The 64015-nt window shown below is 48.1% G+C and overlaps 5 protein-coding genes and 1 non-coding gene across 12 annotated transcripts in view; 2 read left to right on the top strand and 4 right to left on the bottom strand.

Moving 5' to 3' along the window:
* Window positions 1-12243, bottom strand: part of Ubr4 (ubiquitin protein ligase E3 component n-recognin 4) — a 121876-nt gene extending 109633 nt beyond the window's left edge. For all 7 annotated transcript variants that reach the window (XM_059255297.1, XM_059255302.1, XM_059255299.1 and 4 more), the window contains exons 1-5: window positions 12019-12243; window positions 4369-4466; window positions 1855-1958; window positions 915-1044; window positions 670-809 (exon numbers count right to left, since the gene is read on the bottom strand). In XM_059255297.1, coding sequence (XP_059111280.1) covers window positions 670-809; window positions 915-1044; window positions 1855-1958; window positions 4369-4466; window positions 12019-12194 — 648 coding nt within the window. In that variant the 5' untranslated portion in view covers window positions 12195-12243. The remainder of the gene's footprint in view (window positions 1-669; window positions 810-914; window positions 1045-1854; window positions 1959-4368; window positions 4467-12018) is intronic.
* An 8054-nt stretch (window positions 12244-20297) lies between these two features.
* On the bottom strand, window positions 20298-45403 carry Emc1 (ER membrane protein complex subunit 1). Its single transcript, XM_059255295.1, has 23 exons — window positions 45089-45403; window positions 43689-43813; window positions 42797-42862; window positions 42468-42561; window positions 40840-40968; window positions 39355-39481; window positions 38562-38711; window positions 38127-38294; window positions 37925-37993; window positions 37341-37403; window positions 35864-35986; window positions 34879-34975; window positions 34466-34588; window positions 32688-32887; window positions 32402-32551; window positions 31335-31496; window positions 30031-30150; window positions 25431-25568; window positions 24099-24272; window positions 23385-23595; window positions 21839-21923; window positions 20949-21078; window positions 20298-20814 (listed from the first exon to the last, which is right to left on the bottom strand). Exons 1-23 carry the CDS (start codon window positions 45211-45213, stop codon window positions 20635-20637), a joined length of 3009 nt encoding a protein of 1002 aa, XP_059111278.1. The 5' UTR covers window positions 45214-45403; the 3' UTR covers window positions 20298-20634.
* Mrto4 (MRT4 homolog, ribosome maturation factor) lies at window positions 45227-50977 on the top strand. The gene is made up of 8 exons (XM_059255296.1): window positions 45227-45551; window positions 47539-47597; window positions 48288-48391; window positions 48930-49011; window positions 49301-49368; window positions 49659-49810; window positions 50432-50508; window positions 50616-50977. Exons 1-8 carry the CDS (start codon window positions 45524-45526, stop codon window positions 50763-50765), a joined length of 720 nt encoding a protein of 239 aa, XP_059111279.1. The 5' UTR covers window positions 45227-45523; the 3' UTR covers window positions 50766-50977.
* A 3302-nt stretch (window positions 50978-54279) lies between these two features.
* On the top strand, window positions 54280-54443 carry LOC131905455 (U1 spliceosomal RNA). Its single transcript, XR_009377963.1, has one exon. It is a non-coding gene; the product is annotated as a U1 spliceosomal RNA (small nuclear RNA).
* A 180-nt stretch (window positions 54444-54623) lies between these two features.
* On the bottom strand, window positions 54624-55088 carry LOC131905261 (small ribosomal subunit protein eS24-like). The gene has a single exon (XM_059256229.1). The coding sequence runs from the start codon at window positions 55086-55088 to the stop codon at window positions 54690-54692; it is 399 nt and encodes a 132-aa protein (XP_059112212.1). The 3' UTR covers window positions 54624-54689.
* A 604-nt stretch (window positions 55089-55692) lies between these two features.
* Window positions 55693-63566, bottom strand: LOC131905260 (aflatoxin B1 aldehyde reductase member 3). Its single transcript, XM_059256228.1, has 7 exons — window positions 63285-63566; window positions 60507-60694; window positions 60214-60318; window positions 59903-59999; window positions 59569-59668; window positions 57042-57171; window positions 55693-56131 (listed from the first exon to the last, which is right to left on the bottom strand). Exons 1-7 carry the CDS (start codon window positions 63484-63486, stop codon window positions 55970-55972), a joined length of 984 nt encoding a protein of 327 aa, XP_059112211.1. The 5' UTR covers window positions 63487-63566; the 3' UTR covers window positions 55693-55969.
* Window positions 63567-64015: the final 449 nt, after the last annotated feature.

The following is a 64015-nucleotide window of genomic DNA, read 5'->3' as shown; positions in this document are numbered from 1 at the left end:
AGTAGGGAAATAAACAGCTCATAAACTGTCAATTTTACATCGAACATAGAGGGAAGCCTTGTGAGGGAAACTGCACATGTTTCTGTGGCATCCCACTGAGAAAAGCACAAGAGAATAACCCGCAAGTGGTACAAAGCACACAAAGGAAGATGGGAGGCAGATCTGCTTCATTTTGTATGACTTGTTTTGTATATTTTTTCCGCCAAAGCCATGTCACTTAACAGTGGAAATATAATCTAAGAAATGCCTCACTGAATGATTCTATCATTAGACAATTATCTGAGTAAACTTACACGAACCAAGATGTCTACAAGGTCTCTGGACAATAAAGTTTTGTACTTATGTATATTTACTCTATTCCTGACCAAAATGGTATACTTCATCTTTCTTTTCTTTTTTCTTTCTTTTTTTGGTTTTTCAAAACAGGGTTTCTCTGTGTAGCCCTGGCTGTCCTGGATCTCACTCTGTAGACCAGGCTGATCTTGAACTCACAGAGATCCCGCCTGGCTCTGACTTCCAAGTGCTGGGGTTAAAGGTATGTGCCACCACTGCCCAACTTTTTTTTTTTTTTTTTTGGCTGTATCTTTTAAGTAAAACATAAAATACAATCTTTTCTCAGTTCTATCATCTTAACACATTCCATGAAAATATTTGAGCGAAAGAACTAACCAGAGCCTGTGGACTAATGGGAGGAGATGGTACGGTTCTAGGATTAAAAACTGAGGTCAGCTGGTTCAAGAAGTTCATCTGCACCTCCTTCTGCCTTAGCTCGGGGCTTACTGGCGAGGCCAGCTCTTTCTGGTCTTCCACTATAAAATTCAGAAACAAAAAGGGGGGCAGAATGAGGAGAGTGCCAAGAGAAGGCAACAATGGCCACGGAGGTGGTCATGGAACCAGGTGTGTCGGGCACACACCATCTGAAAGCGTCTTCACTGTCTGTGGAAGCTTGGCAGATTTCATCATTGCTGTAAAGGTGATAATTTCCGTTCTGTCTAGTCGGCTACAGCCAGTGCACAGGCCTTTGATCAGCAGAATCAAGTGTTTCTGAAAACAAAACATATCCACATAATGTCTTTTAGAAGATTCTATACTTTGGGAGTCTAGCTAGTATGGGGTCAGATTTAGGTTCATACAAGTAACTGCCATGTGAAGGGCTGGGAATGTAGTACAGTGCTAGAGCACCGGGCCCAGGGTTCATCCCTGAAGCCTCCAGAAGGGGGAGGAGAGAAAAAAATATAACTTCAGTGAAAAATCCCCAAGCAGAGATCTCAAACTAATGGTCATCAAGAGCTAACCAGTTTGCAAATCTGTCTTATTCTCACAGAGTGTATAACTGTTTCCTGTTTTCAATATATGGCTGTGGTTAACTTTCATAAAAACAGAAGGCCTTCAGACAAACTCAGATTCCTTATGAGTCGCAATTATCCACAGCACAGTAGCTTGACGCCTCCATTCCTGCATGGCAACCATGAGCCATAGTCAGAGTTTGGTAAGCCTGGTCCCTTTTCTTTCAAGTCTGCCAACTTGTCAATCAGCACACCCTTCTCACTGCTACCTGCTTACACATACAGAAACTTGCCATCCTGGGAAGAGTCTAGCCTGTCTATAGCCTGGCAAACTATAGCCACTGCTGAAGTTCAATGGGCTGTAGCTCTGCATATTCATTTCTGCTCCTGTGTCTGCAGCATAAAGACTGTGCTAGCAGGCTGCACAGACATAGTATGGCCCACAAATAATGATCTGGCCAACCTCAGGAAAGGTTTATCCACCTTGGCCTGATACCATCCACCCATCAGTTCCCATACTTACAGCTGGTTTGAAAATAAGGATCAGAAATGGACACTCTGTTCTCACCTGGGACACGGCACAGGCCTCGTCTGGGTTCTCCAAACGAAGGAGAGAAAACTCAATGAGGACTTTACAGGCCGCTGCCACTGACTGAAGCTGGTTCCGGGGAACTGGGAAAGCAAAAAGATTCACTTAATTGCCAACAGCTCAGCCTCACACTCAACACAGCAGCAGAACAAGCACTGAGCTCATAGGTTCTTCATTCTCAGCAGCAATCTCCCCAGATGACAAAAGCCAACTGCCCATACATCAGTTTATCTAGTGTTTACTAGATATTAAAATACCTTTAACAGGAAACACACTGTACTTCCTGCACTTCAAACGCATCAGCTCATCTAATCCTTAGGCCACTTTGTAAGGGAAATATTATCATCCCTCCCACCATATTTTTAGGCTTATTTATTTTGTTTTTGAGTGTTTCGCTTGTACATATGTATATGCACCACATGCATGCCTAGTGCCCATGGAGGTCAGAAGAGGGTGTCAAACCCCCTGGAACTGAAGTTAGATATGATTGTGAGCCACAAAACGGATACTGGGAACCAAACCTGGATCATTGGCAAGAGCGGCGATGATTGCTTTTAACTACTGAGCCATCTCTCTAGCCCCTCTCCTTTTGTTTTTGAGACAGTCTCAATACATCATTCAGACTGGTCTCAAACTCACTATGTAGCCCAGACTGATTCTGAACTCCTGGTCCACCAGCCTTGCGTTCCCAAATGGTGAGAATGCAGAACACACCAGCACACCCTTCCTCCCTTTCACCTCTGTAACAGATGGGCAAACTGAAGCATACACAGGTTAAATGACTTGCCTAGAGTTATGCAACTATAATCAAGTCCAGGAGGGTTGCCTCACAAGTTCATGCTGTTGGCCACTAGAGTTCATGCTCCTTGTCACAGCCACTAAGTGACATTATGCAAAGGTTGCAGTTGCTTCCAGAAGCTGGCCAGAGCTTGTAGTAAACAACACTGGACTGGAAGAGTTATTCAGAAGCAAGTCTACAGGCTCTTTTCAGTTTACTTGCTGAGCAAATTATTCAAGTAAACAATTACAATTCATCAGAACTGAAAAATGCAGAAATTCTGAAGTAATGTAAAATAGGACTTGGTCACTTTGAAGGTGGAAAATTTCGGCAAACAGGGAATAAAGATCAAATCTCTTCACATACCAAAGAACATAAGAGACTCAAGTTCGCACCAAAACCAGGAAGCAGAAACCTCCTTAGAGGGTGCTAACACAGTCATGACCTACCAGCATCACCCTCAATAAATCAATCTGCCAGTAGGTACATGTATATGCAAGTTCAACAAAATTCTTTGACACCAGGCAAGTTCAAGGCCAGCTTGGGCCATAAATCTCAATGAATAAAGAAATGAATGGGGGAGAGGGCTCGCAAGGCCCCAGTCACAGCTGAAGAATCATTGATAATTGATGAGGGAGAGCTGTTTTTCTTTGGGCGTGGGGCCTCTGGCAGGTTGCCCATGCTCCATTGAATGGACCCACACCTGTGTGCATCCAGGTAGTACTGACAATTAAAAGAACATGAAGGGAGGGAGGGGTGTGTGTGTGTGTGTGTGTGTGTGTGTGTGTGTGTGTGTGTGTGTGTTGGGGATCCAGGGACAGCTGGTTTAAGCGGGGAGCAGAAGACAGATATAAATAAAACAATGTGTGTGTGAGTGTATGTATGTGTGTAAGGGTTTCAAAGAAATATTAAAAATATATATTATATATGAAAAGGCTGGAAATGGGCTAGAGAGATGGCTCAGAGGTTAAGAGCACTGGCTGTTCTACCAGAGGTCCTGAGTTCAATTCCTAGCAACTACATGATGGCTCACAACCATCTGTAGTGAGATCAGGTGCCCTCTTCTGGTGTGCAGGAGTACAAGCAGATAGAGCACTCATATACATGAAATAAATAAATAAATCTTTAAAAAAAAAAAAAGAAGAGGCTGGAAAGACAGCTTAGCATCGAAGTGTGTGCTACTCTTGCAGAAGTTCCAAGTTTGGTTCCCAGCACTTGGAACAAGCAGCTCACAACCACCTGTAACTCCAGCTTCAGAGGCTCCCACGCTTTCTTCTGATCTTCAAGAACGCCTGCACTAATGTGCACATACCCACAGACAGTTATACACATAATTAAAAATGAAAATAAACCTAAAGAAAACAAAAAGAGCAAGCAAGCATAGAATCACATAAATTAAAATGGGAACGGCAAGAAAATATATAAAAATAAAATAAAATGCTCTTGATTAAGAAGAAAAATAGGGCTGGCTTCACGGCTCTGAGGCAGGTGCAAAGCCAGCAGCTTTTCAAGCTCCTGTGGCTGACCCAGGCAAGGAGGTCTCTGTACTCCTTCCTAGGGTAGGGAAGTGGGGAAGATCAACAGCTGCCCCCACTCACAGCTGAACAGCCTGGGAGTTGCTGAAACAAAACTCCATTAACAACTATTCAAGGAGAGAATAACACCCTCCCTGCCCATCACAAGCCCTCACCAGGTAACAGGGCAGGTATACTCACTGAGGCTACAGACCGTGGTGATGTAATGTGTGGACAGTGCGACAAAGGATGAGTAGAACGGTTCATACTGCTTCTCGTGGTGCAGGATTTCCGACTCACTGCAAGGAAGAAAATGTCACCAACTATCATGTGCCTCACATCTCCCTACGAAATCGCCTTATTCCACCCTTGTGGCAACCTACTTGGTAGGAAGTAAAGGAAATTGCTATCCTTTCCTATATTCCTATATTCAACACGGGGCCTGGGGATGGTGCTGGGCCACAGGGCCACAAACAAGGCCCTGGGTTCAACCCCAGCACCACAAAAACAAACAAAAAGCTCAGAGACTAAAATTTAATTATCCTGTTTAAGAAATCAGACTTAGTAAGAAGCAAAGGCTAATGAAGAGAAAACATTTTTTTCTTTCTTTCTTTTTTTTTTTTTTTTTTTTTTTGAAACAGGGTTTCTCTGTATATCCCTGGTTGCCCTGGAACTCTCTCTATAAACCAGGCTGGCCTCACAGAGATCCACCAGCCTCTGTCTCCCAAGTGCTGGGATTAAAGGCATGAGCCACTACCACCTGGTGAGAAACCATTTTCAAACTCAGAAGTTGTTAAAAGGGGGTTGGAGCTGGGCATGATATCACCCATCTTTAATCCTAGTATCAGGAAACAGAGGCAAGCAGATCTCTGTGAGCTTGAGGCCAGCCTGGTCTACATAGCAAGTTCTAGACCAGTCAGGTCTACATAGTGAACCCCTATCTCAGAAATAAAGTTAAAAGGGAGCTGGAGATATGGCTCAGTAGAAGAGTGTGTGGGGTCTTGCGTTCCATCCCCAACACTCCCCACAAATACAAACAAAAGAGAAGTAAGGAAACACAAGTGCAAACAGAACAGAAAGCCGAGGCTATGGCTCAGTAGCAGAACCCTTACCCCAGCATTAGAACACACACACAGCCCAACATACATTTCCAATCTGTTCTACTACTGATGAGAAAACACCTTAATTGTCGATGACCAAAAGTGGACAGACTAGGGCACTCACAATACCTACTGGCAGCAGAAGCAAATGAAACTAATCCATTCTGAAGACCAACTACAGCACAGAGCACAGGGACTTGGGGAAAAAATCAACAAGGCACAGTAAGAAGTCCCCTAACGCCAACACCCACTGCCTGAGCAACAGCCTCTGCCAAGTCCAGGCCCCTTGGTGGAGGCTGACACTAGATAGCAACAGAGTATCTAGTCCCTTTTCAAACCTCATCCCTGTCTTTAGCTGAGGAATTGTCCTTTTCTGCAAAAATCTCGAGCCCAACTCACTCTAAAGACTGGATACATTTAAGTCACTTTATCAAATAAGAAGCCAAAGCACAAACCATGAACTAATGCAGGCAAAGAAAAAAACAAAATGTATCTTATTAGATGCAAAGAGCAGAGAGATGGTTAAATAGTTTCCTCAGTGAATTAATCCCTAGCAAGAAGTATCCACCCAGCAAGAGAAATGTAAACAGAGTTGATCCATTCACCAGCAGGCTTATCTTCTTGCCAAATAAATACAAGAGCCAAAATGCCATGTCTGTGTTTGGAAAGTGCCAATGTAAGTGATGAATCACTTCAAACCACACTCAGGAGTCTGGCACTGCAAGTGCTTTGCTGTCTGAGGATTAAATGAGTGTGTATCAAAACTTAGACCCTTATCAGAGAAGTAGTCCTGGAGCACCTTCCCATCAGGTTGCACTCCTCTATTTGTCATGATAGGTAAAGGCAAGGGAAACAGAAGCCTAGCTCCAAGCAGCAAGCTCTACCTAGTAACCTGAGTCTAAGGCTCCCCACGACACCTTCCCACTCACCAACACACCTGAGTTCCTTGTCTATCTGCTTGAGTGTTTTCCTTCTCCTCAATTCCACGTAGTCTGCTGAGTCACTGGCCTTCACTGCTGTATTTCAAAAGTTCAGATCTGCTTACCTCCACTCTTTTCAGCCGACAAGTTTACCAAGTCTTAGAGAAAAACTACTCACCCAAAGGATGAACTTACTCTGCACATTCATTCACATTCTGGTAATAACATAAAGTTACTAACAAATAAACACACATGCACACACACAGGAACAAGTAAATTTATCTAGTTGCCTAGCTCAGTCAGAGGTGTGATTTGAGAGTTGGGTTGCCGTTTCTCCCACCCCCTCTTTGGTGTTGTTTTGAGACAGAATCTAGTGCATGGTTCTCAACCTTCCTAATGTTGTGACCCTTTGATACAGTTCCTCATGCTGTGGTGACCCCCCGCAACCATAAAACTGTCTTCATTATTACCTCATTACTGTAATTCTGCTACTGTTATGAATCGTAATATAAATATCTATGTCTTCTGATGGTCTTAGGTGACCCCTATGAAAGTGTCCTTTGAAAACCCAAAGGGGTCACAACTTACAGGTTGAGAACCACTGGTCTAATATACCTCAGGCTGGCATGGAACTCAATATATGGCTGAGTGAATGACCCTGAATGTCTGATCCTTCTGCCTCCACCTCTCAGGTGCTGGAATTACAGGAATGTGCCAAGTATATCCTGCCATGCATAAAACATGTCTGGTTTGGATGCTGCTAGGGGTTGAACCCAGGGCTATGTGGATGTTAGGCAACTACTCTCTTAACTGAGCTATATTCCCAGCTCCGTGCTTGTGCTCGCCCTCTTTCTCTTTCTCTCCCTTCCGGCGCGCCGGCCCCACCCCCCCACCCCACCCCCCTGTGTGTGTGTGTGTGTGTGTGTGTGTGTGTGTGTGTGTGTGTCTGTCTGTCTGTCTTACCCCAGGGCCTCATAGATCCCACTATGACATGTTAGAAATCCAACCACCCTCCCTTGCAAATATACAGCAACCTTACTCCAATAAGGTAACAAGACTGGACCTTACAGGGAAGATGGGTGTTGGTAAAGGAGAAATGGTACTATATTCAGCTCCACTTATAATTTGTTTATGGTGGGCTAGCAAGACAGCTAAATGGTTAAGGGTACTTGCTACAAAAAGCCTGGAAACTTTAGTTTGATACCAGGAATCCACATAAAGGTTGTCCTCTGACTTCCATATGTGTGCCAGAGCACAAGTGCCACACACACACAAACACATACACAAATTTTTTAAATAAAAATAAAATAATATGCTTTGGGTAACTAGGGAGGTCAGGAATAAGAGCTTTTAAAAGGCTAGAATACGATTCTCCTATCTCTTGCTTTTGGAGAAATGTCACCAAATAACAATTTGCTGTCACCCATTCCCCCAGGAAACCTATAAACACAAACATCCCAGCGATGCTAAAACCAGAGAAGAGGAACAAAGGGCAGAAGGGTCAGTAGGAGGGAGAACGAAGAAACTGAACATAGATATCACAAGAAAAATGATATTTGAAGGCATGTCAGCTACTTTCTTGAAACACCATTGCTAACAAACTTTGCAATGTCCCCACAGCACCTAAAACTGTTAGACAAAGACCGTGAGAGGTGGGGCGACGGTGACACACACCTTTAATCCCAGCACTCGGGAGGCAGAGCCAGGCGGATCTCTGTGAGTTCGAGGCCAGCCTGGTCTACAGAGCGAGAGCCAGGACAGGCACCAAAACTACGTGGAGAAACCCTGTCTCAAAAAACCAAAAAATAAATAAATAAAAATAAAATAAGACCATGAGAGTTTTCTATCCTAGTCAGTGGAAAGAGAAGAACAGAAGGCAACCAAGTCAGAGAATCTAATGTGATGTCTAAGTTAAAGAGGGAGGGGGGGGAGGAGGGAGAGGGAGGGAGAGGGAGGGAGGGAGGGAGGGAGGGAGGGAGGGAGAGAGGGAGGGAGGGAGGGAGGGAGGGAGGGAGGGAGAGGGAGGGAGAGGGAGGGAGAGGGAGGGAGAGGGAGGGAGAGGGAGGGAGGGAGGGAGGGAGGGAGGGAGGGAACAAACAGATGGACAGGCTGGCATCTGGAAATATCTAGCTCATTTTAGAAAGAATGGGGGATCTGAGGAGGGGAGCATAATAAAAGGTAAGGGTTCACCTCACTTTTTCCCCTTAGATTTCATAGACTGTGGAAGCCCAACAACTCCCTACCCCTTTATCAACTTCAATTCCTAAATACAAAATCCATGTTATTTCTTTCATGTTACTTGCGGGCGCGCACGCACACGCACACGCACACGCACACACACACACACACACACACACACACACATTCACCCATGCACACACAGGCAGATAGATATACACCTATTCATTTAATCCAAGAACTGTGAGTTTTCTGTCCAATGTTTCTTCCACGCTCTTGACTGACCAGTGGTGACTGTGACACTAAGACCAGGACTGACCTCCAAGCACACTCTGTCTTTGGTAATGGGTTCTCCCTGCTGTGGCCCAACTGTCAACTATGTCACTCAAGCGTGTAAAGTCAAAAGACAACAGTCAGTGCAGCACTGTCTCTCTTCAAGACTTCTAGGAAGGATCTGCATTACCTGGTGGAGTATTCTAACAGCCTCCCTGTTCCAGACAGTAGCTCTGCCCTAAATTCCAAAAAATACCTGGGAGACAGAATTTTCTCAAAGATGCTTATCATGAAAAAAGCCAGAGACACTCAGGAAGGGGGGGATGGCTTTTCAAAACCTATGTAGACTCAATGTCAGCTATGCTCCCAACCATGTCTGGTAGAGCTCTGAAAGGAATTCTTTTGCCATGTAACACAGAGGGCTGTACTCAACACTTAAAAGGTGTTAGTACACACTGATGTGTACTAAAAGACCTGAGGGCTATGGACAACAGAAGCCACCTGAACTCAATTAAATAAACTCAGACATCATTTTCTTTCAAAAGTGTCGAATACTGCCCTTTGTTTCTCAACATGGTCTTAGCATCAAGCAATCTTATCACACAGTTAAGATCAGATCCTAAGAGTTTTCAATGGAGTCTGTCCTCAAAAGGTCAATTATAAAGCTTGACTTGAGACAGGGGGTAAAATGGAGAAATCGAGAAGACTCCCTTAGGGCCCGGGTCAGACCTAGCAGCTCCACGAGAGGCAGACAAGGACTAACTAAGGACTGCAGTGAAAAAGGATGCGGAGGACAGCACACTGCCACAGAAACACAGGGGTCCCGGAGGTGAAGGGAAAAGGAGGGCAGCAGTAACCATGAAGGAAACAAGGGAGCACAAGAGAGGACCGTTCCCACAAGCACCACAGCAGCACAGTAGCAGCCTGGGCCCCTGAACTTCACAGCAGCTAGAAACAATGCCCACCCCAGCAGAAACCCGGGCTAAGTCTGACACTAATGCCCTAGGCAACAAATGTTTCCACGTTTCTGGGTTCCCTACCACATTTTTCTGGAAAGAAAACATTTGAGAAACTGGTAACAGAGTATAATTAGTGTGCTCTAAGGCAGGGGTCAGCAAACTCAGCCCCATAGTCTAAACCCAGATAGTTGCCTATGGGCAAGGGGATTTATTATCTTTTAATGGCTGAATCTTCTGCAATGCATATTCAAAGCCTGTAAGAAGTTAAACAGACCATATGTGGTCAAAATTGGATAATATCACACAGGGCTGCCTTAGTCTAAGATGGCAGAAGTAAGCTGCCCACACAGTCCACAGACCTACAGTTACTACCTGCCCCTTTAGAGAAAGGCCCTACACTCAACACTGTTTTACAGGGTAAGGAACTTATGAACCAGAAGTTTACTCTTTTTGTGTGATCAAATTTTTCCCAAGAGAACAGAACAGGATTTCAAACTTCACTAAGCTATAAAAACCAGAACATGGAGTTCAAAACTCCTAACTTCCAATAAAACACAATATTACTAAAATACACATCACATTTCCTCAAACTCTAAAGAGATTTTCTCATATCTACAAACACAGACAGTCCCCTGGCTCTCTCAGGTAATGAAAAATGTGGAGGGGTGACTAGTGCTTAGCAAAATTCAAATCTAGTTCTGTGTTTGGATTTTAACGAAGGGGGGGTTTGCTCTAAGTTTAAAAAGAAAAAAATAGGATGTACAAGAATAGGATATACACGAGTGTCAACAAATGACATTATAACCTCAGTTCACATCCATAAATACAAAAGAAAATGTTCTAAAATGAAGTGAACATTGTTGGTTATAAGTAGTAAGTGTGATTCAGGAAAAATATCAGTAATTTAAACATTTAAGACAGTAAAATAGGAGCCTGCATGGTTGGGAGAGTGTCCAGCATCCAAATCTGAAAACTTGAGTTCAATCCCTGGAAACCAAGATAGAAGGAGAGAATCAAGTCCTAAAACTTGTCCTCCAAACTCCAGTAGAACGCACTCTCACACTCACACTGATTAAAATAATTAGATTCATTAACAAACAGCAGAGAGATGGCCCAGTGTTTAAGAACACTTCCTGCTCTTCCAGAACACAAGTTCAGATCCCAGCACGACTGTCAGGTGGCTCAGAACTGCGCATAACTCTATCTCCAGGGGATCTGAAGCCCTCTTCTTGCCTCCACACGCATTCACATATACATAATACACACATACACATAGATTTTTAAAAAAAAGAAAAAAGAAAAAGTTAAAATAAAAAGAGGCTACATAATTTGAGTGTAATACTTTTTGATACTTGTTTACAATTTCAGAACATAATTGAACATGATTAAGCAGGAAAATCTACCTGTTAAATCTTAAATTATCAGATCTAATCACTGTTTTACTATAAATTGTTAAAGATCTTTCATCCAAAACATCACAGTTAGTGGCAATTACTGTGATAAATAATGTGCCAAACCATGAGCCTCCCTTGAGTAACACACAGCGATTTCTAACTTTCCAAATAACATTTTGATATGCTCTGTTGACCAACAAGCTAAAATGACCCGCTTAGCAATTTCAGGGAGTTACTAAGCAAGGTGTGGTTAGGAAAACGAAAGTGAGAAAACAGACTTTAAAAGCCTGAGTCTACTATTAAACTCATCAAAGACTGCTGAGCACAGTAGTCAGGAAAAGGTAGACACTAAGATCGCCACCTTCCTATGAAGAAATACGACTCCTGCAATCTGACAATCGGTACAAAAAGGTATGAGCACATAACAGCAAGCTAACGAACAGTCCCATAAGTAAGAGGCTGAAAGTATTTTACTGAGAAAGAGAAGGACTCGGCTGTCGGACACACGCAGTTAAAGTGCAAAGTACGAGAGATGCAAAGTAAAACTAAAGTATTCAGTGGTAACTAGTGGCTTCGGTCACAGAAACAGCACGTGCCCCCAGTGATCACAACACTAAAGAAAGACCGTTATTAAACTATGTGGTAGATCTCCAAAGTAAATCTCGGGCTCCGCTGGCAGGGAGAAATGCAAACTCATCCACGCCCTGACCTTAACACAGAGGGGCAGCCCGGGAGACACCCGCCAAGGAGCACCTTGCATCTCAAAAACCAGTTCTCAAATGCTGGAGGCCACGCCCTCCAGCAAGGGCAGCCATAAAAGTTTTGCTCTGGAGGGGAAATCGAGTCAGGGATGGTTTACGCCAGCCAGGGGAGGAAACCTGGGAGCTCTAGTCCCCAGCGCCGGGGAGCCCCGAAACCGTGCGTGGGGCGGATTCCCCGCGGGAGGCTGCAGGGCAGCGGGGACTCACGACCCCACAGGTCCTCCCCTCCCCCCCCAGCGCCGCCCGGCGGCACAGCCGCCCGGTACCTCTCGATGACTGAGGCCACCAGCTGCGGCAACTCCTTCATCTCAAAGGCGGAGTAGGACGCGGACAGTAGGGGCCGCACCGCCACCTCCCAGCCCGGAGTCGTGTCCTGCCCGGTCGCCGGGGCTCCGGGCGCTGGAGCCGCTGCCGCCGCCTCGTCGCCGCCGCTCGTCGCCATCTTCCGTCGTACTACTGCGGCTCCCTCCGGGGGCTTGCCACCGGCCCAGCGCCGCCTCCCGGGAGGGAGCGGAAGTGACGCAATCGTGTGCGTCAGACAGCGCGCCACGGGTCGCTCAACAAAAACGCGAGGCGCTGTGCCGCCTCTGACTTCTCGGGGCAGGACCCGAGGCAGTGCGCCTGCGCAGCATTGAGCGCTTCAGGGGGAGAATCTGGAGAGATGTCCTCTGCGCGTGCGCTAGAGTGCGCACGCCACTGCGCATGCTCGCAGGGAGCACTAACTACTGCGCGTGCGCGGGCCAGCACTAAGCGGAAATACGGTTTTCAGCCTGAGTAAATGTGTTTTGTGACTCGGGTTCGGAAGAGGTGTGCAAGGCTACGAAATGGTGCCGTCCTGGGACAGTTAGGGACGAGAAGAGGAGGCCAAGGTCTGCTCACTGCTAGCCGCTTCCTCTGCCCAGTGTACCACACGAGCAGACATTCTAGCGCTTCCCAGTTCACAAAGCTTTCTCGGCACACCACCTCACAGCAACGATTTTCTGCACGAGTTCATGTTTTTGCTGTCACTTCTTTGAATGTTTGGGACCCTTCAGTAATAATCATGAGAGAAGGTTTTTAGGTTTTTGAAATGTGCTCTCAACCTTCCTCCCTCAGGCTCCAGAGTGCTGGCTTGTTGGAGTCAGGAGCCGTTGCGACGGTCTTTCAGGGGCCTCGGACTTGAGCAATCCTATCCCCATTGCGGTGGAATTACAGGTGTGGGTCTCCACATCGGTCTATAATTCCGAGGATGAGGGGTTATTTTGTTCCGCTGTAGCCCAGGCTGGCCAGGAACACTATGCAATCCTCTTGTTTCAGCTTCCCAAATGCTGAGAGATTATAGGTGTGCTACACCACATCCGCCCATCGGCAGTACTAGCAAATCAAGTACATTTCCGTAGTGGAGGTTTGTTCTTGTATTGTCTCAAAGACTTAAGATAACATTTATGTTCTAAATTGAGATTGAGGGGCTGGAGACATGGTTTAGCAGAGTTCCATTCTCAGCTGCTCACTAAGGCCTGTAATTCCAGTTCCAGGGGATCTGATGCCCTCTCCTGGGCTCTATAGGAACCTGCATTCCCACGTGCACATACCCCCCCACCCCACCCACACACACACAACACACACAAACGCACATAAATTAAAAGTAAATCTTTTTCAAATGCTTTGTAGTGCCAGCACTGGGGAGGCAGAGGAATACCATAAATTCAGCATGGTCTACATAGCAAATACAAGCCTGCCAGGAATATACAAGACTAAGCAGTTTAGATGAAGCACAAGTTTTATCAATAGTCTGACCTAAAAAATAAGATAGGAATTACAGAATAGTAATATTTTATGAACTAAAATAAAAATGAAGGACTTGAGAGGCTGGGGAGGGCTCGGAAACCTTCAAATTGTAGGGGCTAGAGAATTGGCTCAGCAATTAAGGGTATAGGCTGCTCTTCCAGAGGCTCCAGATTCAATTCCCAGTACCTATACTCACCAGTAACTCTAGCTCCAGGGCCTCTAACATCCTCTTCTGGCCTTCCCCCTAGAGCTAGAGTTAGTAGTTGGGCACACAGGTACACATAAATAAAAACAAATTGTTTTATACTTTGTTTTTTGAGACAGGGTTTCACTGTGTAACCTTGGTTGTCCTAGTACTCACTCTGTAGACCAGGCTGGCCTCAAACTCAGAGATCCACCTGCCTCTGCTTCCCGAGTGCTGGGATTAAAATTGTAAGCCAGCACTGCTTGGCAAAAAGAACAAATTTTGAGGGAGCTGGAGAAATGACTCTTTCCGAGGGCCCAGATTCAGTTCTCAGCACCCACGTGGCAACTCACAACCATTTGTAACTCCACTTCCAAGGGATGTGATACCTCCTGAACTCAGGGCACTGGTCACGCAAATGGTACACACACATACATGCAGACATAACATTCATGCACATAAAATAAGTTCTTTAAAAATCTTTTCAATAAAATTTAAAAGCTGGGCAGTAGTGATGCATGCCTTTAATCCCAGCAATCAGGAGGCAGAGGCAGGTGGATTTCTGAATTCGAGGCCAGCCTAGTCTACAAAGCAGGTTCCAGGACAGCCAACGCTGCACAGAGAAACCTTGTCTCAAAATAAATAACAAAAATCAAAACTAAGTAAACAATCAGTGGTATCCATACTTTGGTCTGTCATAGGCTCCCTAACTGGGGTGTGTGGATATCTGTGTAGTGTCTCCCCAGGAAGTTTTGTCACACAACACCCTCTTGTCTCCACCTTATTACCAGTAATTTATCTCCTCTTGAAGATGTCCTCTTGAATGCCTTCCCCATTCAAAACCAAACAGGAAATGGTACAGAATCACCCATTTTAAGAGAAACTTTAGTGCTAATTAACTTTAAGGCTAATAAATCAAATTAATGAAGATAAGGGGAGAAAGGGCTCATGGAATACTCACAGAGAGGAAAAGAAACCAAATGGATCCGAGAACTGAGAGAAGAAATACAGTCTCAAAAACTAGGTGGGAACTGCTTTCTGACTGAGGGGGGCTGGCTCATCCTCTTGCACTGCTCATCCTGAGATAAAGCAGCCTTGTTGGAACGGCACAGAAGCAGCCCCTGGAGGCCCGGGTTGCAAAGAACTGAGCCTCCAATAGTAGGGTGACCAGCTGTTCCACTTTTGGCACCCATGTGAGAAGACCATCTCCAGCCCACGCAGCCTGGCAGTAACCAACATCTTGGTTGTAGCTCAACACCTCATCTACAGAAATTACATGAGCTAATCAAGGATGGTAGTTGCTTTAAAAAATTAAGGGGAAGGAACTCAAGAGATAGCTCAGGGGTTAAAAGTGCAAGCTGCTCTTACAAAAGACCCAGGTTCAGTTCCCAGTACCCACATGACAGCTCACAACTGTCTTTAACTCTAGTTCCAGTGGTCTGATGCCCTCTTCTGGGTCTTTGGGCACCAAGCATGTACATGGTACACAGGCAATACACACATGCACATAAAAATAAATATAAGGACAGGCATGGTGGCACACACCTTTAATCTCAACACTCAGAAGGCATAGGCAGGCAGTGCTTTGTGAGTTTAAGGCCAGCCTGGTCTATGCAGTGAGTTCCAGAACAGTGAGGGTTACATAGAGAGACACCTTATCAAAAACAAAACAAATTAAAACTGAAAAATATGATCTGTGAATTCGAGGCCAACCTGGTCTACAGAGCCAGGTCTAGGACAGCCAAGGCTACACAGAGAAACCATATCTCAAAATAAATAAATAAATAAATAAAAACAATAAAGAAAATCAAAAAATCAATACTTCTGAGAAAAGTTATACTTCACTCAAGCCTTAGATACTTTAATCACCTGTTTTGAGTAACTCTGGTAAAATGGTAAAGGTTGAAAGGTGAACTACAGGGAACTCTATGAAGGGTGGGTCACTTCCCGACCATTAGCTACTTTATGCTTCTGGCACTTAGGCAGGGAGAACTAGAATCTTGTAGACTAACTGTACTATGGAAACACAGCACAGTATATGGGGCTGGACATGAGGCTCAACCATTAAGAGCACTGGCTGCTCTTCCAGGGGACTCAGTAGACTTCCCAGGGCCCCCATGGTGGCTCCAAACATCCAGTTCCAAGGATTCAGTGCTGACCCGGGGCCATGTCAGAGGAGCTGTAGGTGACAATTGAAGTGCAAGGTGTCAGCCCAGCAGGAGGAAACTCTGATGGGTGAATCTTGGTCAGGCAAGGCCCTGAGACCACAGACCCCGGAGTGTCTTTTGCTTCTGCTGTCCATTTACATGTTTACTGCGGCTGCCGTCTTTCTCTGGTATCTGGTATGGTGTGAACAGGTGTGGGGAGATCCCCACTACCTGTAATATAGTGTGCTCATCTCATGGAAACACCCCATTCTACTAGGCATTTTTATCTGTAGATTGTCATGAAGGTGATTCTTCCCTAAGCTGTACTGTCTAATTGATGATAATAATAATGATAGCTTAAACAGAGTTCCGATGAATAAAAATAAATACAAGGAAGTGTCACACAGCTAGAACACATTGAGGAGCTATATAGACTGTGGCTTAGTTTAATGATTAAGGAAAATAATTGACTCCCAGTTAGCCCAGCTAGCTTAAATTCTTTTAACCTTAATGTTGGGAGATGTGTTCACAAGTTTCAGAGTGCATTAATAGCTGAAACAAAGCTTTGAAAATAACTTAAAGTTAAACTAAGATGTTTTTGTCAAATAGCTTTGAGGTTAAAAAAAAAAAACCACACCAAGAATATAATCTAAAGTTTTAGAAAGGGACATAGTTGAATGTGGAACTCTTCATGGTCAGAGAACAAGAACAAAGCAGCCCGATTATTACTAGCGGATGCACTTTTCTTGCTAGGATTGGTTGATGACCAGAGGTGATGATTAATTACTTATACCCATTTCCACCCTCAATCTCCTGATATAAAAAACTATTGATGAGTGGGTATGTACCCTAAAGATTTACAGTAGAGCTGATTCTTTTTCATATGTAAAAGCTTAGGTTTGTGATTCCTTTAAGATTCCTTATAAGACTACCTTTCAAGATAAGGAATAAAGCAATTGGCCCTTTCTTTGTAACTTCAAAATGCAGCCTGCCAAAAAAAGACCTGACTGAGAAGAGTATCTTGCTTGCCCACATGGTTAATCTATAACAAGTTGCTTGGGTATGAATGTATGTGGGTTCTTGGGATAACTTGTTTTTCATCTGTAATATGTAAAATGTTTGATCATGTAAGGGATATGGAAAACATGCTGGTTTTTACTGTTTGTTTTGTATTCATTGTTATCATTCACTTGAAAAACAGAATGTAACCACATTGTAATTTTTATATTGAACCACATTGTAATTTTTATATTGCCTGAAAGATTTTGCTGGGGTATATAAGCTGTAAGGGAAAGAATAGAGATAGAGTTAGAGAGAGTAAAAATGAACTAGAAGGAAAACATCAAGAAAGAGAGAAGAAAAATAAATAGAAAATGCAAAAGAATAAAGAAAAGGTCTGAAGGAAACCACCAAGAGAGTGTGTGCATCTTTTACCCTGACCCTCTCAGACAGAAAAGTCTTAGTATATGCTGATGCCTTGGATTCCTTCTGAGCCCTGGGCTGTCTGGAGGCTGGCCCCCAGGCAGCAATAAACCAGCAACCTATTCTGGCCTCCATGGGCACCAGCCACACACACAGTGAATTCACATAGATGCAGGGAAAAGTCAAAAAATAAAAATAAATCTTAAAACAAAAAGACAAAACAAACAAACAAAACATGGCAATGTGGTGTCACTTAGCCATCTTACACAAAATTCAAGCCAGTCTATCTCAAAGCTAGGGCAGACTGGGTGAGCATAGTGGTATATGCCTTTAATCCAGGCATATCTCTGTGCATTCCAGGCCCACCAGAGCTGCATGGTAAGACCTTGTCACAAAACAAAAACTAAAGCAAAAAAATGTAATGGGCATCACTGTCTCCTCTCGGGTCGCTTTTCACAAAGTCAGCAAGGACAGGGGCCTCTTGTTGGAAGTGTCAGTGCTTACCCCTTACTAACACCAGCTGGACAATTCACAAATAGAGGAAACTGGTTACCACCCACAAGGAAGATGGCGTGTTGCCTTACGCCCACAGAGGCCAGGAGAAGATGTTGGATCTCCTGGAAGTGGAGTACAGGTGCTTGTGAGGCACTCAATGCAGGTACTGAGAACTGAACTTGGGTCCTCTGAAAAAGCAACAGGTACTCTTAACCACTGTGCCATCTCTCCACATATACCCCTCCTTTTTAAAAAAAAGACAAAGTTTCATATAGCCTATGCTAATATATAGCTGAGGATGACCAAGTGCACTATTATAGGGGTGTGCCTCCACATGTGGCTTTGTTTTTTTTTCCCCCATTTTAATGCAAAAGTAGCCTCAAAGTGAACTCTGAAGACACAAAACAGCTGAGGCCAGAGCCACTGATCACTGCTTTATTCTAGGGAGCATAGTCAACTGCATTGTCTTCCCTTCTTCAAAAAGAACAATCAGTCCCCAGGTTCACAAGCAAGGTAAAACTTAGGATTCTTCCATGTAGTACACAGGAGCCCAGGCAGGCGTGCACACACACCCCACACAGGAGCCCAGGCAGGAGTGCACACACACCCCACACAGGAGCCCAGGCAGGAGTGCACACACACCCCACACAGGAGCCCAGGCAGGAGTGCACACACACCCCACACAGGAGCCCAGGCAGGCTTGCACACACACCCCACACAGGAGCCCAGGCAGGTGTGCACACACACCCCACACAGGAGCCCAGGCAGGTGTGCACACACACCTCACACAGGAGCCCAGGCAGGAGTGCACACACACCCCATACAGGAGCCCAGACAGGCGTGCACACCCCCCCCCACAGGAGCCCAGGCAGGAGTGCACACACTCCACACAGGAGCCCAGGCAGGAGTGCACACACTCCACACAGGAGTGCACACACACCCCACACAGGAGCCCAGGCAGGAGTGCACACACAACCCACACAGGAGCCCAGACAGGCGTGCACACACACCCCACACAGGAGCCCAGGCAGGAGTGCACACACACCCCACACAGGAGCCCAGGCAGGAGTGCACACACAACCCACACAGGAGCCCAGACAGGCGTGCACACACACCCCACACAGGAGCCCAGGCAGGAGTGCACACACACCCCACACAGGAGCCCAGGCAGGAGTGCACACACACTCCACACAGGAGTGCACACACACACACACACACACACACACACACACACACACACACACAGGAGTGCACACACACCCCACACAGGAGCCCAGGCAGGAGTGCGCACACACCCCACACAGGAGTGCACACACACTCCACACAGGATCCCAGACAGGCGTGCACACACACCCCACACAGGAGCCCAGCCCTAGTATACATAGCTAGTTCCAGGCCAGACAGGGCTGTACAGTAAGACCACATCTCAAAAAAATAAAATGAGTAAAAAGGTTACATGTGTTTGGGGTTGTGACTCAGTAGTAGAAGTAGAGTGTGCGCTAACACATGTGAGGCCCTGGGTTTGAATCTCAGCATCCTCCTTGCAGGCCCCCAAAAACTTCAATCAGTAAAATTTAAAAACTGCTCAAGAAAAATAACAGGCACACGGCTCACCTTATGGAGAGCTCGGTGCAGAGAACTTGCCTAGATTGAGACCCTGGATTCTATCCCTAATGCCACACAGAAAATTATACCAATGAGATTCAAAATTTGCACACTGCCAAGCATGATGGCAGACATCTATAATCCCAACACCGGAAGGATAGGCAGGAGGGCTGCAAGCTTGAGGTCAACCTGAGCTACAGAGCAAAACTCTACCTCAGAACAACAAAACAAACCTAAATTAAGAATAAATAAGTTTTCTTTTTTTAACAAAGGCCCCTCTCTCTAACGGGGCTATAGGATGTCTAGTGGGGCCAGCAGGAACAGTGAGGTATGGGATGCTGGGATGTCAAAAAAATCTCATCAAGGCTCAGATAATTTGGTAGCTTTAAAAAGCTTTAGTGCTAAGCCAGGCATGGTGGCGTACGCCTTTAATGCTGGCACTCGGGAGGCAGAGGCAGGCGGATCTCTGAGTTGAGGCCAGCCTGGTCTACAGACTAAATTCCAGGATAGCCAGGACTACACAGAACCCCTGTCTTGAAAAACCAAAAATATTTAATTTTTTTAAAAAAGGAAAAAGACTTCAGCCCTGCTATAGCTCAAGAGAAAAGCACAGGTTGTGGGTGAGAAGCCAAATTACTTGGCTTTGGTAGGTTGAATCAAATGGTGGCTCAACCATACGAATGACACCATGGAAGAAAAAGCTTAGTTAAAATGAGTTCTGACTCCATAACTTCTGTGATTTCAGAGAGAAGCCATGGGGTGGAATCAGTCCTCAGACTGTAGCTAAAAATGGCTCTGGCATTGGCCCCATCAGGGTTAGGCAGCCAAGTGCACCTTTAAGGCAGAGCTGACCCATCAGGCTTGGAAGCAGGGACGGAGAACAAGTTGTCAGAGGATTTCTAGTAAGACTAGAGACACAGAAGGCTAACTAAAGTCGATTTAAACAGCCTCCAAGGAGAAAAACCAGAGGTCTCATAAAAGGAAAAAACAGAAGCAAAAAGCCCCAGAATATCCATAGATGGGCAGATAAAGGAAACAGAGCAGTAGGTCAGATGCATGGAGATGCTCGCTGCGGTGGCTCTTCGTCCCACAAGGACTGTGCGTCACTGGATCCCAGCAGTTCTACATGAAGGTCATCTTCTTCCCCCAGATTCAGAGAGATGAGAGCCCAATCCAACTTCACCGATCCACCAATCCACGGCCACAGCTCCTTAGCTGACCCTCTTCCCTGAGGCTCTCCACTCTGGCAGGATGCTCCTGTTTTACCGCCAGGCTCGATTGAGGAGTTTCACCTGTGCCAGCCTCTTTGTGATCATGGTGGCAAAAACCAGGCCAAAAAGGACACTGCTGATTAGCACATAGTCATAGTCATCCTTGAGGACATCGAACTGCTTGGATGGGTAAACTCGAGTTTGGTAAATGTCCAAACCATAGGCCACAACCTGAAAGACAGACGGAATGAGAACTGGGAAAGAAAGGCAGCCAGTGAGTCACCAGCACCTCAGACTCTGTTAGGAAGGAGATGGGATCCTCAGGGCACAAAGCCACACTGCAGATGCCACATGGGGCCACTCACCAAACAAGTGGACTCCAGGCCTGATGGTGCTGTGTAGATGCCTCGCATTCGAGAGACTGTCTGGTTATAGTTTATGAATCGCTCTGCGTGAATCTGGACATCTGGAGAATATGGGATCAGGTTCTCCTCTCTGCAAAACACAGCAGAGGGACAGGGACTCTAAAAGCTGCTGTAATGGAATCTCTTTCATGGCTGCCCTTCCTGGGACCTGGGAAGGCTCCAGGACACACATCAAACCTTGAATCTCCTTTGAGGAGTACTTGAGTTAGGTCGTACAATGCAGCAGCTGAATGAACGGTGAAGGGCTATACGGAAGGCCAGTTGGAGAACAAGGTTAAGCGCCAATTTGATAAGAACATATAACACAAGCCAGGCATGGAGTTGTACACGCATAAATCCCAGCATTTCGGAGGTTGAGAAAGGAGGACTGCCTCAAGTTCAAGGCCAGCCTGGGCTAGTGAGCTCCCGTTTCAAGATCCAAACGAAGGAAACCTGACACAGCCATCCGGCCCTGCACACTAGAGGGAAGTCCTGACTTCTGACATTTCAAACCAGCACGCTGGACCACTGGCGACTCCTGCTCTTCACACCAGTGAAGTCCTCAGTTCCATTCACCCTCAGAAAGCCTGGCACCCTTCTAGCTCCACCCCCTTGCCTGCTCCAAGCCATCCTCCTCTGTTCCTCCCACTGCCCACTTCTGGGTATCCTGAAAAGACTTCAGAACATAGGGGAGGAGACAGGCCCAGATGGTAGGGAAGTGTTCACGCTAATGGTGAACAATCGACGCGCTCCAGGCCTCCTCCCCAGTCTGCCCCTTCCTCACTGAGGACTAACATTCTCAGCAGGCTAAGTTCCTGACAGTCAGACCCTTCTGCCCACAGGTGTCTCACCTGCTTTGTTCTGTCGGGATCTCAGGACGCCGGGGATCCAGCAAGGCCTTGGGGAGGGAAAGGATCGCTCCAGAAGGCAGCCCAACTGCACAGGAAGAAATGAAGATTCACATTTTCTAATCCTGAATGAGGGCCACAGGTGGCTGTTTGAGCCATGCCCTGAAGCACTGCCCCTAGTGAGGTAGCAGGTAACTGTTACACCTGCCTATGACCTTGAGGTACATGCCCCTGGGGCGTGGCCACTGGAGGGGGGGACCCTTAAGACCTGGGATACAAGTACGTGGTGCTCTCTTTGCTATCTCCTGGTTTGGGGTTACATAGAAGTTTACAATTAAGAGTTTAAAATAGCCGGGCGGCAGTGGTGTATGCCTTCAATCCCAGCACTTGGGAGGCAGAGCCAGGCAGATCTCTGTGAGTTCTAGGCCAGCCTGGGCTACAGAGTGAGTTCCAGGAAAGGTGCAAAGCTACACAGAGAAATCCTGCCTCGAAAAACCAAAAAAATAAAAAATAAATGATATCAGAGTCAGGCATGGTGATGAAACCTTGAATTCCAGCACTTGGAAGGCAGAGAGAGGATCTCAGGGATTAGAGGCCAGCCTGGTCTACATAGTGAGTTCTAGGACAGCCAGAGCTATGTCTGTCTCAAAAACAAACAAATCAGGATGCTGAGCATTCAAGAGGTAGAGGTAGGAAGATTAGGAGTTCGAGGCTATCTTGGGCCATGTAAGATCCAATCTCAAACAACAAAGAATGACATGGAGAGTCAGACACAGAAGGACAAGTTCCATACTTTTTCTCATACGCAGAAGGACTTAAGTTTCTGTGTGTGTGCCGAGGTCATAAAAAGTAGAAAGAGGACCACGAAAGAAAAGGAAGAGATGGTGGGGGAAAGAGAAAGAGAGTCAGGGGAACTCCATGCTACATGGAAGTAGAAGATGGACTTTGTAGAGGGAGGGAAGAGACCAACAGAGGGGAAAGGGCATAAATAACAACAAAGAATAATGACACATTATTTTGTATGCTAATCTAAAAATATATATATAGCTAAAACAAATAGACATTAGGGATGGGTTTCTGAGCTGCAAGAAAGCACCAAAGAAAGGAAATGGTTCATGAGAATCAAGGACTGAGCAAAAGCCATCAAAGCTGAACTAAGCAAAGAGAAAGAGAGCCTAGTTTCTGCTGGCAGTGCATCCCCACTTCAGTGTGAATCAGTCTCTGCTGGAAATGCATCCCCACTTCAGTGTGAACCTGTCTCTGCTAGCAGTGCATCCCCACTTCAGTGTGAACCTGTCTCTGCTAGCAGTGCATCCCACTTCAGTGTGAACCTGTCTCTGCTGGCAGTGCATCCCCACTTCAGTGTGAATCAGTCTCTCTGCTGGCAGTGCATCCCAATTCAGTGTGAACCAGTCTCTCTGCTGGCAGTGCATTCCACTTCAGTGTGAACCAGTCTCTCTACTGGCAGTGCATCCCCACTTCAGTGTGAACCTGTCTCTGCTAGCAGTGCATCCCCACTTCAGTGTGAAACCCTCCTCCCAACACTCACTGAGCAAGTGTCGGCTGGTGATGCCACGCTCCGTGATGGTAGCCTCCATAGCACTGATGGAGGAGGGGAAGATGTAGGACTGCTGGAGGACCTGAGGCAGCTGGGGACGGTCTAGGGAGCTGAAGGCAGTGGCATTATACTGCTCAGTGCCCTCGTAGAGCTCTAGGGCGGTCAGTTCATTGCGCCGAGCCTTAGAGTTCCAGTATTGGTACTGTGGGCAGAAAGGGAGGCAATTTGGTTTAGTGCTGAATCAACTGAAAAGGGAGGTTGCACTACAGATGCCATTAACAGCAGCTGCAGACCAGAGAGGAAAAGACCCAGTCGTCCCATGCTCTTCTTCCTTGTTGCAATTTTACTAACTTCCATGACGGCTTTGTCTAGGCTGTCCAATGTTGTCCATGACACAGGAACTGCCCATGTTCTTAGGAGTCATAGTAACAGCAGCCACCCTCTGGGAGCTTATGAGGTGCACTGTTCTGAGCTAGCCTGGAGGAGACTACTACTGTCCTTATTTCACAATGCAACCAAGAGCTCACAAGATTAGTTCAGGGTTCTACAGTCAGGAATGGGAAGAGCAGAGCTCAAGCCCAAGCCCATCTGCTGCTTTCCAGGGAGCTGGGATATTGAGAAAGCAAAGTGGCTGCTGTTTCTGGAAAGAACCTAAGATTCGGGGACCTTCTGAGCTCCTCTGTGTCCCTGGCAGTGACTCCTTACCACCACCCAGTTCTCTGAATGCACGAGGTGGACGGGGCCCTTGGCCTTCTTCTGCACAGAGGAGTGGACGATGCGGCCAGTGACACCATCAATGAGGAAGATGCCAATAAAGGTGCGCTCAGGGTGGACATCCGTGCTCTCTGTCACCACCGCCAGCAGGTTGGGGTTCAGACTCTAGGGAGGGAAACCACAATGACAAACTTTAGGAGCCATGATAGCATGTCACGTACTTGGATCTCCTGTGAGCCCTGGGGCCTGAGACCAATAAGGAGCTCAGCCACTTGGCAAAGGAACCAGCATTGCAGAGCAAAACAGCTCCCTATGTAGTTTCTCAATTCAATGTTTGCTTTAAATATTCTGAGGACTGGGGCCACACTGCATGCCTTGCATGTCCCTTAATCCTCTTCAAAACCTTATGATACAACCACCGCCCCCCAATGGAGCTCTGAGGACCAAAGCCAGCTGCAAGTGCCTTGTCTGCTGGGCCATCTAGCTCACCACCACCCCTTTCTTTTGAGACAGAATGTCACTATGCAGTCTAAGCTGGCCTTACATTTACAATCCTCCCACCTCAGCCTTCTGAGTGATGGAATTAAAGTGTACCACCCTTCTCTAAGGTAGCTTGTTACCCACAAATCACCTGATGGACTGATTAACCTTTAACCCCAGAAGACTGTAGTCATACCTGTACTATTAATAAAACTAGCACTGGCCGAGAGGGCCACACAGCAAGCACTGGGAGAAGATGAACAGCTCACGTGAGGTCCACAACCAGCAGAGGAAGGTATATTTGTTAGGCTGGGTACATAGCTGGGTGGCAGAGTACTTTTCCTAGCATGCCAGAAGCCCTGAGTACATCTATAGCACACACACACACACATTTCACAGACATCAATACACAGGAATCAAATAACTTGACCAGAATTTCAACACTAACTCTCCTCAAAGCCTTACTTGGGCCAGTGAAATGCCTCGGCAGGTGAAGATACTTGCCACCAAGCCTCCTGTCAACCTGAGTCCAAACCCCAGGACCCACATGGTGGAAGAAGACAGCCAACTCCCACAAGTTGTCCTCTGACCTCCACACACATGCCACAGTGCATGCCCCATCCCCACATATACAGAATAATAAGTAGGGCATGTTAGCGCACACCTTTAATCCCAACACTCAGCGGCAGGGTGATCTCTATGAGTTCAAGGGGAGCCTGGTCTACAAAGTGAGTTTCAAGCCAGCCAGGCCTATAAGAGACTCTGTCTCATAAAAAATAAATCTAAAATTATACACATCAATAAATAAAAACCAGCCTTCCTCATTGCCAGGCTGCGGCATACCTTATAGAGCACACTTCGATCCCCCATCACCCGGCCCTGGGAGTGCACGTGTTCGCTGCTGCGCTTCCCCTTCACCTTGACGACCCGCTGCACTTCTGGGGGAATGGTGAGCTCCCAACTCAGTTCCGTGGTGAGATCCTAGGGAAGAGCAAGAGCACTTGTGAGTGGGAGATAGGCCAGGGCCAGATATGGAGTCAGAGGCGTCCCACAGCTGACCCAGCCTGCAGTGCGGTATCTGAGTCCTGTGGACTAGAAGGACCAGGGACAGACTCGGCTTAGGCTGGATGGGTAGGTAAGTCAGTGATGTACTTGCTGAGTTGGATTCCCACACCCAGATAAAGGAAGTCTGCTGGTGGCTGCACTTGTAATCCCAGCACGGGGAAGGTGGAGACAGAAGGTCCCCAAGGGTTCACTGGCGAGCCAGCCTAGCGTACTCAGTGAGCTCCAGACCAGTGAGAAACTCCACAAAGTTAAACAACAAGGTGGCTGGCACCTGAGAGATGACATCCAACATTGTCCTCTGGCCACTATACATATGCATACATGTGCACTTACACCTCACACACATGTATACACACACAAAAGCAAGACTTGTAAGGAAGTTTGGAAGTCTCTGTTTAGTAAAAAAAAAAGATATAGCTGGGTCTACATGGTAAGTTCCAGGCCAGCCAGGATAAGAGTAAGATCTTATCTCAAAGAAAGATACTAGGCCCAGTAAGATGGCTCAGCTGGTAAAGGGGCTTGCCACCAAGCCTGACAACCAGGGTTCAATCCCTGAAACCCACATGATGGAAGGAAAGAAACAATTACTGCAAGGTGTGCTCTGAGCTCTGATCTCCACATGAGTGTCATGGCATGTGGGCTCATGCTTGTATACGCATATACACATACATACTTCCCTATACTCATACAGAATAAATAAATATAATTTTTTAAATTAGAAAACAAGAAAGGGAGGCTAGAGAGATGGCTCAGTGGTTAAGAGCACTGACTGCTCTTCCAGAGGACCCAGGTTCAATTCCCAGCACCCACATGGTGTCTCACAACTGTCTGTAACTTCAGTTTTGGGGACCCAACACCCTCACACAGACATACATGCAGGCAAAACATCAATGCACATAAAATAAGAATAAATTATTAAAAAAAAATAAGAGGGGCTGGATTGATGGCTCGGCAGTTAAGAGCACTGGCTGCTCTTCCAAAGGACCTGGGTTCAATTTCCAGCACCCACACGGTAGTTCACTATTGTCTGTAACTCCAGTTCCAAGCGATCCAGTACCCTCTCACAGAGTATATAAAGGCAAAACCCTAGTGCACATTAGATAGATAGATAGATAGATAGATAGATAGATAGATAGATAGATAGATAGATCTTTTTTTAAAAAAAAGAAAGAAGGAAAAACACTAAAGCAAGGAGCTGGGAATGGAGTTCAATTTATAATCCCAGAACTTAGGAAATTGAAACAAGAGGATACCATGAATTCAAGGCCAGCCTGAACTACACAGTAAGATCCTGCCTCAAAATAAACAAATAAATGAGTAGGGTTTCTGAAAAAAATAATGAAGCAGAGCTGGGCAGTCAGTGGTGATGCATATCTTTAATTCCAGCACTCAGGAGGCAGAGGCAGGCGGATGTCTGTGAGTTCAAGGCCAGCCTGGTCTACAGAACAAGTTCTAGGATAGCCTAGTCTACAGAGAGAGTTCCAGGGTAGTCAGGGCTGTTAGACAGAAAAACTCTGTCTCAAAAAAATTTAAAAAAAAAAAGAGAGAAAGAAAGGGATGAAGGAAGGAAGGAAGGAAGGAAGGAAGGAAGGAAGGAAGGAAGGAAGGGTGATCTAAGCAGAAAAGACATTAAGTGAAAATGCAAATAAGTAAAATAAATATAGATCTGTTCTCTTTGAGAAAGACATAATTTTATGAGACATGTAGATGCATGTGTCCATACAGCTATGCTTACAGTACCCCAGCACACAGCAAACAGCTGGCAAGGACAGCTGGGAATAGGATACAGGGATGTGCATATTTGCTCAGGGGATCTTTTTACTTTCTTTCTTTTTTTTTTTTTTTTTTGGATAGGGTCTCTCTTCATATGCTGGCTGTCTTGGAACTCACTATGTAGTCCAGGTTACTTTACACATGTGGGTGTTTTGCCTGTATATATGTTTGTGCAGCACAGGAGGACAGAAGATTGTTAGATTCCCCTGGGGCTGGAGTCACAGGTGCCTGTGTTGCCATGAGGGTGCGGGGAACAAACCCAGGTCTGCTGTAAGAGCAGCCAGTGTTCTTCGCCACTGAGCCATCTCTCTGGCTCTTCTAATATTTTTAATAAAAATGTTATTAATAGGGGCTCGAGAAATGGTTCAGTGTGGTAGTATTATATTCCCCAAAATATTGTGTACCCTAATAAACTTATCTGGGGTCAGAGAACAGAACAGCCACTAGATACATAGGCTAGAAAATGGTGGCACTCACGCCTTTAATCCTAGCATTCCAGAGGCAGAAATCTGTCTGGATCTCTGTGAGTTCAAGGCCACATTGGAAACAGCCAGGCATGGTGACACATGCCTTTAATCCCAGGAAGTGAGCCTTTAATCCCAGGAAGTGAGGGCAGAAAGCAGAAAGGTATATAAGGCGTGAAAACCAGGAACTAGGCTGGTTAAGCATTCAGGCTTTCGAGAAGCAGTTCAGTTGAGATTCATTTGGATGAGGACACAGACGCTTCCAGTCTGAGGAAAGAGGATCAGCTGAGGAACTGGAGAGGTGAGGTAGCTGTGGCTTGTTCTGCTTCTCTGATCTTGCAGCATTCGCCTCAATAACTGGCCTTAGGTTTGATTTTATTAATAAGACCCGTTTAAGATTCATGCTACAGTTCAGTGGCAAACCACTATCTGAAGCAAAAACACTGGTTGCTCTTCCAGAGGACCCAGGTTCAGCTCCTAACATCCACATCAGAAGGCTCACAGTAGTGTGACTCCAACTCCCAGGGGCTCAGCATTCTCTTCCTACACCCACTGGCACCTACACGAATGCCCTTACATGAACACATATACACATAATTAAAAATAACAGCAGAGATGTAGACGTGGCTCCATGGGTGAGAGCACTAGTTGTTCTTCTAGAGGACCTGGGTTCATTTCTGAGCACCCACATGGCAGCTCAATAGTCTGAACTCCTATCACAAGAGATCTAATAACCTCTTCTGGCCTCTAAGGGAACCAGGCATGCAGGTGATACACAGACATATATGTATGCAAAGAAAATAATAAAAATAAAACTTAATTGTTTCTCAGGCTAAGTATCATGATCTTATTTTTTTACATCTATTTACTTATTTGTGTGTTTGTTTGTGTGTGTGTGTGTGTGTGTGTGTGTGTGTGTGCATGTAGAAGTCAGAGAACAACCTGTGAATGTTAGTTTTCTCCTTCGAGCATGTGGGTTTGAGAGACAACACTTAGATTGTCAAGCTTTGCAGTGAGTGCCTTTCCCTGTTACCCTCACCATCTTACTTCATAGACATGAAAACAGGGCTGCAGACATAGTATGTGCCAGATTACAAGTCAGCAAGCAATGAAACTGAAGTACTAATCCCAGCAGCTGAGTCTAAGCTGCTGATTGCTGTTCGTGCTTTACCTCTCAAGACATATTAAAGGACAGAAGAGGAAGGCTCTCTGGTGACCAAACACCACCCAAAGTTCCCTCTAGGTAGCCCTGTTACCAAGGCCAGCCTACTGTGAACTTCAGAGCCAGCATGCATGGATACTGGCAAGGGCTGAACCCCTTCAGAGCCAACTGACCCATTTCTGGAAAGAGAGTGCAAAGCACATATTCTGTTGAAATTTGCTTTTGTATAAATGCTCATCTCAACCCTCACCCATGCCCCCTGCCTCCAGCCTCAGAGCAGCATGACGCACCCTTTCTGGGCTTCAGGATCTGTAGGACACCACTATGTGCTGCTCTACCCAAAGCACTGAGGACTAAGTCCACCACAAAGTACCTGCCCATCCAGTGTTGGGGGTATTCAATCATACTGTGAACCCCAAGTTCGTATTTGTGTTAATTAAATAAAATTAACCTTGGGTCAGGAGGCTGAGTTAGCAACTAGTTGACAGAAAGTAATCATAGAGCATCAGAGGGCATCTGGAAGAGATAGAGATGCGCCGGAAGGAAGAGGGAGGGGTTTGGAGTATCAAGGCTTTGTTTGGCGGAGTGGAAGGATGCTCTCTTTCAGAAACAAGGAAAGGTTAGCTAGGTTTCACCCCAGCCTTTGAATCTCGAGTTTTATTTATAAATCAAACAATAGAGATTTAGGTGAAGCTACCTTTAGCCTGAATGGCCAAGCCGGTGCCTGCGGGAACAGAATTCCCACCAGGCTGCAGCCTGAGCAGCCAGGCAGCTGCCAGAGAAGCAGACCAGCAACTGCGGAGTGGCAATTGCTGGCTAAAATAGCAGTAGATTAAAGCTAGGCCACTGTGCCAAAGTTAAAACAACAACCCAGTGTGAACAAATGGGAGCCTTTGAATCAGGCATTAGGGCCACTGTAGCCAAACAGCAGGAAAGACCCACAGTGTTTCACAAGGACAGCCAGCTGCTTCTTCCCTACCTTCCGAAGCCGATATCCACTGAGCCGCCCCTGCTCTGCATCCACCAAGTAGAAGAAGATGGAGGGAGCAAGTTCATGTAGCTGTCTCAAGACATTCCGAGTAGCTGGAAAAGCTGTGACCTTGAAAAATCCAGATAGCCCAGCAGTGTTACAGCAAGTTCAGAAACCTTGAAGCCTGTTTCTCAAGAGCCATTAGTGCTTGCCCACTAAAGAAAGCTTTAAACATAAAACAGTGAACCATAAAACCAGTCACTGGATTTATTTAAGGCTTAAATAAGGCTCTGTTAAGAACTTCAGTGTTAGCTGGGCGGTGGTGGCGCATGCCTTTAATCCCAGCACTCGGGAGGCAGAGCCAGGCGGATCTCTGTGAGTTCGAGGCCAGCCTGGGATACCAAGTGAGTTCTAGGAAAGGCACAAAGCTACACAGAGAAACCCTGTCTTGAAAAAACCGGGTCCTGTACTCAGTGCATGAGTTGGCTGTTTGAAACCTGGGGCTTATACAGGGACACTTGCCTCAGCCTGGGAGGAGGGGACTGGACCTGCCTGGACTGAATCTACAAGGTTGAACTCAATCCTCAGGGGAGTCTTTGCCCTGGAGGAGATGGGAATGGGGGATGGGCTGGGGGGAAGGCAAGGAGGGGCGGGAGGGGAGAGAACAAGGGAATCCATGGCTGATATGTAAAATTAAATTAAATTATAAAATTTAAAAAAAGATTAAAAAAAGAAAAAAAAAAAAAAGAACCTCAGTGTTGCTGGGTGGTGGTGGTGGTGCATGCCTTTGATCCCAGCACTCGGGAGGCAGAGGCATGAGGATCTCTGTGAGTTCAAGGACAGCCTGGTCTATAGAGTGAATTCCAGGACAGCCAGAGCCACACAGAGAAACCCTGTCTCAAAAACCAAACAATCAAAAGAACTTCAGAATTAGGGGCTAGAGAGTTAGCTCAGTGGTTAAGAGCATGGACTGTTCTTCCGAGGCCATGGGTTAAATTCTCCGACTTACAACCACCTATAACTCCAGCTCCAGGGGGATTTGATGCTTCCGGCCTCTACTGATACCTGCACTTTTGTATGTGCACATACAAACACATAATTCAACTAATAAAAAAAGAAAAAAAGACTGGCCAGGTGTAGTGGTGTGCTCCTTATAAACCTAGGTGCTCACCAGGGCAGTCATGTTGCTGAGGGTGGCCTGACGACAGACATGTGGTGTGTGGTGTGTGGGCCACCTCTGTCCCAGTGCATGTCTGACACCCACCCCATACCCAGCTCCACACAGAAGACCTCATCCCCCCAAGACAAAGCACCTTGTATTCATCATCCACCAACAGCAGCACCTTGGCATAGTCTTGATCCATGACTGGGAGAAGCAAGGACTGCAAGATGGGGCGCTTCAGCACTGGGGGAGCCACTTGGCTCCACTTGCCAAAAATGGGGTTGAAGACAAACAGAGAGCTCATTCCTGTTTCCTACAATGGGCAGAAAACAGTCAGATTCCAACACAGAAGGAGCAACATCCTACAGGTGAGCGTGGGATGCTGAGGACCACGAGGAACTCCCTGCTTCCTGCCATCTTAGTGGAAAGTAAACTCTTGACTGAAGATGACTGGTCCCCTAGGCTGATGTGAAAAGGGAAAGGCCTGGACTGATTCTGGCTCCAACTCTAGCTAAGAACTGGGCATGATATGGGGCTGGAGAGGTGGCTCAGCGGTTAAGAGCACCGACTGCTCTTCCAGAGGTCCTGAGTTCAATTCCCAGCACCCACATGGTGGCTCACAACCATCTGTAATGAGTTCTGACACCCTCTTCTGTGTACATAATAAATAAATCTTTAAAAAAAAAAAAAAAAAAAGAACTGGGCATGATAAAGATCAAATCAAAGTCAAAACCAGGCCATCTTTAATACTAACACCTTCAGATCTCTGCAAGTTCCAGGCCAGCTTGGTCTATATAGCTAGTTTCAGGCCAGCCAGAGCTACACAGTGAGACCCTCTCCCCCAAAAAACAAGTCAAACATAATTCAGCAATCTCATGATTGCTGGATTCAAAAAAGGATCTACCAAACCCGAGCTCACAATACAGTTAGAATGAATCCATGCAAATCCATTCAAATTCTAGAGGCAGAAATCACAACAGCTTTGTGCCCCGTTTGCTCTCATAGAGAGGAAACAGCCACTTAGCTCTCAGGGACAGCCTTGCTGCGAAGAGAAAGCACCAGCTGAAGGAGGAGGACTGGGCTCCCAGCCAGTTCCACATCAGAGCTGGATGGTTCCTCCACCCAGAAAATGGCAGGAAGAAGACCTCCAACCCAAGAGCTTCTCGTAGAATGCCCAAGGCAACACATGGTGGCTCCAGTCAGCATCCCTGGCCTCACCTTGTCCTTCACCAGCAGCGTGCACTGAGGCGGGTGGGGAAAGTGAGCAGTAGTCCTCTGGACCATCAGCTTAAAGGAGGAGTCTGGCTTAACATTGGGCAGATACTGTTTCCACAGGATGGTGCCAGAGCTGCTCTCAATGCCAAAGAGCTGGAAGATAAACAAATACTTGACTCACAACTAGAAAGAAACGGAAGAATTGAATCAATCCTTGCAAACTGGAACAAAGCAAGTCTGCTGCCTGTGCCTGCACCTGACGTTTGCTTTCTAGGGCTCACATGCTCACCTTGCCTGAGGCTGTTACCATCACCATCATCTTCTGCAAGTTGAACTCATCTCTGGCCAATGTGTCGATGTTGATCTCATTCTTAATCTGGCTTCGGGGCTTCCGAGCATCGTAGAACATTTTCCAGAGGTGGGAAGTCCAGGCTTGGAGCAGGATGAGCTGAGATGACAGACGTTTCAGGAACATGCCCAGCAAACCGTCTGGTGTTGGGGAAGAGGGAAGGCATTCCCATCAGACTAGGAGTCCAGCAAGTCCTAGCTTTCCCAGGAGGGACCTCTGCCTCTCCTGTAGAACCTTCCAGTAATTCACACTCCAGGCCACAAGTTCAAGGGGCAGTCTGTGTACGATGCCAGTGGTCCCACACTCTGGTACAGCCATGCACAAGCTTCCAAAACCTCCTTACCTGGCCTTAGGACTTCACCTGCCTAGAATCTTGTAATAGGAGACCAAGAGGTAAGGAATCAGCCATGCAGGATGTAGCCATGCTGGGAAGACCAGGGAAAGGCATCTTGGTGCCACAGCAAAGCCAAAGAAGTGTGGGTCTCAGGTGCAGTGGGAGCAGGTGTATGCATGAATGGTGCTTCCATCTCCCACAGCTTCATTCTACTTTGTTAACCTGCTCCCAGCATCCCTTCCTGCACCTATTCCTAAGGCCATCATTCCCCCTTGCCCCAACTCCATTGATGAGGCTCTCCCTGAAAGTGTCCTCCAACAGAGATGTGACAGGTACATGATACCATGGTAAGGAGGAGGGTCTTGGGAGTCTGACAGGCTCAAAATGAAATCCAGGCTCTAACCCCTACTGCTGTGTGACCCTGAAAAATGTGCTTAACCTTTGTGCCTTTGGTCCGTCATCTATTAAATGGCACGCAACTCAGAGGCTTGTTACAAAGAACAGATCCTATGACATCCACTCGGGATTGTGTATGGCACCTGGTGCGTGGGCAGTGATCCTTGAGAGTATTATCTTTAGCCAGGCAATGATGGCACACGCCTTTAAATCCCAGCACTCAGGAGACAGAAACAGGCGGGTCTCTGTGAGTATTTTCTTTGCTCATCTCTTTTCTACCAACCTCAACTCAAAGAGAGGCAGAGAAGCAAGTCACAGGCAGAGCAGTCCACACATACACGGTGTGTGTCTCACTGATGCAAGTCAAAAAAACAATGAACCACAGGCTAGCTATGTGGGCAAGCAAGGCGCAACAGGCAGCAAGAGGATTTACCTTGAATCGCTGGGTCCAGCAGCAGAAATAGATAGTAAAGTCAAATTAATTTTCAGCTTAAGAAAACGTACAACATCTAGCAGCCTACCTCACCCAGAAGCCCTCAACAGCTGCCTACTGGATAGCTGGCTGAATAGATTGGGGGGGACGACGACGACACTGACCTGGACTGAAGAGGAATGAATGAATCAAGTTTATCAGAAGGCCATCAGTGGAGCCATTGCTGACTCAGAGAACACAGGGCTATGTCCAGTCAGGTCTCTCTAGGCACATGTGGCTGTTGCATTTGAGACAATGGGTGGAAGTGTCTGACATGGAGCCTGACAATTTTTAGGTCCTGGCCAAAGGCATTCACAACTAACTATAAAGTGAAGACATTTTTGTCTCAGGATCACTCACTAGAGGGACTCAGTGAAACTGTAGCTGCATAAACCACTGATGCACTGAAAACTAGCCATGGGACTCCTTCAAAACATCAGGCTGAATCAGAAACCAGGGGTACAGTGAAGTCCATAAACCCACCTAACCCTCCCTGGAGCAGCCCTGGGTTCATACCTGCCTTCTTGCCAAATTCTCCTTCCAGTTCAGCCTGTGCCCCAGTCAGGGGGAGGTCCACCATCTCCAGGCACACCACTTCAGCCAGGGACTCCTCTCGGCTCCACAACACCACCTTCCCAGCTATGGGAAACCAGTTTGCAAAAGCTCAGCCTGGCTCCCAAGTCCTGAGAAGACTTTTAGAGGGGGCACAGAGTTCCAGTCTTATGTAAAAGATCTCAGGAGGCTGGGGTCAAAAGTCAACTGAGGAAGATTCTATATCTCATTTCATGCCCCTAGGAACTGAAAAACTTCTCAGGGTACACCAAACCTGTGCACAACCTGCCCCCCGCCCCCCACCTCCACACACCTCTCCCACACATGACTGGAATTCAGAGCAGGCAGACACACAAATGGCTGTATGGGGCACTCACCTAGCTGCTGCAGGAACAGCTGCAGATGGTCCTGTGTCTGCACCAAGGCCCGGTAGCCCACCGAGTCATCTTTCTTCAAGAACACCTGGATGTACAGCTATAAGCCCAACAGTAAGAAGCCAAATGGCTCCAAGGCATGGGACCCCAAAGTTCAAAGGGTTGGGAGTCAGCTGAGGTCCAGGTCATGGCATGATGTGATGTCTAGACAATACAGCGATCATCTGGACACCAGCAAGAAAGCACACATTCTTTGGAGTCAACAGAGCAATGAGCTGAGGCTCTCTCTAATCTGTCCACAAAGGGCAGTACTTGATGGGACTGTCATCCCTTCATGCCTCTGTTGCACCCCACAAGGTGAGCAGGAGGCCAGGCCAGAACCAGCCCAGAAGCTGAGGGACACAACTCAATATCCCCAGAAGAACACTGGGTAAGACAAGTACATACTGGAGTCTGAACCCCAGCAACATGTCTTGCTAGCTCCATGACTCAAAATGCCCTGGGCCACCATTCACAAACCACGTCAGTAAAGACCAATCCACAAGACTGCCAAGATGGCCTCTGGATTACTGCATACACAAAAAGGGCCTCGTGCACACCAACAGCCGGGCAGAACAGCAGCAGTAGGCTGGAGAGTCAGAGAACTTGCTGCTCTTTCAGAAGGCCCAGGTTCAATTCCCAGCACCCACATGGAAGCTCACAACTATCTGTAACTCCAGTACCAGGGGATCAAATGTCCCATGCACTCATGTGGTGCACACACATACATGCAAGCAAAACACTCATGCACATAATGACAAATAAATCTCAACAGCGGCAGCAGCGGCAGCGACAGCCGCTTTGCTGTAATTTATAACCAGGCAGTGGCTCTGGAGGAACTAGGAGTCTTGTTCTGAAAGCCCTAATCCAGGGCCACAGCTATGGCCCAGCCCCAAGGAGACGAAGCCCACAGAACAGGGTGAGAAGGCCAAGGTTGTCTGTCACTTACCCGCTCAGGACGAGTGCCCTTCTGCTCCAGGCTGAAGGAAATTGCAGTGTCTAGCAGCCGCCGACCTGTCTCCACTAAGTAGAGGTTAATGGTGTAGGTTTGGTTGAAGCAAGCCAGAGAGTCCTAGAGGTATACACAGCACAGGTCAACAATAAACTCCCCTATAGTGTGTCTAAGGACAATGCTAATCCCCTAGAGAAGGGACTAGGCCGGAAGGGAAATGTGCATAAGAAAGTAAAGAGCCAAATCCCACGGCAGAAACAAGGTTTCTGACTGAATAAATGACATTACAGCTACAGTGTGCACTCCAGAAGGGAGCCTGAAGCCGCGTGTGGCAGCACACAGATTTAATCACAACACTGGAGACAAGAGTCAGGCGGATGGATCTCTGAGTTCAGGGTTAACCTGATCTGCAAAGTAAGTTCCAGCATAACCAGGGCTACACAGAGAAACACTATCTCAAAAGACAAAATAGAAAATGAGAAGAAAGTCATTGGAGCAAGATCCAGGATAGCCAGGATTGTTACGCAAAGAAACCCTGTGTCGAAAAACCAAAAAAAAAAAAGTCAGCTGTGTATAACTATGATGTGTGTACAACAACCACATACATCTCGGAAGGGAGCCAGTGTGTACAACAACCATGTACATCTCAGAAGGGAGCCAGTGTGTACAATGACCGTGTACATCTCGGAAGGAAGAGTGTGTACAACGACCACATACATCTCGGAAGGGAGTCAGTATGTACAACGACCACATACATCTCAGAAGGGAGCCAGTGTGTACAATGACTGTGTACATCTCGGAAGGAAGAGTGTGTACAACGACCACATACATCTCGGAAGGGAGCCAGTGTGTACAATGACCGTGTACATCTCGGAAGGAAGCCAGTGTGTACAACGACCACATACATCTCGGAAGGGAGCCAGTGTGTACAACGACCGTGTACATCTCGGAAGGGAGCCATTGTGTACAATGACCGTGTACATCTCAGAAGGGAGCCAGTGTGTACAATGACCGTGTACATCTCAGAAGGGAGCCAGTGTGTACAACACCCATGTACAGGGAGGCAGAGAGTTCCCAGCTTGGCGTTGACTGTGGATGAGGAAAGAAGGGAAAAGCTCCAGACATGAGGCCACAACCAAGACCTGTGCCTCCTGTCAGGGTCTTTAGTGCCACCAAGTGCACTACAGAACGCCACCTGGCTCTGCCAGCTGTGGAGACCCCAGAGGAATGGGGAAGCCGAGGCTCAGAGAAGGAAATGAGGAGGACAGATCCCAGGAGTCTGCCTCCTCATCTTGCCATGAGAAAGGACAAAACATGCCACTTAACTGACAGTACTTGGACCCTTCCTGAAGCTGGGAACTCAAGGGGACCTGCTAGCCTCAGTTGATCTTGGCTTCCTTGGGTGGTCTCCTGGGTCCCCAGGTCTGCCACTCCACCCAGGAACACACCCTGCCCGCCCAATGCCATACCCTACCTGTGCCTTCGATGTCTCAGGGAAGCTGGCCATATTCCCATCCCCAGCACTGCCAGGTTTTTGCTAGAGAAAAGAGACGTGAGGACACTCAACCAAGGGTTACTCCCAGATGCTTCTGTCTCCTCCGCACAGGCAGAAGGCAAAGCCTTTTTTTTTTTTTTTTAAGGTTTATTAATTATGTATACAGTTGTATACAGTGTTCTGCCTGCATGCCAGAAGAGGGCACCAGATATAATTACAGATGGTTGTGAGCCACCACGTGGTTGCTGGGAATTGAACTAAAGACCTCTGGAAGAGCAGCCAGTGCCCTTAACCACTGAGCCATTTTTCCCAGTCCAGAAGGCAAAGCTTATCTCTCGTGCCCCACCCCCACAAGCCCAGCAGCCCTTAACAGTCTGCATGGAGAGTAGGGTGGCCACACTGGATCCCAATCCTACTGAGGAAGAGACTGTATGGAAAGAGAACTCATCTCTCTGCAGCCTCCCAACCCTGTAAACAGGTGGGTGTACCCCGACTTCTGACTGTAAGGGTTCCCAGCAGAGATGAAGAAGTCCCAGGTGCTAGCTGTCATGCACGGTACTCACTTCAGTTCGACAGGTCATGACTGCAGCCACTGTCTTCTCTCCGGTGGTGGCAAAGCTCACGAGAGTGGCCTGTAAGGAATGTCAGGTATCAGCTCCCAGACAATGGGATTTAAGTCAATGTGTCCCAATTCAAAGTCCTGCCTCCTCCCAGCTTTGTCCTGGAAGACCTTCTGGTCCTGGCAAGCACACTGCCTGCAGTTACCTGGGGGAAGTTTTTGAGCAGAGTCACGGCACCGTGGTCATAGTGCAGCAGAGCGTAGTGGCCTGGGGACAACTGTAGGAAGAACTGGGCCCGAGAAGGAGCCACTGGGCTGGGCTGCATGGGTAGCACTCGGGGCTGGAATCCACTTCCAAACTCTAAGTCAGGAGACTGGGGGCGGCAAGAAGAAAGGTGAGATGCTTGCCCCCTCCCAAGCCATCAGACCAGGACCCTCTGCCATGCTTTGCCAGAGAGCAGTACTAAACCAGGGTAGACAGCTCCAAAGACCATGGTTTGTACCCCGACAACAGCTCAGCCAGAGGCCTAACCTCTCCCCACGGCTGTCACAGCTCAGGAAAGCAGCAGCAACATCATAGGCAATCATGCCAGCTCCCTCCTCCCCAAGGTGACATCTCGGACCAGGAGAGCACCTCGCACCTGCAGGGGGATCTGCTGCAGTTCCCACTCTGTCTCCAGGGCCAAAGTGTGGAGGGAATGTGAGCTGGAGTCAGGGCACACCAGGACAGCCTCGTCAACCACACCACAGGCCCCAGTGAGATGCTGCAGCCATGGAGTCCAAACCCTGACCTGTGGAGACATTTCACAACAGACTCATGAAGATCATTAAGGTCCCTCTCAGCAAATAAACAGAATTGCTGCTGGAATCCCACAGAGGATCCCAAGCTCAAAATGCATGGCTGGCCGGGCGGTGGTGGTGCACGCCTTTAATCTCAGCACTTGGGAGGCAGAAGCAGGTGGATCTCTGTGAGTTGGAAGCCAGCCTGGTCTACAAAGTGAGTTCCAAGACAGCTAGGGCTACATAGGACCATGTCTCAAAAAAAAAGGCTGGTTCCTAAGAGGCTCTTCCTGTCCTCCATCAAACTCCAAACCAGAAGCACTCAGGGGTTTCTTTTTGGTCACGGAGAAATACCAGTAAATGCCTGATGGCTCAGAGGGGCGTCAGATGTGGCTTCCTGTAATCATTTCATATTCACCTTAGAAGAACTTAGAGACAGTGCCTAGATCTGAGTAGCTTCTCAGCCAGCCCTGAAGAACACCATGTATTAACAGAGTGCTTTAAACACATGCTGAGGACATGCCAGCAGCAACAGACGAGCATCAGGAACACAAGCAGCTTTTGCAGCTGCCCTGCCAAGTTCCTTGGACCCCCATGCAAAGAAGGTCTCTACCAACTCCTTCCCTCCCACCAGGAGCCAGCTGCCCTCTGTACCTGTTGAACAATCTCTCCATCCTCCACGTTAAACTTGACAATGTTCACATGGCTGAAGGGAACAATGCCAAGGGCCCACACCATCCCGGAGCCGTAGGAATACACCATCTGGTAATGGATGCTGTCACTAAGAAAGGAAAGAGAGAGCCGGGCGGTGGTGGCGCACGCCTTTAATCCCAGCACTTGGGACGCAGAGGCAGGCGGATCTCTGTGAGTTCGAGGCCAGCCTGGGCTACAGAGCGAGTTCCAGGACAGGCTCCAAAGCTACACAGAGAAACCCTGTCTCGAAAAAAAAAAAAAAAAAAAAAAAAAAAAAAGAAAAGAAAAAAAAAAAAGAAAAGAAAAAGAAAGGAAAGAGAGGACAGGACCATCAACTTAGCCCTTAGACTTGAGCTTTCCCAGGGGCTTCCAAAACCAAGTTGCCATTTCCTAGTGAGACGCCACAAAACCCCCAGGTAGTTTGTTTGGCTCACACACACACAGCCTTTGTTTCTAGGTTCTTTGCTGCTGCTGTTTGCAGTGCTAGGGTCAAAGCCAGGGCCTCACGAACGCCAGGCAAGTGCTCTACTATTCGGCTCCATCCCTAGCCTTGCTTCTGTCCTTAGTTTGAATTGCTCATCAACATTTCAAACTGATATCACATACACTGACCAGACTGCCAGCTTTTCCTAAGTGACAGATGTGGCATGCCTACATGTATGTGGGGCAGCACACCAGTTGTCTGACTAAGGTTTTGGAGGAAGGCCACCTGGTTCCCCTGCGGTTCCCCTGTAGGCCCCATCAGGTAGGCCAGACTCAGGGGGGTTCTGTTCTTGGTCCTCTAGGCTACTGACTCTTTGGCGTTTTTGTTTGTTTGTTTGTTTGTTTGTTTGTTTTTCTTGCACCACCATGCTCAGCTAGCAACGTGGCTCTTTTTTCAGCAAGGCTAAGAATCAAATGCAAGACCTTGTGCGTGCCAGGTAGGCTCTCTACCACTGGTCTGGTCCATGTCGCCACCTTAACTTCAGCAATTTAACTTTTGATCCCTGCCCTAAACTTCTTGGAAATAGTTGCAAGTGGCTGAAGCCAACTCTTGCCTGACCCTCTAGCCACCCTGTTCCTTCCTAGCTTTCACACTTCCAACCCCCAAGACCTCTGGAAATCACTTCGAGCCTCCCTCAGCCCCTCCCTGTCATTCTGACTCTTATCATGAAGAATCAGAATAGTGTGAAGCAGCAGTTGAAAGGCCCAGAGCACTGTGTGCGTGAGCAGAAGCGGCCCCCTATGTGGCAGCTCTAGTGCCCCAGTTTGAATTTTCTCTGCCCTACCAAGTACACCCCAAGTATGTAGCCACAGCCTTTCCACTCAGGCCCACATGCAAGAGTATACACTCCCATGTGATGACAACAGGAGGGCACCTGACCAAGCACCCTCAAGGAGATGGAGAGTGTGAGTGTTGTAGGGATCACGACAAGATAGTCATCACTTGGGAGGAGACTGCCTTACCTTTCTGGGAGATGTTCCACCCACTTCAGGTGCCCACTGGAGAGGTGATGGAGGGTGAGAGTTGTCTTCTTCAGAACTGCAATGTACCTCACTGACTCTTGCAGGCCCACCAGCCCAAGTGCCTGGAAACTAAGCACAGGTATGAGTGAGGGCCTTCAGCTAGAGTGGCTGGCCCCACTACTGCCGCTGCTGCTTGCTGGGTCAGAAAACAAACACACCTGGATGCCAGTGCTTGTTCTGTCTAATCTTGCCTCTACCAATTTGAGAATCTGCCTTGCCTAAGAACCATTCAGGCACACTGCCCTCATGCCCCCAAATCTTCTTTGAGTTACCTCTCTCTTTCCCTGGGATTTCACAGGACTCAGGAAATGCTATCACTGTTAGGCTTATGACCATGTCCACAACTGGGCAAGAACTTGATGTCATGGCTGTCTCACATGGACAGTGTTCTCATCACCTGGGATCTACCAAGTGCTAGTAACCAGTGAACTGCTATCGTCCCATGTGTAAGCTAAAGCCAACAAGCACATAGATTAATCTCAGCAAAGATAAGGCAGTGGTCCAAGCTGTTCAATAACAGAGAACTAAAGTATGGAATTTCAAGCACGGCGAAACAGCTCTGCAATCCCAGCCTTTACAAGGTAGAGGCAGGAGTGTCAGAAGGTCAAGGCCAGGACTGTCAAGATGGCTTGGCAGGTAAAGGAACTTGATAAGCAAGGCTGACAACACAAGTTCAATCCCCAGGACCCACTCAAAGGTAGAAAGAGAGAAATGACTCCATGAAGTTATTCACTAACCTCTGCATGTGCATTACGGCATGCACACCCTCCCTACACATCACCCAGACAGAGAGACAGACCGACAGACACACACACACATTCACACACACACACCAAAGTCAGCCTCATCAGCATAGCTATTTTGAGGGCAGCTTGGGCTACATGAAACCTGTCTCAAAGCAAACAAACATAAGAAACATGGAAAGCTTTGTATTATGTTCTTCTACCTAGAACACAGCTATTATGGTAAGACTGGGACAGTGTTCAAGAACAGAATAAACATTGTATCTAGTACAGAACTGTTCATCTAATAGGTGCTCAATTAACAAAATCCATCCAATTCATAGCTAATCCCATTTGTAAATAACATAGAAATCTCAGTAAATAAAAACATATGTGCTATAACAAGTAAATCAAGAATGGGCATCTAAGCCAGATGTGGTGGCACACAAATCCTAGCACTCGGGAGGTAAAGGGAGAGGATTCTCCAGAGTTCAATGCCAGCCTGGTCTAAGAATTTCCAGGACAGCCAGGGCTATGTAGAGATCCTGTCTCAAAAGAAGGCGGGAAGGGGCATCTGGGGCTAGAGAGAAGGTTCAGTGATTAAGAGCACTGGCTACTCTTGCAGAGTACCTGAATTCAATTCCTAGCACCCACATGGTGGCTGACAACCATCTGATAATCCAATGTGTGTGTGTGGGGGGAAATTTTCAAAAACAATAGGTATCTGATGTGCTATACCTCTTCAGTGGTCTCTGAGAAAGGGGGGGGAAAAAAGCCCAAAGGCCCAGAGTTGTTGTCTATGCAGATCTCTTCACTCAGCCACGATGAAGCACACTTCTGGCCTACCTGCCACTGTCCAGAGTGATCTCCCAGTTCAGGCCCCCAATGTTAGTCTCCCAAGAACGCATGATTCGCCCTCCATTGGATACAGTGATTGCATCTGGAAAGGACAAAGACCGCTGTCATTTCCCACACTTCCTCTGTTGTCTCGTAAGAGCCACAAGCCATGACCCCCCCCCCCAGCTCATGGATGCAAACAGGTATGAAGCAGATACCTGCCCTTCCCTGTAGAAGCCCCCTTCTCCTTTCCCCATCAGACCCTAAACAAAGCAAAGAATCAAGCAATGGGAGATGGCGCTGACCCCACAATGGAGACTGGGGGGACCTCTGCTTACCTTGTCCATGGACCAACATGGCATCCACAGCACCTTCTGCTGTGCCCTTGTCAACATGGCGCCACACTGAGAGATAAGAGAGTGAGGCATTGCTGTGAGTGACTGTGACCCAACCAGACTAGGAAGGGACTGAGATCTTCATTTGCATAGCATTACCTAACTTTAATTAGGAAGCAGGGATACTACTGAGTGCTATGACCTAGACCACTCACTGGAGAGTGAGGGAGGAGAGGCTCAAGAGGTATTGCTTTTCCCATCTGGGCTCTCTGCCCCTCTGGTCCACTACCACCCCATGAAACATATAAAGGAACAACAATAAGATAAAATCTGGTTGGAGATGGCTCAGCGGTTAAGAGAATTGGCTGCTCTTCCAGAAGACCTGGTTCAATTCCCAACACCCACATGGCATTCACAACTGTCTGTAACCCCAGTTCCAGAAGATCCAACACCCTCACACAGACATACATGCAGGTCAAATACCAATACACATAAAATAAAAATTAAAACAAAAAAAAATTAACAAAATCTACCCAATTCATAAGAAGAGTTTATGAATTCTCTTTTCACAATCTAAATTCCTACAAACAATCCCAGCAGCAGGGATAACTGAATGGTAGTCATCCAAGCCTTTACTGCGAAACAGGATAGAATGTAGCTTTTGCAGTGTTATCTTACTAAGGACCTTTAGGATTGAGGACATTACAAAGGCCAGTGACACAAACATACATCTTGAAAGATGGTAAGACTAGAGAAGAAAAAAAAGAAAAGGAAAGAAAGAAAGAAAGGAAGGAAGGAAGGAAGGAAGGAAACATGGAAGAAAGGAAGATGGTAAGCCCTAGGTTAGTTAGACTGACTTCAGTCAGCTTCCCTCCAGTCTCCACAGCTCACTCACAGATCTCTCCAGTACGAGAATTTAATGCAGCAATCACATTCTTCTCTGTGGCCACAACCAACTTCTTGGATCCAGGGGAAAATTCCAAGGAGGCAAACTTGAGCTTCCCAACATACTGCTGTCTCCTGAGGAAGGGTGCAGGGGAACATCAGGGCAAAGTCATCACCACAAAGAGAAAAATTGCTGGGCTCACACTAGCACATCTCCCTCATCACATACAAGAAATTGTGCAAATGAAGAGCTCTGACCATACCCAAGATTTCTGTGCAATGCACTCAGAAGCAAAGGCAATAGGAAATAATTACCATCAAATAGATGAGAGATAGTAACAGTCTTCCAGCTGAGTGTAACACCTATTACTCAAGCAACATCCCAAAGAGTCCTCAGCCTAATTAACTTCTAGCTGCACCAAATAGACTTCCAGGTACATATGCTGTAATGAGAAATACTGCTACCTTGGAGCACACGAAGCAAAATGGCATTTAGACTGCATCTTTCATTTGGACCACTGTGTTGTTTAGTTTGTTTTAAACGAGCTAAATTGGTAGTAGAGTCAAGTTTAGACTCAGTCATTTCTATGTGTATTTTCATGTGACTTTATTCTGCGTGTAGCCACCAAACAACCCTACACACTGTAAGGCAAATGTTATTGCCTTCATTTTACAGATGAGGAAACCAAAGTCCAGAAAGTCCAGGGCCCAAAATGAAGACCTTTTAAAAATACTATTGTTCGGCTGTATGTCAATTTCCCCAGGCGCATGCAACAGTTAAGCAGCCAAATAAATATTCCTTCAAACTGAAGCAAGCATGGCCGGAAGGAAGAGGTGAGTGAATGAATGTCTGGCTGATAAGTTTGGAGAGGACACTGTGCCCAGGGCGTCCCTCAGAGGGTAAAAAGAACGCACTTTAGAACCTCTAAGGCAGGAGGGCTAAGAGACAACAGCTAGTTTCCAGGAGGATGAAATTTCACTGAGGGCTAGTGACCTCTGACACCCAGGAGATCACAACCCTGACAGCCCCAGAATCGGATATGGCAGGAAAGGAGGAAATCTGTGACCTCTGACCAAAACCCTAAAGCATGCCTGGATGGCAGGGCTGGCTGGCTCCACTGCAGTGCAACCTGCACAGTCATATACGGGTCGGCTCAAAAGAGTTCCCTGGGTAATTAATTTAATGGTCTTGGGTCGACGTCTTCAAATTCTCCGTATCTGAAGAAGGGACGCTCACGTTTTCATTCTGCACAGGCTGCCGCACTCATTCATTCACCTCTCCCTTAAAGGCCTGGCTGGAAGTTATAAACTCGGTCCTGCTCCATGGCAATCTCCCTCCTGCTAATAGGAGGGAGACAGATGCTGGGGAAGCAGACACCTACTTCCTGGAGAAGCGTCACCCATACGCACCAGTCAAACTTGCCCACTTGGTCTTCGTAGACCGCGGCCGCAGGAAGAAGCAGCGTAGCCCACAGCCAGAACCCGGACGCCACAGCTGCCGCCATGATTGAAGCCCAAGCACCGCCCGCCGCCATCCCGGCATGCACTGGGCCTCAAGCCCCTCCCCGCGGCGAACTATAGAGAGGAGGCGGTGCGCGAGGCACTTGGAGCGCTCAGGGCTCGGGAGCCGCCGGGATTGGAGGGACTGGAGGGACTGGAGAGATCTGGAACCTGGGCCAGGAAGTGGCCTTCCAGGCACGGAGCAGAGTGCAAACGGGGAGACAGCCCGCCTCAGTTCGGGTCAGGCACACGCGAGGGGCAGCCCCGCGCGCAGTCCCAGAAGCCCCTGCGCCGCCCGGGTCCTGAAGGGCCGCCCGGTCTTCCGCCGCACGTGTCTTCAGCGAGATGCCCAAATCCAAGCGAGACAAGAAAGGTGGGCTTGGGGGACTTCCATCATGGGGGCGGCGGGGACACGGGTGAGACGCCGAGGGCTCTCGGAGGAGATCCGCCGGCCGGGGTGGCGGGTTGGCACCTGAAGGTGACGCGGAGAGCTGGAGTCTGGGCCGGACCGACAGGCAGCTCCCGAGACAGTCTTGTATCCCAGGCTATCCTCGAACTCACCAACGAGGATAGTCTTAAACTGCTGATCCTACCGCCCTATTATTGGGGTTACAGGCATGCACCACTGCACTTAGTTTATGCTGAGCTGGGTGTGGACCACAGTACATGTCTGTTAGGAAGGCACTACCAGCTGCATCCCCTGCCGCGCGCGCGCGTGTTGTGTTTGAGACAGGATCTTGGAATGTAACTTAGACTTGCTGTGTAGATCAGGCTGGTCTCAAACTCAAGGGCTTTCCATGACCTCATCTTCTCCAGAATGTAGGGATTTTATAGGCATGCATCACCGTACCTGATTGTGGCTCCTGCCACAGTTCTTTGTTTTTTAATGCTGGAGCCTTGAACTCTCCGTCTTCTGCCTTGGCCCCAAATTCCAGAATGGGGCACCACATCCAGCTAGTGGACTGGCACTTTTGTGGGTGTTAGAAGACAAGAAATTGAACAAAAAAGGGTCTGGCTTCATCAAGCTCACCGCTTTAATCGTGTGTGTGTGTGTGTGTGTGTGTGTGTGTGTGTATGTGTGTATCCTATGTCCCTGTCAAGTAAGTATGGTTTGTCTGGCAGTTAAAAGTGGAGTATGCAGAAGGTGGATATGATAATGTTTTGTATGATGTAGTCAGGAAAGGTCTCAGTGGTGAGACCACAAACAGAAACCTGGGGAAAGGAAAGTAAGCAACCCGTTCAGCTGTCTGAGAGAAGGTTGTTCACAAGGTGCAAGGGGTCTGTGGTTAACATACTGTGGGACAAGGGACCAATGTGACTATAGTAAAGTGGACAAAACAGGATTGAGGGGAAAGGATCTGGCCGTTGATGTGGCTTTACTTTAAAAGGACCACTTTGGCTACATTGATAGCCTGGAGAATATGAGGGCCAAGATGCAAGGCCAGTAGCCACCTGGACAATGCCAAGTTGGACCACAATCCGAGCAGTGGAGAGTCTGGGGAACGGCTGGCTCAGTGTGGTTGCTGTTGACTGTGTGCATTGTAAAGAGGGACTGTGAGTGGCAGGCAGGGTAGATAAAAGGCCCTGTGACCTGCTTGAGACACGCAGGGCTTTGTAGCTGAAGTTCTGGTAAGTCCTTATGAAGTCATTGGTTTTAGAGAGGAAGCCCTGGTCCGATGTAGCAAATGCCAGTAACTCTTTTAGAAGTGGGATAAATAGGGCCTCGGTAACTTTTCAGTAGAGGTTCTTGTGCACCTCTCCCCTCCCCAGCATTCTTGTATTCTTGGGTCCAGATGCAAAATTGAAGTGCAGGTGTGTAGTAGAATAGAAAAGATGTGGTCCCAACAGGATGAGTTGGTATATACAAGTAATTTCAGCACTTAGGAAGCAGAAACAAGGAAATGTATCTTGAAGGAAGTGAGGGAGGGAAGGAAGGAAGGAAAGAAAGAAGGAAAGAAAAGGATTGTCGCTATCATCCCATAGCTGACCTAGCCATTGATGGCCTGTGCATCATGCCCTATAGCAGGAAAGGGTCCTGCCTCAGCCAGGAGATTAGGGTTACCACTGAGAGCACTCTGTCAGTAGGATTGAGCCCTGCTGCCACACTTCGATAAATCCAGCAGTCAGCCCAAGGGCCTGAGGGCCCCTGGATTGTGCTAGGAGATGTATTTAGGGATCTCTGGGTCCAGGAAGTTAGGTAAGCAAGCACTCTCCCAGCTTTGAATGCCAGAAATGACAGGATCCATTGCTGCCTTCTTCATACTGGCTTAGTTCAACCAAGCCTCCCAAGAACGAAGCAGAATTAATCTTTGAAGCATCCAGATTCGTCGCTTACCACCATCTCCTTTTCTTGGTTTTAGTTTCCTTAACAAAGACTGCTAAGAAAGGCCTGGAACTGAAGCAGAACCTGATAGAAGAGGTAACGCTTGCTCCTTTATGTTTCTAGTGTGTGTTTGCTTGATAGGGTTGGGAGGACTGTTAGCAGTGCTTTAAAACCAGCAGCCCCAGAGTTTCCCAGCTCTGGTGGAGCTCGGTGTACCTCCCACGTCAGTAAGTGGGTTTTCCACAACCCCCCACTGCACCCCCGAAGCATCCCTGTAACACAGGACCAGAGGATGCTATTGCTGTTTTGCACTCTGGATCGTAGCAGAAGCTTATTAGTGAGTTTGTAATGCCGCCTCGTGTCAGAAGCCTGGAAATCACCAGGTGTGGTGACTGTGGCCATGCCACCTGCAGCTGACCTGCTAGCCCTGTGCTGAGGGCCAGGGAAGCCCAGTCTCCTGGTGCCTAAATTACCTGGAAGTGGAGCTTCACCACAGAGAAGCTTCAGCCAGCGACCTGGACAGAGCAGTGTGGATGAGGTGTCTCCCCTTGTTTATCGAAATGATGAGGTCTTTGTGTTTTGACTTAGCAGGGGCCTTCCCATTGTGGGTAGATGTTTCTAGATTAACTGTAAGTAGACAAAGGAAGATCCTGGTTATAGAAGACTATAAGGTGTGGGTTCCTGCTCACCTTCTCCTGTAGTGGGTGACCTTGGTCCCGCATGAGGCCGGAGTTGTCCGACCGATGCTGCCCCTTCACCTCCAGTGTCTCATGAATTGTCCCACAGCTTCGGAAATGTGTGGACACCTACAAGTACCTCTTCATCTTCTCTGTGGCCAACATGAGGAACAGCAAGCTGAAGGACATCCGGAATGCCTGGAAGCACAGCCGGTGAGCGGGCAGTGGGAAGTGGACAGGGCACCAGGCAGGAGGACTGACCCTTTGGGTCTGCAGGTCACGTGCCAGAGGGCACCATTTGTGTTAAAGATGGGCTTTTCCTGAGCTGCTGGGAGACAGGACTTGGTGGTCACCTGAGATGTATCAAGATTGGTTCCTTCAGAAAAGTGGCCCCTAGGGTCTGGCTTACTGGTTTACTGGAATGCCATTTTGTGCATCCACAGACTGACCCCAAAGCAGGCTGCAGGAGCTGATGAGTTGCAGTGCTTGGGCAGGTGGCTCTGGCATCAGTCTACCATTGGGCCAACTCTACTAGGGATTGTCAAAACATGTCTCTCCCCACAGCCAGACGTGATGGATAGTTTTTTACGCTTGCAGTGAGCTGACTCAAGATCAGGTTCTGTGGACAAGGTGAAAACAGGAATCCTGGGGACATGTAGGTGGGTTGTACGGAGAACAGAGCCTCTGGCTGGCTGTCTCTTGGCTCCCTGGACTACTAGGCACTGCCTCACAGCGGCCTCTTTCTTGACAGGATGTTCTTTGGCAAAAACAAAGTGATGATGGTGGCCTTGGGTCGAAGCCCATCTGATGAATACAAAGACAACCTGCATCAGGTACGTTACTGGCCCAGGCTGAGTGAGTCTCAAGCTCTGCTGCCTCCTCTCTCCTGCTCTTCCCCTTTGCTGTATGAATCCTGGGGGTCTCCGAGAGCCAAGCTCAGCTTAAATCGGTGTTCTCCTTAACCTGCAAATCTGCAGACCCATGGGGTTGTTCCCCTTATGTCCTCCTGCCCTGCCTACTAGGAGTTGTACCAATCAGAAGAGGTTTTAGATGATAACACGTGTGATCTGTGCATACAGGGCCCTGAGTGAAGGAGTAGTGGTGTTCACTTTCATTTTTCAGGTCAGCAAGAAGTTGCGAGGTGAAGTTGGCCTCCTCTTTACCAACCGCACCAAGGAGGAGGTGAACGAGTGAGTGTCTTGAGGGATGGAGGGAGAGAAGCTGAGGGTCAGGGAAAGATGGAAGGATGGTCTTCGTGCTAACATCATATTGGGGCTGGCTCCTGGAAGCCTTTTATTGAAGCTGGGGTTCTGTAACCGGGGTACTCTCATTCTCTCTGGCATTGTCCTCCCACTGGCTGCAGGTTCGCGGCCAAGAGGGACAGGGACAGGTCCCACATCCTGTGCAATCAGAGGAGGGCCAGACTTCCCCTGAATGGTGGCACAGCCGGGAACTCTCCCCTCACTCTTCTCTTTCTTAGGTGGTTCACGAAGTATACAGAAATGGATTTTGCTCGAGCTGGGAACACAGCAACTTTAACAGTGAGCCTGGATCCAGGGCCCCTGAAGCAGTTCCCTCATTCCATGGAGCCACAGCTGAGGCAGCTGGGCCTGCCCACTGCACTCAAGAAAGGTAGGAGCTGGAGAGGTGGCATAGGGTTAAGGGCAGTGGCTGCTCTTCCAGGTGACATGGGTTTGGTTCCCAGCACCCTCATCTGGCCTCCACGGGCACCAGGTACTCACATGCTACCATGGTCATAACATGTAGACAAAACACCCCTACACATAAAGTAATTTTTAGAAAATGAAGAAAGGAAGGAGCTAGGCAGTGGTGGCACAAGTCTTTGGTCCCAGCACTCAGGAGGCAGAGGGAGGTGGATCTCTGTGAGTTTGAGGCCAGCCTGGTCTACATAGCATGTCCAAGACAGCCAAGACTAAACAGAGAAACCCTGTCTCAGAAAGGAAAAAGATGAGTAAGAATGAAGGAAGACTGTATGGGAAGTCCAGAATGAAAAGCAGCTCAGGACCACTTTCCACAGGCTCTCCCCTCTGACCAGATACTTCTCCAGTTTCCCCCATGAAGGCAGGGCTGTGCCTTCACCTCCTGCAGGACATGGAGGAGGCAGCCACTGTCCCTGTGGCTGCTGAGCTGCAGGAAAGACAGTCTGAGGCCAAATGCTTCCTAGCACAGAGAGCTAGCAGCAAGTGCCATGTGAGCCTCTGCTGGGAGTAACTTGAGGCTGCCCTCCCACAGGTGTGGTGACCCTGCTATCTGACTATGAAGTATGCAAGGAGGGCGATGTGCTGACTCCAGAGCAGGCCCGTGTCTTGGTAAGTCTGGGCATGCAACCTGGGGGGAGAGGCCATTGTCATTAACCTTCTGCTGGGACATGGCTCACAGCTGCTGCTCCTCTCTCTGCTTCCTCCACCTATTACAGAAGCTTTTTGGGTATGAGATGGCTGAATTCAAAGTGACCATCAAATATATGTGGGATGCCCATTCGGGAAGGTTCCAGCAGATGGATGATGACCTGCCTGAGAGCGCACCTGAGTCTGAGGGAGAGTCAGAGGAAGAGGATGACAGCTGACTCTTAAGATGTGGGACTAAGGCCTTCTAGCAAGTTCTTCATATCTGTTGGACCACCAGGACTGCTGTTGCCCCTCTGGAGGGAGCAGCTCTCTATTTTGCTATGGATAAAGACAAGGGAGGGTGCTGGGGCAGGACTTTGTTTCTACAAAGAATAAAATTTTGTCCACGGGGTTTTCCCTGTGGACAGCAAGAGACTTTTCCTAGGAAGAAGGCCTTCAGCTTTGTGCTTCTGTTTGGGGCCTGCACGGCCTGGCTCCTTGACAGCACAGCACTGCAGATAGCTGACAGCAGCCTGCAGAGTTGGGTGTCCTCTCCAGCCCTTTGTCTGGAATGGATTTGCTGAGGAAAGTTTAGTGCCCTGACAACTTCATCACTTGTACATAAACATGTACACACACAGATGCACAAACCAGGGCTAAGCCTGACATGCCAGGAACAAGGGCTTGTCCCTAAGGCAGGGGAAAGCCACTGCTGGAGTTGGGAGCAAGTGGTTTTATTGACTCAGACGCTCTCACTATGTAGCACAGGCTGGTCTTGAGCTTGCAGCAATCCTCCAGCCTCTGCCCCTGTAGTGCTAGGATTACACCTGTGTGTAACCACACCTGGCTGGCTAGCTGTGTTCCACAGGAGGGGAGAGCTCTATTAACTCAGTGGTAAAGCATGTGCCTGCCATGCTTAAGGGCCCAGGTTCCTTCCCTAGCAGCACACAGAAACTGATGCGGTTATTTGGCCTCTAGACCCTTCAGATTTCCTGACCTCTGCCCTGGAGAATTTCAAGTGCAGAGAGACTACCAAGACTGAATAGATAGGCCTTGGGTCTTCACAGTCATAAACGTAAAACCCAGGACAAGCGCTGTAATCCCAGCGCCTCAGGAAGCTGAGGTAGGATTAAAGGTTTGAAGTCAAGCCAGACAAAGTAACATACACATTTAGTCCCACTCCTGGGGACTAAGGAAAAAAAAAAGTTTTGATGCCAGTCTGCTCTATGAGGCTGAAAAAAGCCAGGCATGGTATATATTGCCAGTGACCATGTCAGAGGAACAGTGGGTGGCAACTGACTTCAGGGTGTCAGCCCACCAGGAGGAAAAACCTTAATGGGTGAATCTCATTTGGGCAAGGCCCTGAGACCACAGACCCCAGAGTGTCTTTTGCTTCTGCTGTCCCTTTATGTGTTTGCCCCTGCCATCTTCTCTGGTAGCTGGCATGGTGTGAATTAGTGTGGGGAGATCCCCACTGCCTGTAACATAGTGTGTTTTTCTCATGGAAACATCCAGTTTTACTGAGCATTTTTATCTGTGGATTATTATGAAGATGCTTCCTTCTTAACCTGTACTGTCTAATTGATTTTAATAATGTTAGTTTATAAAGAGTTTGATAAATTTAAAAAAATACAAGGAAATGTCACACAGCTAAAGCCTATGAGTTTCACCTAAGGAGCTGCATAGACCTCACTTCAAGTTAATGATTAAGGAAAATAGTTGAGTCCCCACGAGCCAGGCTGGCTCTAATCCTCTTAATGCTGAAGGATGCAGTCACAGGTTTCAGTGTGCATCATTAGCTGAAACAAAGCCTTAAAATAACTTCAGTTTAGACCAGATGTTTTGATAATAGCTTTAAGATGAAAACCCCCAGAAAACAATGTAACATTCACAAGGACACATCACTGAGTTAAGAGATTCATTAGGTTAGGGTCAAAAATACAAAGCAACCCAATAGTTGCTAGTTGATACACTTTCTTTGCTAGGTTTGGTTGGGATCAAAGGTGATGATTAATTTCTTGTGCCCATTTTTGCCCTCAATCTCCTGATAGAAGAAACTATTGATGAGTGGTTGTGTACCCTAAAAATTTGAAGTAGAGCAGACTGATTCCACATATAAAAGTTGAGGTTTGTGATTCCTTTAATATTCCTTATCTACCTTTCAAGATAACTAATAAAGTGTTGACCCTTTGTAACTGCAAAATACAGCCTGCCAGTAAAAGACCTGACAGAGAAGGAATAACTTGCTTGCCTACACGGTTAATTTATGACGAGATGCTAGGGTATGAATGTGTGTCGGTTCTTGGGATAATTTGTTTTTCTTCTGTAATAGGAAAATGTTGCGCCGGGCAGTGGTGGCGCACGCCTTTAATCCCAGCACTCGGGAGGCAGAGCCAGGCGGATCTCTGTGAGTTCGAGGCCAGCCTGGGCTACCAAGTGAGTTCTAGGAAAGGCGCAAAGCTACACAGAGAAACCCTGTCTCAAAAAACCAAAAAAAAAAAAAAAAGGAAAATGTTTAATCATGTAAGGGATACGGAAAACATGCTGTTTTTTACTTTCAATCATTCACTTGAAAAACAATGTAACCACATTGTAATTTTTATATTGCCTGAAAGGTTTTGCTAGGGTATATGAGCTACAAGGGGAAGACTAGAGATAGCGTTAGAGAGAGTGAAAATGGTTTAGGAGGAAAACATCAAGAATGAGAGTTAAAATGAGTTCAGAGGAAAACAACAAGAATAATAAGAGTTAAAATGAATTAGAAGGAAATCACCAAGAATGAGAGAGTCAGAAGGAAAACATCAAGAATGAGAGAAGGAAATCATCAGGAAAATAAAGAGAATGCAAAAGAAGAATAAAGGAAAGATCAAAAGGAAACCATAAAGAAATTCTGTGAATGTTTTTTCCTTGACCCCCTCAGATAGAAAAAGTCATAGATTCTCTGGCTTCCCTTTGAGCACTGCCCTGCTGGAGCCTGCCCCCACCCACCCCTGCCCTAGGTAGCAATAATATATACACCGGCAATTGGGAGCTAGAGACAAGGAGATCTGATAAGTAGCAAATTCAAGGCCAACATGGTATACTCACCCCTGTCTCAAAAACAAAAGGCCAGTTAGATGGCCGAGCAGGTAGAAACGCCACCAAGCCTGACCAAACACTGTTCAATATTCCCCCACCCCTCCCTGTATCCTGTGGGCTACAGCAAAGTCGACTGCAGTGCTCTGTGGTGGGGTGAGGAGGCCTGTGGTACCCAGCTCCTGCTGTGGTACTTGGCAATGAGGGCTGGGGGGTGGCACGGTGCCCAGGCGGCAAGGTAAGCCCAGCGGATGATGGGGTCACAGTGGGCTGTCTCTGCACCGCAGCACAGGCTAGGCTGAGGGCACCTGCAGCTGCTTGCATGTAGCCAGGGCTGACCATGTGAGTTAGCTGCACCAACAGCAGAAGCCCCAGCGGGTGGAAGCTGGTGTCAAGGCCAGAGAGCATGTCCAAGTGGCTGAGCTGGCCGGCTGCAGCGTAGGAAGTGGGCCAGGGAAAACCTGCAACCCGTGGGGAGGGAGAGAGCTGCATGAAAAGGATGCATTGTAGGGAAAACCTCAATAGTGGGAAGCAAGGGCACGGGCCACCTGAATAACAGCCTGCTGAAAGCAGCTACACAGCCCAGGAGAGGGGCTGCCTCAGTATCTCTTGCCCCAGGTTGGATGCCAGATGAAGAGTTTATCTAATTTTTATATTATTAATAAAAACTCGGGAGTCATACTTACCTGGCAGGGAAGATACCATGATCACGAAGGTGGTTTTCCCAGGGCGAGGCTTATCCATTGCACTCCGGATGTGCTGACCCCTGCGATTTCCCCAAATGCGGGAAACTCGACTGCATAATTTGTGGTAGTGGGGGACTGCGTTCGCGCTCTCCCCTGAAAGAAAAAATAAAAAAAAAGAAAAAAAAAAAAAAAAAAAAAAAAAAAAAAACTCGGGAGTCAGTATCGGGGTGAAAACCTGATTGATAAGTAGCAAAAAAAGCAACCCATGTCTTCCTCTGTCTCTCCTTCCCTAATCTGAAAGCCTGAGAATCTTCCTTTTTTTTTTTTTTCCACATAAGCTTTTAGTTTATTTGTTCTCTCCAAAATTGTCTGCACACCACCGCAGATCAAATCACCGCAGATCTACTCCTTTGGCTTTTTGCCAGTACCAACGTTGGCCTTTGCCATGCCCCTGACCTTCTTCATTCTGTTCTTTCGCTCCTTCCACTGTTTCTGGGAGGTCTTCTTCTCATAGAGGCCGTGTCTTGCAAGTCTGTGTTTGGGCTCATTCTTCTTAGCATAATCTAGAGAATCATAGATCACGCAGAACACAGTTGTTTTGCCGCCACCAAAGTGGGTCCTGAATCCGAACACAAAGATGACATCTGGTGTGGTTTTGTACATTTTGGCTAGCTTCTCCTGAATTTCAGTCTTTGGTACTATAGCCTTCCCAGGGTGAAGGACATCAATAACCATCTGTTTCCTCTGAAGCAGACGGTTAGTCATGAACTTCCTGGTCCAGATCATTACTGTGTCATTCATGATGGCTATGGTGCCCCAGCTGCACAGAGAAGCTTTCTAAACCCCTCCCTATTACATCCTGGTTCTTTCTATATGTATCCAGGGTCCTCCAAAATATCAATGGCTAATTGTAGTCATCTAGTTGCTCACTCCACCCCCTGATTCAAGGGTAAACTTGTAACACAGTAACAATGTCACTATGCAACCAACTATCCTACAGCACTGGGGATCTGATTTTAAGGCCCTGCCTCCTGCTGTGTTGAGCTGAGCCTGGGTGAGCTTGGGTTGATCAGGTGACCTTTCAGCTTCTTGTTGCCTATACTCTGCATGAAGGATAGTTGTGGACATCACACAGCCTACAAGCTGTGTACGCTGATGTTGTAGGTGAACGATAAGACTTCAGCTGGGGCAGAGAGCTGTCCACTGCTGTGGGACTTCATGGTGGGGAGGAAGACACACAATCTGGTGCCGGAAGGAATCTGGAGGGATTTCCTACTTGAGCACTGGGCCCCCACCAAGCCCCACTGCGGGAGAGCAGGCCACCCAGGGCCGCTAACCTCTGAAGATCAGGCACACTCCTGCCCACTTCTGCTGGGCCCTCAGTGCAAGAAGTAAGCCACAGGCATTCAAGAGAAGACGGCCACCAGTCTGCTGCAGCCTGGGCTACAGCCGTGACAGGTGAAAGTTTTATTCCACAGGAGGTCCTGGGGCGGAGCTCAGCCAGCTCTCACACTGAAGGCAACTGGGTGTACAGGAAGGCAGTAGACAGAAACAAAACAAAGTCAGCAGTGATCTGGATGACGAGGGAATGACCAGCTGAATCAGCTCCAGGCCCAGACTGGCCAGGGTAGAGCCCAGAGTGACAGGCAGTACCCTCGACGCCTCCCCAGGTCAGACCCAGCTTAGCGGAAGTAGTTGGGGCAGTCATGTGCAACCAGGTTCCAGGCTTGGTCAAAGGCCTCCACAACAGCCGGCTCCAGGGGCCCTTCCTCAACCAAGGCCAAGTTCTGCTCCAGCTGCTGTAGACTGGACATGCCCAGAATGACTGCATCCCCATGGGCGCCCTGCAAGGGAGATACAGATTCCAGCACACATCTGCCATCCCATGGCTCCCATCACATACCTCTTCCAGCCTATGGCTTGCTAAAATGGAGGATTGCTAAGATTTCACTTAAGTATTGCTTCTGGGAGAAATAACCACTGCCATCAAACAACCAACGTCCTCCAGGTTCCTCTACTTCGCAGGACAGGTTGGGAAACACTAAGCTTCAGGCCTGAGGTTTACCAGGTACTAAAGGGGCACATTACCCCAGTATACCCACACTGGAGAAAGGGGTTAGGGAGAGCAAGTGGGGACAGCAGGCAGAGAGGAACACACTCGCAGGGAAACAGAAATGATTTCTCTCTCCAGGGAGTGAGGAAGCGAAATAAATACTTTTTTTTTAATGTATTTTTCAGAGTCAAATCTATGCTTACGTCCTACAACATGGAGCTGTGGGACTTTAGCAAGTAAATCAACCTCTCTGAACCAATTTCTCCATATGAAAATTAAGATCATTAAAGCTGTTAGATGCAGTTTCTGCTCTTGAAAAGGACCTTGATTCAGTTTCCAGCACCCTGATGGTGCTAGGTCACAACCACCTGTAACTACAGTTCCAGGGGATGTGCCACCCTCTTCTGGCTTCTGTGGGTACTATGTGAACATGGTGCCCATCAGGCAAAACACTCATATAGACAAAATAAAAATAACTAGATCTTAAAGAAAAAAATAACTAGATATTAAAGAAAAAAATCAAGATGACTAGACTTCACACAGCCATTGTAACAGTGAGGTAAGCTAGCACCAACATGGGTCACCACCCTGGGAGAAGCTGGGCCAGAGAAGATGTAGCCTCAGCAGGAGCCCACTACCACTTCCATGCCTCCCCTTGCCCCCATCCCACTTCACTGCAGAGACAGGACCTGCTGGGCTACCTTGAGCTGTGAGTGATGGTATATCCATCGAAAGGTGGCCGAGGTCATGCTAGGAGTGCTGGTGCCATAGGTGGACTTCAGAGCCTTCTCCACCAGGGCGATGCCCTTGAAGTGTTCCTCCTTCCAGTAGCTGAATGGGTCGGGGAGAGACATGGCAGTCAGTGTCTTGGGGCAGTCAGGATCCTCAGGCAGAGCCCTGCTCCTTCAGCATCAGAACACACAAGTCTCCAGGCCTCTTGCCAGGTCAGGGATGGACACAGAGGACAAGAATCTGGTATTTTACATGCTCACCAAACATTACAATACAGCTCCCTCAATGAGGACTCTCAGCTGTTGCCAGTACCCCACTCGTGAGCGCTGAGTCACAGAAAAGCCTGGGTAAAGTCCTGGGCACCAGGCTGGCCTCTGTGGTCTTGGCTGAGGCACCTCCCTTCCCTGAACTCACTGGCCTGCTTACAGAGGGAGGGAACACTCTCCCTGCAGCCTGTCACAGTGACTTCTTCAGGGGAAGAGCCGATTGGGCTGCATTGACCATGGTGAAGGCCACCAGGACATGATTCTTCAGAGGAGAGCCCTGGGCCCTGACAGTGTGTGAAAATGACTTCAGAACCACTCACGGTTGGAGGCAATGGTCCTACTATGGGCAGGAGGATCACAGTCTGTTAGCAAGGAAGGCTGCAGGTACAGGTTCTTTTTGGTTATTTTGTTCTGAGGTGCTGAGCATCCAATGCAAGGCATCCTGCACACTCAGCAAGTACTCTCTACCAGTGGGCAGCATGCTCCCACTACACAAGGCTTGAATCAAGCAGGGTACACAGGAAGGCCAACACAGACTGTTCACTGCTTTCACCTCTGCCTCCAGACTTTTCAACAAAACCAGTATCAGAGCCTCCTGCAGAAAGTTGCTTGCTGGGCCTTTCCTTTCCAGGCAGAGAATTCAAACAGCAAATGTATCAGTCTATGGTCTGCAATGAACCTTGGAGACATGACACCTAAGATGCCAGAGGGGGAGGGAGTGTAAGAGTTTCACACAGTGGCTGGCTATGGTGACACACACATCTAATCCCACATCTCAGGAGACTGAGGCAGGAACATCACAATTGTTTCCAAGCCTGGGTCAAACCATACCTCCAAAAAATAAAAAAGGCACTAGGTGGCTGTACAAGTTTACACTCCCACCAACAGTGGAAGAGTGGTCCCCTTGCTCCACATCCTCTCCAGCATAAGCTGTCATCAGTGTTTTGATCTTAGCCATTCTGACAGGTGTAGACCTGGCCCTCTGGATGGATGAGACAGTTGTTTAGCTTGAACTGCAAATTGGGCCCCCAGGCAGTGGGATCAGGACCCCTCCCAGGTGCATGAGATGGCTTTTTGGAGCCTAGTGCCTATGGAGGGACACTTTGGCAGCCTTGGTACAGGGAAAAGGGGCTTGGACCTGCCTCAACTGAATGTACCAGGCGCTTCTGACTCCCTATGGAACACCTTGCCTTGGAGGAGGTGGGAATGGATGGTGAGTTGGGGTGGAGGCTGGGGAGCAGGAGGAGGGAGGAGAGGGGAATCTGTGGTTGGTATGTAAAATGAATAGAAAGTCTCTTAGTAATAATAAATAAATAAATAGGAAAAAATTGTCACTAGACAAAAAAGACTGAATAGTTGATAATTTTTCAATTTGATTCTCTTTTCCTAGTGCTGGGAATTAAAGCTAGGGCTTTGAGCATTCCATCCCCAAGCTAGAGGCAAGCCTTGCACTTGAAATCCTGCCACAGCTTTCCCAGTCACACCAAATATCTAGAGAATTAACATTTGGAGCAGAGTTCAGTGACAGACACTAGTAATCCTAGCTCTTTGGCCAGCTGGTGGTGGCATACACCTATAATCCCAGCACTCAGGAGGTAGAGGCAGGCAGTCTATGAGACCAAGGCCAGCCTGGTCTAAATGGCGATTTCCAGACAGCCAGTGCTACACAAAGAAAACCTGTCTTGGGGAAAAAACAAATCAAAAACAAAATGCCTAGCTCTTTGGGTGTGGAAGCAAGAGGATCATCCTGAGCTACACAGAAAGTCTGGGGCCAGACCAAGGTACACAAGATGCTTACTCAAACTAAAATCAAACGAACAGAAAACAAAAAAGAAAGAGAGAGAGAGAAGGAGGTTGGTCCCAACACTGTCCACCTATGACCACTGAGACAATGATGACAATTTCACTCCCAAGATGTCACAGGACTTAGACTCACTGGGTCAGCACCAAGCTCCAGGCTCCCCCAAGTCCATCTGGGGTTGTCCTCTCACTGTTGGCAGAGGAAGAGCTTTTCCCAAGAGTGGCACACAGGGTAACAAAACTACAGACAGCAAGGGATCCATACTAGGGTCCAGGAACATCCCTCAAATGCCCAGGACAGCTAACATCCAGTCTTGGGTCTGAATATCACAGAAGGGTTGGTCCCCAAGAAAGCAACCTCAAGGATGCTCCCTCAATTAAGGAAACCTATGGCACTTCTTCACGAGACCCAGCCCCAAGCACAGCTCACCGGTTCATGTACATCTGAGAAAACTGATTCCCAAAGAAGCGGCTCTCAGGCTGCTGTCCTTCCTTGTCCTCGTACTTGTATCTGCCAGTCAGCAGGCCCCCTGCAGGAAGAAGCAGTCAGAACCTGGCCCAGACTCCTCCCACAGATAGCCAGGTCAGTCCCAAGAGGAACTGGAGAACAGGAGGGAAACTGGAAGAGGGGACCCAGACACCCCTTCTCTAAGCTCCCAGCTTCCTTGTGCCTGACTGATCATCCATCAGAGCACCAATAGGCAAACACAGAACAGGCATGCCCACCCACCCATCCACAGGCCCGTCCCCATGGCAGCTCATACCAGCCAAAGGGTTGAAGGCATAGAACCTCAATCCAAAGTGTCTGAGGCAGGGGAGGAGCTCCTTCTCCACCTGCCTGGTGGTAGCGTTGTACATGCCCTGAAAGGAGATAGTCAGAGAGGGGAACATGTCAAGGGACCCCAAAGATATCTTCTAAGTCCCTCAGTTTAGTCCTTAACCATCCTAGACCTTGACAACTAGGGCATTCATGTAGTGCTGGTGACTAGTGTCATACTTATGCTCCAAGATAAAGGATCAGTGGAGTCTTAGACTCCCAAGATCTGGATGGTCCTGGCTACCACATTCCCCTCACCTGGTACACAGTTGGCATGATCCAGCCATTTTTCTTGCAAAGGGTACAGATCTCAGCCACTTCCCAGGAGGCATAGTTGGACAGGCCAAGCTCCACAAATTTGCCCTGTAGGGGAGAGACTCCATCACAACCCAGCTCAGGCCAGGAGACAAAGAAGGGGAGACTGACTGGGTGGGGAGCCTGGAGGGAGGTTTGTGTCCGGCTCTGCTGTGTGTTCCCAGCACTCACTCTCCTGGCAGAGTCAAGTTGAAAAGGTCAGAGAGCATCTCCCCAAGCTCAGGGACCACCCTCACCTCCTGATGCAGCTGGTGGCAGGTCTCCAGCGTCTCCTCTATAGGGGTGTTGTGGTCTGGCACGTGTAAATAGAAGAGGTCCACCCGGGGACACTGAAGCCTCTTCAGTGAAGTCTCCAGCTGGAACCGGACATCATCAGGCTTCAATGTCCTCCCAAACATTGGACAAGCCTTGGTGGCAATTTTCACTGTCAAGGGAGAAAAATGCAATTTCAAGCCACTTTACCAAACCGAGTATCTATTGTAACAGTTAAGGAACAGAGCTGGGCAGGACAGGATGCTGTATGCCCCTGATCCTAAGCCTAGAGAGATAGAGGAAGGATTCAGGAGGTCAAGGTCATCCTTGCCGACAAAGTACAAATCTAGGCCTGTATGAAACCCTATATCAGAAACCAAGAGAAGGGAAAGGAGCAAGAGAATGAGGGGGAGGGAGAGAGAGAGAAATAAGAAAAGTACAGAAGACCAAGGCAGAGATACAATTGGGTTCAATTGCAGCTCTGCCATTGGTAGCTGTGGCCTTGACCCAGCAGACATTAAGAGTCCTTGGTGTCCTCACCAAGACCATTACTTCACCGTGACTTTACTTATTGGGCTCCTGGATGAGCCAAGCCTGGCATCGGGGCTGGTAGAGGCAGAGGCTCCTGCCTTTGTGGCTTTTGCAGGGTAGAGCCAATGTTGAGTAGTGAGGCAGGGAAGAGCTTGTGGTTCCACAGTGGGGCAGAGCAGGGAGGCAGGGGTTAGCCTGGGGATCATGAAGGACCCTGAGGATCTCCTCTGAGTGTCTAGGGCAAGAGATAAGCTAGCAGACGAGGAACCATGAGGTACTTGTTCACAGGGAGGACAAAGCAGGAAGGCCCTGAGTGGGAGCTGTACCTGTCAGCCCAGGTTCCAGAGCACCAGGTCTGGGGTGAGAGGCACAGGAAAAGAGAAAAGACCACAGACTGCAAGCAAATTGGCCCTGATAGCACCCCATTTAGAGTCTTGAGTTTAGACCTGGGGTTGTGGGGGGGGGGGTCTCTGAATGCTTTCAAGTCTAGATCTCTGTGGTCATCTTAAGATGTTTTGAAAGGTGGTCCTGAGTGCAGCATGGGTGATGGGCAGGTCTGATCACAGGGTGAGGAGGGTGCAGATGGAACTGGGGACAGAGACAAGAGAGGCTTTGCTGAGGGCCTGTGAGAAGGAAAGTCAGGGCTAGCTACAGACACCTCTCAGGAAAACAGGCCAGTGCTGGACCATCTGAGAGAGTCCCTGCTTTTCTCCCTTCCTCCACTGAGTGCCCAGTTGACTGGTTAGATGATGGAAGGATGGATGGATGGGATTATGAGTGGATGGATTGATGGGTGGAGGATGGATGGATGGATGGATGGATGGATGCATATGATGATGGATGGATGAGTGGGTGAATGGATGGGTGGGTGAACGGACAGACAGACAGACAGATGGATAGATGTGTGGAAGGATGGATGGATGGGATGATGTGTGGATGGATGGATGGATGGATGAATGGATGGATGGATGGATGGATGGACAGGCAAAAGGAACTTTCCACACCTGAAAAGTCACTTCAGCAGCCCAAAGGCAATCAGTGGAGCCCTTGACACTGAGGAATCACATACCTGGGACTTTTCCATTCTACCACATTACTTGACCTTGCTGATGGGACATCAGCTTCAGATCTGAGCTGTGCCCTGAACTTACGCAGGGGAAGAAGGGAGGGCTCAAAAAAGAAACATCAGGGCTGGAGAGATGGCTCAGAGGTTAAGAGCACCGACTGCTCTTCCAGAGGTCCTGAGTTCAATTCCCAGCACCTACATGGTGGCTCACAACCATCTGTAATGAGATCTGGCACCCTTTTCTGTGTACATAATAAATAAATAAAGTCTTTAAAAAAAAAAAAAAGAAACATCAATCAGAAGTCAGATCCAGACTCCTGTGTGATAATGTGTAATGTGTGTAATGCCAGGACTCTAGACGCTGCGGCAGGAGTACCCTAGCCTGGACTACATGAAGATCCTAGGCTCACCTGGGCTGCATAGAGAGATCCTATCACAAAACACAAAAACAACAACTCATCACTTTCACTAGGAGGTAGGCAGGAGATCTGGAAGCAGCAAGGCACTGAGTGAACAGGTCTGCTTCTGTTCTGGATCCCACCGTGCTCTGCATCCAGGAGCCAAATCACTTAGGGGAGCTGTGAGAGCCCAGTGGAAGAGGACAAGTTCTGTATAGCATAGCAGCAGCCCAGAGAGTGCAGTTCCACCACTTGAGAGGCTGAGGCAGGGGATCAAGTCAGCTGCATGGCTCCAGGCCCCTGTTCCCTTTGTGTGGCCACGCTGGTTCCTATGGCTGCCACCCTGATGGAGCAGGAGACCTGTTAACTAACAGGCTCATGATCTACAGGATCCAGGGCCATTAGCAAAGGAAGAAGGAAGGAGGTTTCTGTCTGGGATGGTGCTGAGCAGTGCCACAAAGACAGGAGTCCTTAGATCAAGTGCTTCTGGGGCACCAGCTGGCAGGAGCCTGGAGCCCAGAAACCAGCTAGCCACATGGGTCCACACTGGACCAGAGCTAGGCACATCATGTGAGGAGGAGCCTAGGCTAATTTTTCAGAAGAATGTGTGAAAGGAGACTGTCAAGTTGAAAGCTAGACATGCCTGAAGGGTTGCACGCCTAAAGAGTTGCAGTTCTCAGAGCTCTTGGCTGGACAAGGCGAGACCAGAGCTCCAGGAGCCCGACGAAGCTGAGCTGGGCCAGGGGGATGGCAGGTGTGAAGGTTACCTTTGCAGCCGCTGCGGCCCAGCCCGAGCCCCAGGCCGCCCAGGATGGTCTCGGACTGGCCTTCTGCATACACGAAGGCGGTGTCTATCTCAGTGTGGCCGCGCTGCAGGAAGGCGCGCACCGAAGCGGCGCTGGAGGTCGGGTCCATGCGGCGCCCCATCTCCATGGCACCCAGCACAGTGGCGGGCCGAGCCTGAGACATGATGGCTTTGGCAGAGGTGGCGGAAGGCGAAGGATAAGAGAGGAAGGTAGATCCAGCAGTCTGCAGCTGTAGCCTGCGCAGAGGTGCTGACCGCTTTAAAAGCTGGTGGTTACCACGCCCATGGGGCGGAGCGAGCAGAGGCGGGGCGGTATCGTGCAGGCTTGGGCATGCTACTTCTTCAGAGTTGGGCCCCTCTGTACCTGCTCTGAGAATCTTGCACCTACTCTCGCCCCCTTGAAGTAGGTGGTAGGTCCCCATGAGCTAAGGTGCAGGCGAACCCGAAGGCTGATGGCTGGCATGTCCCTGTTCTCTATGCCTCACTCCTGAGCCACTCTGTGTCTCTGTTCCCTCCTAGGAGTTTGGGGGTGGGTGACCTCATGTCCTTAATCCCAGCGCTCTGCAGGCTGAGACAGGAAGATTACCACAAGTTTTTGTTTTCTTTTCTTTTTCTTTTTTTTTTTTAATGAATTGAGTAAAAAATAAAACCAGATGTGTGGTATGGGGCTTGTAACCCCTGTAACTGGAAAGA

The sequence above is a fragment of the Peromyscus eremicus genome, chromosome 2, assembly GCF_949786415.1.
Source record: "Peromyscus eremicus chromosome 2, PerEre_H2_v1, whole genome shotgun sequence".
NCBI lineage: Eukaryota > Metazoa > Chordata > Mammalia > Rodentia > Cricetidae > Peromyscus > Peromyscus eremicus.
This window is presented reverse-complemented; position numbering and strand designations above follow the sequence as displayed.

Excerpts from the sequence above, each read along its gene's own strand:
- Emc1 (XM_059255295.1), bottom strand. The coding sequence starts at position 45,213 with ATGGCGGCGGGCGGTGCTTGGGCTTCAATCATGGCGGCAGCTGTGGCG. Across the intron at positions 39,482-40,839 it reads GTGGAACATCTCCCAGAAAG|TGACAGCATCCATTACCAGA; the intron begins GTAAGGCAGTCT and ends TTCCTTTCTTAG. Across the intron at positions 31,497-32,401 it reads CGCTGCTGGTGAAGGACAAG|GAAACAGGAATGAGCTCTCT; the intron begins GTGAGGCCAGGG and ends TGCCCATTGTAG.
- Mrto4 (XM_059255296.1), top strand. The coding sequence starts at position 45,524 with ATGCCCAAATCCAAGCGAGACAAGAAAG. Across the intron at positions 45,552-47,538 it reads ATCCAAGCGAGACAAGAAAG|TTTCCTTAACAAAGACTGCT; the intron begins GTGGGCTTGGGG and ends TCTTGGTTTTAG. Across the intron at positions 49,012-49,300 it reads ACAAAGACAACCTGCATCAG|GTCAGCAAGAAGTTGCGAGG; the intron begins GTACGTTACTGG and ends TTCATTTTTCAG.
- LOC131905261 (XM_059256229.1), bottom strand. The coding sequence starts at position 55,088 with ATGAATGACACAGTAATGATCTGGACCAGGAAGTTCATGACTAACCGT.
- LOC131905260 (XM_059256228.1), bottom strand. The coding sequence starts at position 63,486 with ATGTCTCAGGCTCGGCCCGCCACTGTGCTGGGTGCCATGGAGATGGGG. Across the intron at positions 60,695-63,284 it reads GGGCCGCAGCGGCTGCAAAG|TGAAAATTGCCACCAAGGCT; the intron begins GTAACCTTCACA and ends CTCCCTTGACAG. Across the intron at positions 56,132-57,041 it reads ACCATCACTCACAGCTCAAG|GGCGCCCATGGGGATGCAGT; the intron begins GTAGCCCAGCAG and ends TCTCCCTTGCAG.